At 39.1% G+C, this 72,089-nt stretch overlaps 3 protein-coding genes and 1 pseudogene across 4 annotated transcripts; 3 read left to right on the forward strand and 1 right to left on the reverse strand.

Moving 5' to 3' along the window:
• Positions 1-5,841: 5,841 nt before the first annotated feature.
• On the forward strand, positions 5,842-29,687 carry LOC131237091 (uncharacterized). 2 transcript variants are annotated; one of them, XM_058234740.1, is made up of 7 exons: positions 5,842-6,164; positions 6,261-6,393; positions 25,605-25,708; positions 25,802-25,973; positions 27,248-27,388; positions 28,419-28,507; positions 28,620-29,687. In XM_058234740.1, the coding sequence occupies exons 1-7, from the start codon at positions 5,857-5,859 to the stop codon at positions 29,296-29,298; spliced, it is 1,626 nt and encodes a 541-aa protein (XP_058090723.1). In that variant the 5' UTR covers positions 5,842-5,856; the 3' UTR covers positions 29,299-29,687. The 2 variants fall into 2 exon arrangements, with proteins under 2 accessions (XP_058090723.1, XP_058090724.1); XM_058234741.1 differs by having other exon boundaries at positions 28,626-29,687.
• Positions 29,688-33,440: 3,753 nt separating this feature from the next.
• On the reverse strand, positions 33,441-34,172 carry LOC131228745 (auxin-responsive protein SAUR36). Its single transcript, XM_058224601.1, has one exon. The coding sequence runs from the start codon at positions 34,107-34,109 to the stop codon at positions 33,756-33,758; it is 354 nt and encodes a 117-aa protein (XP_058080584.1). The 5' UTR covers positions 34,110-34,172; the 3' UTR covers positions 33,441-33,755.
• Positions 34,173-60,604: 26,432 nt separating this feature from the next.
• Positions 60,605-61,486, forward strand: LOC131228749 (auxin-responsive protein SAUR64-like; annotated as a pseudogene).
• Positions 61,487-62,408: 922 nt separating this feature from the next.
• On the forward strand, positions 62,409-63,056 carry LOC131225344 (uncharacterized). Its single transcript, XM_058220875.1, has 2 exons — positions 62,409-62,453; positions 62,547-63,056. Exons 1-2 carry the CDS (start codon positions 62,409-62,411, stop codon positions 63,054-63,056), a joined length of 555 nt encoding a protein of 184 aa, XP_058076858.1.
• The last annotated feature ends 9,033 nt before the right edge of the window (positions 63,057-72,089 follow it).

Below are 72,089 nucleotides of genomic sequence, written 5' to 3' on the forward strand. Positions count from 1 at the left end.
AGTATGTATAACTCTAAGATTTTTATTATAGTAGATCTTTTGTTTCTTTATGCTGTGGTTTTTTTTCGAAAGAGTTTTCCACATAAAATATCATGTGTTTGCCAATTACTTGCTTTTGGTTTGGTTATCCTGCATTATTATCTTTGTTTAGCGTGCTTCCGCAAAGCGCACGGATTGACGGTGGTGTTAAACCAAATTTCTAACACCTAGGGGGCGTTTGGCGCATGGTATTAGATGGGATTAGGTGGGATGGAATTGCATTTGGTCTTGTGCCAATTCCACTCAATGTTTGGGAAGAATAGAAAAGCTTGGAATTAGATTCAATGGAATTGCATTTGGTCCCGTGCCAATTCCACTCAATGTTAGCAAGTTGTGTAGGTCCCACCATGATGTGTGGGCTATATCCACACTATCCACCCATTTTTCGAGATCATTTTAGAGCATGGGCCAAAAAATCAAGTAGATCTAAAGCTCAAGTGGGCCCCACCACAAAAAGCAGTGGGGATTGAACACCTGCCGTTGAAAACTTCTTTGGGGCCACATAAGTTTTGGATCTGCCTCATTTTAAGGCCTATGTAATAAAATGAGGTTACAAAACAGATGAACGGTTTGGATATAACACATATGTGTTATTCTCAATAGTTTCAAATGATGGTGGGTATATCTATTCAATGTACAACAAACTAAAGAGTGAGTCCTACTATATTACAAACATAGTATGGAATTAGGCTTATCCTATGGCAATAGGGCACAATCCCTGTTATATGTAATAATTACATTTTTTGAATCCCATCCCACCTAATCCTTCCCAATACCATGCGCCAAACACCCCCCTAAGGTTTGAACCAGGTTTGTTGTTGGCTCAGGTTTACATCATTATGGTGTGATATAAAGCAGGTTCATTCATGTCAAAGTGGTACAGAGTACCAGGTTAGGTGTTTGGGTTTGAGCGAAGATGTCATGATCAAAATTTGATATACCGAATTTTGATAGGAAGAACAATTTCAGTTTATGGAAGTGGAAGGTCAAGGACAATCTAGTTTCACAAGGGTTGAGCAAGGCGTTTTCAGAAACAAATTCGGAGAAGATGTCGATGATGACTGGAGCGATCTCAGGGAGAAATGTTTGAGCACCATCCGTTTGTATTTGTCAGATGAGGTTATGTACAATGTCTTAGATGAGAAATCTCCTTTGAAGATGTGGAAGAAGCTAGAAGACCTGTACATATCGAAGTCCCTCACGAATAAGTTGTTGTGAAATAAACAACTTTTTGAGTTGAAATTGAAGGAAAGATCGGATTTATTGGAGCACATGAACTTGCTTATAAAGCTATGTGGTGAGTTGGTAAGGCTTGGAGCGACGGTCAAGGAAGAAGATAAAGCGGTGCTACTTCTAGCATCACTTTCCTTGTTATACGACCATCTCGTTACTACTCTGCTGTATGGGAAGAATACAGTGAAGCTTGAAGAAATCACTATGGTGATCATTTCCAATGAGATAAGGAAGAAGTCGAGTGATGACTCTCAAGCGAAATGGCTGGTCACGAAAGAGGGTCAAAGGCATGGGTGATCTAAATATGAAAAGAAGAAAAAGTCCATATCGAAGTCAAAAGCAAATGACAGATGCTTTTATTGCGTCATTAAGGAGCACTTCAAGAAAGACTGTCAGAAATGGAAGGATGACATGGAAAGAAAAAGCAAAGAAAAAGGGAACACAAGTGAATCTACAATTGTAGTAAAAGAGAACTTAGAAGGAGGCCTCCTTTTGGTCTCTTTAGGTATGAGTCGTTTCTCAGACACTTGGATTCTAGACCCATGATGTTCGTATCACATGTGCCCGGATAATGGTTCGATTCCTATAAGTCCTATGATGGTGAAAGGAACGATCAATGCAAGGATGTTTGGTAGAGTCATTCAGACTCTTGGTGATGTAAGGTATGTCCTAAAGCTAAAGAAAAACTTAATATCCTTGTGATTTTAGATATGAATGGTTGTACAATCACCACATTTAACAGCGTATTAAAGGTTACCAGAGGTGTAATTGTGTTGATGAATGGACATAAGGTTGGAAATCTGTACAAGTTGGTCAGGAGCATAGTTATGGGTGAGGACGCTACCACCTCATATGTAGAATCAGACATAGATGGTATATATTTGTGGCATATATGGTTAGGGCATATGAGCGAGAGGGGCATGATGGAACTCTACAAATAAAAACTGTTGAAGGGAGTTAAAGCATGCAAGGTCAATTTCTGTAAGCATTGCATTGGAGGGAAGTAATGTAGGGTAAGGTTCAAGACTACTACACTCACTAGTAACAGAGTGCTCGACTATATTCATTCTAATGTATGGGGGTTAGTGATAGTACCATCTAAGGGAGGGGCACGATACTTCATGATATTCATAGATGACTACTAGAGGAAAGTTTGGGTCTACTTCATGAAGCATAAGTCTAAAGTGTTTGCCAAGTTCAAGTAATGGAAGGTGGAAGTAGATAAGCAAATCGGGAGACACGTCAAGTGTCTTTAATTAGACAATGGTACAAAGTACAAAGATGCAAAATTTATGTAATTCTACAAGGATTGGGACATCATAAGTCACTTCTCAATTCTTGGGACCCCACAACAAAATGGGGTGGTGGATAGGATGAGTATAACTCTATTGGAGAGGGCAAGAAGTATACGGTTGCATTCAAGGTTGCCTAAAATCTTATGGGTTGAAGCGGTGAATATGACATGCTACATAGTAAATCAGTTATCATTTAAAGCACTAGACTTTAAGGTTACAGAGGAAGTCTGGATAGGAAAGGACGTTGATCACTCAGGACTAAGAATCTTCGAGTGTCTAGCATATGTTCATATGCAGAATGGACAAAGGTTAAAATTGGATCCAAAAGTTTAGGAAGTGCATCTTTGTTGGGTACAAGAAAGGTGTCAAGGGCTACAAACTTTGGGATCCAGATGCTCAGAAGGTGGTTATTAGTAGAGATGTTGTCTTCGATAATGTGTCAATGCTGAAAACCAAAAAGGAAGTTGCAATAGAGAAGTCAAAAAATCATGGTGAGACCGAGAGATTGTCGGTGCAGGTGAAGCCAGTTGAGCAAGTTACTAAAGATGAAAATCAACAAGAGCATGATGCTGAGCAAAATGATCAGTAAGATACTGAGGAAAGTATAGCCAAGAATATGAAGAAACGAACCATTAGAGCACCAATTCGATATAAGTTTAAGGACATGATCTCTTTTGCATTGTTTACAAGGAGTGGAGATCCCTCCACCTTTCAAAAAATAAAATCTAGAAAGGATGGCAACAAGTGGTTGTCGTCCATAGTAGAGGAGATCGAATCTCAACACAAGAACAAGACATGTGAGTTGGTGGAACTTGCTAAAGGTCAGCAGGCCATAGGGTGCAAATGGATTTAAAGGAAGAAAGAAGCATTAATAGAAGATAGTATGAAAAGTACATGGTAAGGATTGTAGCGAAAGGGTACTCGCAGAAGGAAGGAGTCGATTATAATGAAGTTTTCTCTCTAGTCATGAAACATATCTCAATCAGGGTGCTACTGACGATGATGGCGAAATCTAATTTTGAATTGGAGTAGCTCAATGTGAAGATGACATTTCTTCATAGGAACTTGGAGGAAGTCATTTATATGAGACAACTTGAAGGTTTTAAGGAACTTGTAGGTTGAAGAAGTCATTGTATGGGCTTAAGAAGTCTCCAAGGCAGTAGTACAAGCAGTTCGATTCCTACATGGTTAGATTGGGTATAACAGGTGCGAGTATGATTATTGTGTATACTACATAGTACTTGAGGATGGATCCTACATTCTACAGATACTTTATGTAGATGATATGTTGATTGCCACAAAGGACAAGATAGAGATACACTTAAGTCTCTCTTAAGTATGGAGTTTGACATGAAGGATCTGGTTGTTTTGTAAAGAAGATCCTAAATATGGAGATAAGCAGAGACAGAGAGTCTGGGAAACTGTGGCTTTCTCAGAATGGTCATGTGGAGAAAGTGCAAGAGAATTTCTACATGAAAAGTGCTAATCCAGTTAACACATCTCTAGAAGGTCATTTTAAGTTGTTAGCCAGGTCATGTCCAAGTACAGAAGAAGAGATTTCAAACATATCACGGGTGTCGTATGCTAGTGTTGTAGGGAGTTTGATGTGTGCAATGGTTTGCATAATGTTGGACATCTCACAGGCAGTCAGTGTGGTTAGTAGATACATGACGAATCCAAGGAATGAGCATTGGAATGTTGTTAAGTGTATTATCAGGTATCTCAGGGGTACAATCAATACTGGAATCATGTTTGGTGGACACGAAGCTTCAAATGGAGTTGTAGGTTACGTGGATTTAGATTACGCAGTTGATCTAGACAATAGGAGGTCCACTACGTGATATGTTTTCACATTAGTAGATAGACCGATATTTTGGAGATCTACGCTACAATCTACGATAGCATTGTCTACAATCGAAGTAGAATATATGGCTGTGATAGAGGCAATAGAGGATGTATTATGGTTGAAAGGTTTGATAGGTGAACTCGGGTTGAAGCATAAGAAGATTTGGTTGCATTGTGATAATCAGAGTGCTATCCATCTGGCGATGAATCAAGTATATCACGTGGGAACTAAGTATATCGACGTGAGGTTCCATAAGATATGTGAGCTCATTGCTTTAGGGGAAATTATGATTTAAAAGATTCATACAGACTAGAATGCTACGGATATGTTAACAAAGTCAATGACCACAGAGAAATTGAAGTATTGCTTGAGCTTGATCAATCTCACTCGCCATTGATGAGATTGGGCACCATTACACAAGGGTGCAGATGGAACTGTGTTCTAGGTAGAGGGATGCAGAGAGCGATCTACTCTCAAGGTGGAGGTTGCATGGGAGGTCCTCAGGGTAACTTGGCAGAATGTAATTAAAGGTGGAGATTGTTATGCAGATGCCTTGTATTCTACAGGTCACGATCGACCGTGAGAATCCACGGTCAAACGTGACTTACTGTGATGTTCACGGTTAACAGTAGAATTTCACGATAAATCGTAACTACTTGTGACGTTCACCGTCGACCGTGGTGCAACTATCAGGCTTCACAATTTTGCACGAAACATGATATTTAAGTTTGGTTTTGCATTAATGCTATAAACCATATGAGTGTTTTCCTTCAAGGGGCTAGGATTTGCCAAGGGAGATGGTTTACTGCACCTATAAAGATCTTGGGAATGATTTCTCAAAGAGATTTAGAGGTTTCCTAAAACTGCGCATCGCATAGGGAGATCGGGTACATCGGTAATCGAAAAAGGTAAGTCTGTTCGACTCTAAGGTTTTGATTATAGTGGATCTTTGTTGCTTTGTATCATGATTTTTTCTTGAAAGAATTTTTCATATAAAATATTATATGTTTATGAATTGTTTGCTTTTGATTTGGTTATACTATATTATTATATTGTTCTGTGTTTATTTAACGTGCTTCCACAATACATACGGATTGACAATGGTATTAAATAAAAAATTTTAATATCTAAGGTTTGATCCAAGTTTATTGTTAGGTTAGAATTACACCATGGTAATGTGATATAGAGCGGGTTCACTCTAAGGGTGGTTAAAAAGACACTGCAGCTTATTTACTTTCAAATATATTTATAAGTCATTTACACCCATTTTATTTTATTTCATTTCTGCGCATTTTCACCGCATCTTATTTTATTTCAATGCATTTATTCCATGTATCATGGTCGTCCCACGGAGCTCTCTCCGGAAGGAATCGGTACGAGCGGGACACAGTCCGCTTCTCATGGGTAACGATTCACATTCATTTATGTTTCTCCGTACGATGAATGGCCTGGATCCCTCCCTCGAAAGCGTGCGCCAAAGCGCCGCTTAAATATCTACTCGCGCGATTAACCTCTGCGTTTCTCTGTTCAAAAAGAGTGCGAGAAGGTCGGTGGCCCTACCTCTTCAACGTTCTAAAGCCTCCTGCTTTTCATCCCAGCTCATGTTACCGTTACACTGCCAACCCCATCTCTGTCTGTCTCTCTCTCTCTGTCTCATCCATGTCTAGGGCTATGAAAGCTGCAATCTCCTTCAAGAAACTAGCAACATTTGGAGCGACCATGTTCGGCAGAAGCTTCAACTCCTCCAAATGGTAATTGATCAAACACACACTCTCTCTGTACATTCTCTTCTCTTCTCTTCTCTCTTTTTTCATTTACTTCAAATTCAAACAAAAATGGAAAAACAGCAAGACGGTGGCAAGGCTGGCGACGTCGAGGATAAAGCTTCTGAGGAACAAGAGAGAAATGCAGGTGAAGCAGATGAGGCGTGACGTCGCTCTGCTTCTCCAGTCTGGACAGGACGCCACTGCTAGGATTCGGGTATTCATTCCATCCCTCTTTCATGGATTTTAATCAAGTGCTAGGCCCCACATTGCGTGGGGCAGATTTCTATGGCAGTTGGGATCGTTGGTCTGTAGGCCATGTTGTGGATCTGCTCAATCGTTGGTCGATTGGCCTATCCTAGCCATGGGGATTCCATGAAACATTGTCTCCACCGTATACATGGATAATGTGTATGGTGATTGGGGATGTTGATTTGGGGCCCATTTTGTGGATGGGCCATGGCCCAAAAAATTAAGGTGATTGGCCGGCTTGGTCGTGGGAATTCACTGAAAGATTTTCTCTACCATACACGTTGCAAGCATATGTGGCAATTGGGACTGTTGATTTGGTGGGCCCACATGAAGTATACATAAAATCCAAGTTGGGACCCTTGATCTCTAAAATCAGGCTAATCCATTAATCAGGTGGGCCACGTTACAGGTAACAAGTTGGGGCCTTGATTGCGTGGAGGGTCCACCGTTTTGTATATATGAAATCTAGGCCATTCGGATCTAGATGATTTTCAGCACCTGGAATTATTATGAAATGACGCATGGAATGGATGGATTGGATGACCTTCATACGTCACGTGGGTGCCACATCTACCTGGTACCACCTGAAGCTTACGGTAGTACTAATTCCACTTGAGTGTGCTGTATAGGAGTAAATGGAGGTAAGTGGGGGGAATTAGGAGTAAATGGAGCCAAATGGCATTTGAGGTGTGTTTGGGTGGGAGTAAATGCATGGAAATGAAATGGGGAGGTCTTGTAAATGAAATCCTCTCTTAGAAAGAGGATTTGGAAGTAAATGGGACCGAAATGCCTTTTCTAGCTCCCTTGGAGAGCTGCACGAGTAAACAAAGGTGGCGCTACGTGCATGTCCGCCATACACGTGACACGATAATGATACTCTGAAACAATCCAATTATCAGCTACATCACTAAAAGCACACCAATAGAATGATCCAAACTGTCCAAAGGTTGGTCATTTAAATGGATGGTTAAAAACCATTGACAAGTTGCTTGTTTGTGGTCCTTACGTTTGTGGCCCACCCAAGGCTCGGAATTTTCTCATTTTTGGCTGAACTATATATTTCAATTGGCTTATTACAATCATTCTTTTAAACATCACACACACACACATATACTAATTTGAGATATTAAAGCGGATTTAGGATATCATGAAACATTTGAGATATTAAAGCGGATTTAGGATATCACATATGTTCATGCGATAATATTGAAAAATTCAAATGCATTTCAATTCCTCCCATCTACTCCCATCTACTCCCATCTAAACATGATATTTGGATTTCAAATGCATTTCATTTTCTCCCATCCAAACACAATTGAGTGAGCCATTTACTCCCAATTCATTTACCTCCAATTCCATTTCCCCTTTACCTCCATTTACAAGCTCCCAAACGAGCCCTTGATCATGGTTTTTATATATATATATATATATATATATATATATATAAGGAATTTGCCATTTAAAGGCACACCAATGCTCATGTTTTGTTCAAGTTTGCTTTAAGCATCCATTTGAGGCAACTGACTAGGCATCTTCCCTATTTCAATCATCTCAATTTATGGAATATTGCCCCTCCAGAAGATGCCCAATCGTACTAGTGGCCCTGATCAACATAAGCATGTGCCACTTGTACAGTAGATATGTTTTACCGCACTTCATAGGACTCAGTGAATGCAACTACAATTTGCTCTTCATTTAGTCCTATGAACATCAAGAGATTGCACTTCATTCAATGAAGAACAAATTCTAGTTGTATTCCTCAATCAACGACACCTATTTTTATTCTTTTAGATAGTCAAATCCAGATGTCGTTTTCTTTTGTTATTTTTTGTTTATTTGTTAGAATCAAGATCTGAAATTTCATTTAAAATGCAGCTCATTTCCCTTTTTGTTCCATGTGTGTTCTTAGAGAAAATGACAAAAAAAAAAAAAAAAAAAGAAGGAAAAGAAAAGGAGGTTTATGTGTTTTGGGTTTGACATCAGACCAGATTCCAACTGCAACCCAAGAAATAGTGTGCAGTATATAATGTCATCCTGCACCAAAAATTTTCTTAGAATGTGGTCAGGTTTCCCTCCAATTTCTAAAATTTTATCTTAGAAACAAAAACTAAAGTAAACTCAATAGAAGCAATATCTTCTTATAGCTTGAATGTTTTTCTGGTCTGATATCAAACCAAGAAAAGTATGCTGAAAATAACTGGAACCACAATGAAATCTGCTCAGTCAATGACACACACACACATGCATAAAAATAAATACATAAGAAGGAGATGGAGAGATGCTCAGATCCACCTGGTTGGACCACTAATCTACCATCCAAGTAGAAAATAATTTGCATCATGTCATATGTGTGCAACATCTTATCCATCCAAAAGGTTGGCCCCACAATCACCTTGTGTAAAAATGAGTTCGATCCACTTCATCAAGTGAGCTATACCGGTACTTTTTATCATATTACTGGCTATGCATTGTTGTCTATGTTGCAGCCCATCCAATGAGTGAATTGGATTGATTTTAACATTAGGTGATCTCCATGGTGGACCCAACCTGTTTGATGTGTTGGATATCACATAGACGTATGTATGTATGTATGTATAGATAGATAGATGGACGGATAGAAATTTTATTTTTGAAAGAACTGAATATTATGATCAAGAGAAGAAGATATCAAAAGAGGAGAGAGTTGTGTGTTCTCCCCCTATCTTTAATATTGTATTTAAAGGTTACGTGTAAGAAAAGAAGTTGTTTTTATGATAGGAGTCTTAAGAGATAAAGATAAAAACATAAAAGGGGGATTAGATCCCCTAAGCCTAATCAAAATATGGTACTCCACATGTGTACATAGATTTGTATACATAGCAAGTCTATGTACACTAATATTCCCCCCTCAAGCTGGTGCATGGATATCATTTATGTCGAGCTGGATATTGATGGCTTTGAGGCAGACTTTTGATGTGGCTTTGGTGAAGGCATTTGCTAACTAATCTTCTGAACAAAGAGAGGGTGTATGTAGAAGCACCTAAGTTAATTTCTCCTGAATGAAATGGTAGTCGACTTCAATGTGCTTTGTACGTTCATGGAAGACCGGGTGGGGAAGCAATATGTATGGCTGCTTGATCATCACAATGTAGTGAAAGTGAAGAAGTTGTCGTGAATTCCATATCCTTAAGGATGGTTTTCACCCATAGTAATTCACATGCTATATGAATCATTATCCGATATTCGGCTTCGACTACGGTGTGAGCAACAACAAATTGCTTCATGCTTTTCCAAGTAAGTTGATTTCCTCCTACAAACATGCAATACCCTGTAGTAGAGCACCAATAAGAGGAGAGCCAGCCCATGACATCAAAAAACCACTTATATTCAAAAGACCATGAATTGAATAGAGAAGACTACGACTAGGTGTGGCTTTTAGACAATGAAGGATTTGATAGACCGCTTCGAGATGATGATGACAAGGTCGTTGCATAAATTGATAGACTACAACTAGGTGTAACTTTTAGATAAATTGGCTTACAATCCAACCACATAAGATATGTCAGGACGAGTAGAGATGAGATAAATTAGTTGACCCATTAGTTGATGATACATGCTCGGATTATCACTTTCGTCTGATTATCTCTCATGTAACTTACGATTTACTTCAATAGATATGTCAATAGGACAAGCATTAAGTAAACCGGCTTTAGAGAGAAGGTCCAGTACACACTTACGTTGGGATAAAGAGATTCCTCGTTTTGAGAGAGCCACCTCAATTCCAAGGAAGTACTTCAGCAGCCCTAAATCCGTCATTCCGAATGACCAGGCGAAAGATTTCGTAACGTTGTCTATCTCATTTGTGCTTGTGCTGGATAGAATGATATTGTCAACATATATGACAATAATTTTCATAGCCATTCATATATTTTACAAATATAGAATGGTCAAAGGCACTTCTTTTAAATCTAATGTTAGAGATTGAATTGCCAAGCTTTTTCAAATCAGGTCGGAGGCAACTATTTGAGGCCATACAAAGCTTTCCGATGATGACAGGATTTGTCAGCCTCTCCCCGAGGTCGAACACGAGGAGGAAGGGCCATATGTATTCCTTTGTGAAGATTTCTAGGTAGAAATGCATTTGTGACATCCAATTGATGTAGGGGCCAATTACAATTCACAGTGTTAAGCAAGAGGATGTGAACGGAATTTAATTTGCCCCTTGGGGCAAAAGTTTCATTGGGGCAAAAGTTTCATCGTAATCTTCTCCATACTTTTTAGTGAAGCCCCTAACAAGCCCTTAGCAAACTAGTCGTGCTTTATATCTATCTATCGATCTATTAGCCTTACATTTAATGTTGAACACCTATTTGCATCCGACGATACATTTGCCTTATGGAAGAGTGACTGACTCTCACATATTCTATTTTTCAAGGGCATGCATCTCTACCATGGTTGCTTTTCATTTAGGGTCACCCAGGGTATCAGCAATCTTGGTTGGGATAGATACAAATGATATAGAGGAAATGTATAATTGAGGGTCACCAAGGACATTTGCAATCTTAGTTGGGATAGAGAGATATTTATATGTGATATGGTTACGAATGAGATGATGTAAAAAACTGATTCCTTTGCGAAGGGCAATTAGGAAATCCACTTGTTTCAATTCCAACGTTGAAGAGTAGTGGTGTTTGGGAAGAGTAGGAATTTTCTTCATTCGAGAGTAGATGTTGAGTTTGTTGGTTGTAGTGGGATTTGGTACTTCTTCAATATGAGACTCGTCTATGAGAGGAAGTGGAAGAGGTGCAAGAGTGTGTGTGTGTGTGTATTGTCTCGTGAATTTTCTTCCTTCAAGAGTAGACCTTAAGTTTGTTGGTTGTAGTGGGATTTGATACCTCTTCAATATGAGTCTCGTCTATGAGAGGAAGTGGAAGAGGTGCAAGAGTGTGTGTGTATTGTCTCGTGAATTGAAATAAGATACGTTCTCAAAGAATGTGACGTCCTTAGAAACGTATCTTCTTTGATTTACAGGACAATGGCATTTGTACTCTTTTTGAGAGTTTCAGTACCCGAAGAACAAACATTTTATTGATCGCGGTCCTATCCAATGTTTTAAATATCGATGATATTGGCTGATATATCTCAAGATATATCTTGTATCCCACTTATGCCATACGAAACACACAAGTAGTGCCGATGTATCCTACATGTTCAATTCGGTGAGCATTTTCAATTTCTGATCCCTTTTTGTTGTTGAAATTATGTTAAATCAGTGTCAAATGGTTATAAATCCATTGGTTCTTCATGTTTTGCATGAAAAATCATGGAGTTAGAGCTTTGATTTCAATATCCACTGGCTCTTCATGCTCTTCATGTTCTCGATGTTTTTTTTTTTTTTCAAACGTTTGGGGGATGTAATGAAAGCTTTTAGAATGAAAATGGCTTGGACAACAAGCTATGACCACAAGAATAGTCTGTGGGTGTCATTCATGAGATAAAAATACAAGCAGGATGACCGAACATCAGGACCAACTCGCGTCCTTCCATCCGCTTCTTGGTGCTGGAAAGAAATCTCGAAGCTATCCAATTTGGTGGGATCTAAAGCGTGTCTGTTGGTGGGAGATGGCTCCAGTAACCTCTGGTCAGACAATTGGATAGGGCATGGCCCTCTTCAGGGCTGGATTTTAGGCCATATCCCATGAAACATAAGCCATATCCCATGAAACATAAGCCATATGCAGATTAAAGAGGTGCTTGGGCCTAGCGGTATCCTGCAGAGTGTCGCAGCTACCAATCTCATCCGTTCCAATGTACTACAACACATCTTGAGTGAAGGAATTTCAACCCAAAGCGGCGAGGACCACTTTATTTGGACAAGGGAATCGAATCGTCAAGCAAATTCTCAGTAAAGTCGGCTTGGAAGATGGTTCGATCGATTGACATTAGGAAACAGTGGGCTTTAGGTAGGTTTGGTACAGTAGATTGCCTCCCAAAATCTCCGTCTTTCTTTGGAAACTCTTAAACGAGGCCCTTCCAGTTGATTTGGACGTCAAAATGAAAGGAGTGATCATAACATCTTGTTGCAACTGTTGTGATGGGGAGGATAATCGCCAAGAGGAATCACTGAACCACCTTTTCGCTAACGGTAAGCTGGCTTCCAGGCTTTGGCAGCACTTCTCTATTCTGTCAGTTTCCTTCCTCGTTGGCCAAACTGCAGCAGGACGAGCATCGCAATGGTGGAGCCTAGCCAACAACCACTACAGATAGGGATCCTCCAAGGGCTAGGTCCCCCTCTAATCTTTTGGGAGATTTGGAATGCCAGATTTGGGAATAGATTTGAAGAAGACCGGGTGAGAGTGGAGCAATCGATTGCCAATATCCGTAGATGGTTCTCAATCATCGTCTCATCATTCCCGCTCCCTCCTAGCAGAGATCACAACAGCTAAGAGGCCCTCCAGGACCTGAGACTCCTCTCTATCCAAGGTACCACATTGCCCCCTTCTATGATCAAATGGAGAAGATCAGTGGTGGGCTAGGTGAAACTGAATGTGGATGGGTCCTCTAGGGGAAACCCGAGCCCCTCAGGCAGTGGGGGAGTTTGCCGCAACAATAAGGGCCACCTCATGTTTGCTTTCTCCAAAGGCTATGGGCTTAGATCCAACTTTCAGGTTGAAGTAAAAGCACTGGCGGATGGGTTGAAACTCTGCTTGGACAAAAGTTTTCAAAGGATCCAAGTGGAAAGTGACTCGTAAGCAGTTGTGGGTGTATTCTCACATACAAGCCCAACTCCATGGAGCGTATACTACTGGAAAAAGAAGATTAAACTTATGCTAGGTTTAGCAACTATTTTAAATATCGATGATATTGGCTGATATATCCCACGATATATCTTGTATCCCACCTGCGCGATACGAAACGCATAAGCAGTGCGATATATCCCACATGTTCGATCTAGTGAGCATTTTTGAATTTTGATGCTCTTATTTTCTGTAAATCATGTTAAATTAGTGTCAAATTGTTATAAATTCATGATTTTTCATGTTCTGCATGAAAAATCATTGATTGAGAGCTTCAATTTTGAGATTTGGAGGAGATGGGCCGAGTTGTGAAAAATTGAAAAAAAAAAATCAAAATTTCTCAATTTCAATTTGCAATCTTTGTGTTCAAACATCACATCAAAGATGTCTGTAACCGAGTTTAGTGATTCTTCTTTTTCTTTTGAATGTATTGTTGCTTGTGTTTCCACACGTCTTTTTACATTTATAAATTATATGAATAGACATTGAATATACTTGCATCAATTCAGTTAGACAACGCATAGATTAGGACCCCGTAGAAAGAAAACGTATTATGTGTACTTGTTTTTTTGTAATGTTTTGATTTAAAAGTGTGTATTGATGTCTTTTTTAACAATCCCCAAAGTTTCATCTAAAAGTTCAACCAATTTCCCAATGTTTCCCCATGTTTCCAACAACAGCGATACATTACACAATATAAACGATATATCCCATGCGATAACCAATACGTATCCGTATCCCAAGAATGCGATATGTAACGTGATACCAATATTTCGAACACTGGGTTTAGCCAATATCACAATTCAACACATTCTGAGAGAAGCAAATCGAGTGGCAGACGGCCTGTCTTGTTTGGGTAGCGAAAGACAAGAAGACAGAGAGTTTGATCAGATTTCTGATCTCCTGCCCCTAATCAGAGGGGAGCTCCTGCTCGATCGTACGGGTCTAGGAATGACTACGGAAACTTGAGTCGTTTTTTGCACTGATTAAGCATAGCTTACGATAGGCTGCCCTCTCCTTCTTTTTGTCTTGGAGGGCTAGCCCGAATTGTATTTAGTCTGTACAGTTCCCTAGATCATATTGAATACAAATCTTCATTAAAAAAAAATTAAATTGAGACTAATTTTGAATTATTTAGGAGTATTTGATGAAATGATCATCACATACACTCTAATTTCGAAATTTGATTGTAGGTGGTCCGATTTACGAAAAATTAGAGAAAATTCAAAAATTCCCCAATTTCTCCCAAATTGCTTGCAATGTTGCACTCCAAACATGAAATCAAGCATGTATAAGGGCTGATCTACTGATTTATTAAGTCCTTATCAATTTTTGGAAAATAAAAATCACTTTTTAATTAGAACTTAATAAAAAACTATTAAAAAATTATTATTTTTCAAAATTTTCCTTCAACTAGCTGTCAATTGAGAATAATTTCGAAGTATTTGGGAGCGTTTGATGAATGATCATCGCATACACTCTGAATTTTATATATTCAATTTGAATATAGTTGCATTTGTTTAGACAGACAACGCATAGCTTAGGACCCTATACAAATGAAACCTTTTTTGTGAACTTCTTTTTTGAGATATTATGATTTAAAAATGTGTATTAAGGTCTTTTTTAACAAGCCTTGAAGTTTTATTGAAGAATTCAACTATTTTCCCAATGTTTCCCCATGTTTCTTAAAAAGTACGATAAATTACCCGATACAAACGATACATCATGTGCGATAACTGATTTATCTATATCCCAAGGATGTGATACTTAACATGATACTGATATTTTGAATACCGGTCCTATCTTAGTGCGAGATGGTTAAAGAATGTGTAAAAAAGCAGGTGCACCCAAACACTTTTGGAGGTAGGATAAATAGAGATGCATGAGATTAAGCAGGTGCACCTAAACACTTTTGGAGGTAGGATAAATACAGATGCATGAGATTATAAAACTTGTAATGGGTAGTTGCTTTTGAGAACATCTGTCGGAGTTATATTATATTATATTATATTATATATATATATATATATATATATATATAGTGTTCAAAATATCGGTATCATGTTACGTATCACACTCTTGGGATATGGATACGTATCGATTATCGCATAGGATATATCGGTTGTATCGCATAATGTATTGCTGTTGTTGGGAACATGGGGAAACATTGGGAAATTGGTCGAATTTTTTAATGATGAAACTTCAGTGATTGTTAAAAAAGACTTAAATACACAAAAATTAAAACATTACAAAAAAAAAGTGCAAATATATGTTTGTATGAGGTCCTAATCTATGTGATGTCTAACTGAATTGATGCAAGTATATTCATATAATTTATAAACGTAAGAAGACGTGTGGAAACACAAACAATACATTCAAAAGCAAAAGAAGAATCACTAGATCATGTTACATACATGTTTGATTTTATATTTGGACACAAAGATTGCAATCGATTTGCGAGAAATTGATTTTTTTTTTTCACTTTTCCGCAACTCAACCCATCTCATCCAAATCTCAAAATCGAAGCTCCACAATCCATGATTCATCAAAAAAAAATGAAAAATCATGAATTTGTAATAATTTGACACTGATTTAACATGATTTACAGAAAAAAAAATGATCAAAAATTGAAAATGCTCATCGGATCGCACATATGGGATATATCTCACTACTTGTGCATTTCGTATCGCATAGGTGGCATACAAGACATATCGTGGGAATATCAGCCAATATCGTCGATACTTAAGACACACACACACACACACATATATATATATCTATAATCTCACTAAAGAAGGGGCCATTTTCATTGTTACAATGCCAACTGTTAAAATTAGGTCTACTTGCTTAGGGCTCACTCTTGGTATCAGTCCATAACGATCAATATATATATATATATATATATATATATATATAGTAATTCTCCCCTATGAATCGTAGCGTTGGGGAGCTATACGCGCACGGCTTACGGCTTGTTGGAGAGATCATTTTTAGGACATGAGCCAAAAAATGAGGTTGATCCAAAGCTAAGTGGACCACACCACAATAGGTAGTATTGATTGAATGCTTACCATTGAAATCTTCTTGGGGCCATGGAAGGTTTAGATCAAACTGATATTTGTTTTTTCCCTTAATCAAGGTATGTGTGATCTTTTGAGCAAGTTGGATTCCAAATAAACACCATGGTGGGCCCTAGGAAGGTTTCAACGGTGGTCATCATCATTATTCCCATGCTTTATGAGGCATGATCCACTTGAGCTTTGAATTTGCAATTTTTTTGAGTTCATGCCCTAAAAGGATCTTGCCAAAAGGATGAACGGTTTAGATATAACACACACATCATGGTGGGTCCACAAAACATGATAACATTAACACACCACGGTGGTAGATAAAACACCATGAACATGGATTGTGTACGACCCCGCCCGGACCTAGCTAGAAATGGACGATCCTGTTAGGGGCTCTGTGGAGGCCATCACAATGTATGTGTTTTATTCGCACTGTCCATCTATTTTGAAAAATCATTTTAAAACATGAGTTCAAAAAATGAGGTACATTGAATGATCCAGTGGACCACACCCTTGGAACAGTGGGGATTGAATGCCCACCACTAAAAACCTCTTGGAAGCCACAAAAGTTTTGCATCAAGCTGATATTTATTTTTTCCTTCATTTAGACCTTATAAACATGTTGGATGTCAAATATGGCCCTAGGAAGGTTTCAACAGTGGGAATCATTGTCACCACTACATCCTATGGTATGGTCCACTCGAACCTTAAATCTAGCTCTTTTTTGGGCTCATGCCCTAAAATAGTCTTTTAAAATAGATGGACAGATTAGATAAAACAATTATATCATGGTGGGTCCCATAGAGCCCTTGATAGGACCGTCCATCTCTAATAAGTCCTGGTGGGGTAGTACCCAATCCACGCCCCACTTAATCCGCTTCCATCTGGATGCGGATTTTCTGCCGAAGGCTTTCGTGCTCAGGGAAGCTAGGTGGGGGCCACCGTGATATTTGTGATAAATCCACTCTGTCCACCCGTTTTGCGAGCTCATTTTAGGACACAACCAAAAACGAGGTGGATCCAAAACTCAGGTGGGCCACATGAGGAAACAACAAGGATTGAATGACCACTGTTGAAACATTCATACGGCCACAAAAGTTTTGTATTAGGCTAAGCTTTTTGTGTTTTCATTCATCCTAGTTGAAATGACCTTATAAACAGTTTGGATGGCATATAAACATCAAGGTGGATGGCATATAAGCTAGGTGGTGGCCACCGTGATATTTGTGATAAATCCACTCTGTCCACCCGTTTTGCGAGCTCATTTTAGGACACAATAAAAAATGAGGTGGATCGAAAACTCGAGTGTGCCACATGAGGAAACAACAGGGATTGAATGACCACCGTTGAAACATTCATACGGCCACACAAGTTTTGTATTAGGCTAAGCTTTTTGTGTTTTCAATTCGTCCTAGTTGAAATGACCTTATAAACAGTTTGGATGGCATAAAAACATCAAGGTGGAGTCCAGAAAGGTTTCAACGGCAAGTGCCGAATAAGTACGCATGTTTCTGGCCGCGCACATGTAGCTCTCCTACGCTATGGTTCGTAGGGGAGCATTACTCTCTCTCTCTCTCTCTCTCTCTCTATATATATATATAAAATGAGAATGGCTTCATCTCAATATGTTTTTGGCACTGAAATGTCTATTAGTAAAGCCCAAATGATCACTAGTAAGTGCCAATTTTTAGTTAAGCCACTCCGTTATGTTGTGGTAAGGGCACGAGGTTTGAAAGTATTTCTGTAAGTCATGGTGTAAATATTTTCGGGCACCGTTAGATGGAAATGTTCTAATCTTGATATTGTATTGTGTAGAAATCATTGATAAGACAATTTTATAATCAATGGTTGCGGTGTGTAATGTTAGGGCACAGGGTATGAATGTACATTTGTAATTCAAGATGGAAATGTTCTAATCTTGATATTGTATTGTGTAGAAATCATTGATAAGACAATTTTATAATCAATGGTTGCGGTGTGTAATGTTAGGGCACAGGGTATGAATGTACTTTTGTAATTCATGGTGTAAATATCTTCAGGCATTGTATTCCTTTAAAAAATAAAAATAAAAAATCTTCAGCCATTGTGCAAAAACCATTTGATAAAACATTTTTATAATCAATGGTACTTCATCACGACTTTTGAGAAGTTAAACCCATGTTTATTGTAAAAAATCATCAATAAATGAAAGGAAATACTTGAAGCCAAATACAAAATTTAGTGGAGTAAGTCCTCATACAATGGATAAGCTGAATACAAAAAAGCTTCAGCCATTGTGCAAAAACCATTTGATAAAACATTTTTATAATCAATGGTACTTCATCACGACTTTTGAGAAGTTTAACCATGTTTATTGTAAAAAATCATCAATAAATGAAACGAAATATTTGAAGCCAAATACAAAATTTAGTGGAGTAAGTCCTCATACGTCTAAATGGATAAGCTGAAATGGATTTAATGTCATTGTATTATTCAAGGGAAAAGTATTTCGATAATGCTTGGATAGTTGACAAGTTTCACATTGTAAGTTATCATTTTTATTGAACTTTCTAAGAGACAAATGACAAAATGGTTGCAAAGATAAATGACCTATGCCAGAGGGTCACATGATTTTTATTCTCTATGTCAGAACTAAAGCATGAGTTGAACTGAGGCGGTATTGGTTGTGAGTATAAAACCCTTGATCTTTATGACCACTACTAATTGTCTTCTTCGTTGCCAAATTCTAAATAACAGAATAGGACATAAAAAATGACACAACAACTTGGTCATTTGGTCAAGGAGTTTATAGAAAGAAGATTAGATGAAAACAAGGGAACATGAACTACAAAAGAAATAGACAGGGAACTAGAAAGACTGAAGGTTCCCTTTTTAGAGTTTTAGAACTAGAGATAAGAGAGTAGGAAGTGTATCCATTGGTTGTACCCATCATGTGATCAGATGCCCCTGAATTGATGATCCAGGATGTCTGACAGATGTCGTTCGAAGTTGCAGAAGAACCTAACTCACTTATCTGGTTAGCAGCAGAGGTGGAGGCTTAGAGAGCTGCCACTTGTTGTTGTTGCTTACTAATGGTTTTGTCTCTTGGGTCTTGATTACTATGGTTGGAAATATCTTCAGTAGTCTCACATTGGTAGAAGACTTTGTTTTCAGATCCTTTGGCCGAAGATGAGGAAGAAGGACCCAACAATATTCCTTTAGATTCTTTCTTTTTCTACAATGTGTATATCTGGACTTATCTTTGTCCATAACTCCATGTTTTATCTTCTAGTTCCTTGCCTCTTGGCATTTTTGGAGTCTATAGTCAAGGATGACTGTTCTAGAAGGATGGCGTGGGAGACATGTTGTCGTCTAGCCTCGAGGGTAGGAAGAGCTTCTCTCTTAAGAACCCATATATGTTGAGGTTGAAAGTCCGAACGCAGACCAGTGAAAAACTTAAAGAGTTTGAGTTGTCATATTTGATTTTTCATATCTTCCAGTTCCAGGATAGCTATTTGACAATTATTCAGTTCTTTCCATTTTGTGTTCAAGTTAGCAAAGTACTCTTTGATTGTTCCATCTCCCTATTCAAGATTGTTTATCTCTATGTGGAGTTGATAAAGGTGGGTTAAGTCTTCTTAGTGGGAGTACATTTTGGCGACTTGATCCCATATATCCATCATGGGTTTCAAGAGATTTGCATGGATTTTAGCAACCAAGATATTACAATCCAATTTTCACTTTCCCATTCATTATATGTGGGATCATTAAGATTATGTTGTTTCTTACTTCCTGTAATGTATCTCAGCCTCTCTCGAGCTCCAATATACATCTGGGTTGCCTAAGAACACTCTAAATAGTTTGTGCCATCTAGCCACAATAGGTGGTCCATGTGACAGTTTTGGTGCAAGTTGGTGGTCTTGGAGGCTCAAAAGTCAGATCTAGCAACAATGGGATGCCCACTAGGCAGTTCTAGTGACGTTTGAGGCTTTTGGGCTTGATTCCGGTGACGTTAGAGGCTTTGGGGCTTAGATACAGTGTTGATACTGGATTTTGACGATGTGAGAGGCTTCTAAGCTCAGATCTGGCGATGGAAATTATGTCGGGATTGGATTTTGGTGACGTTAGAGGCTTCCAGTGATAGATCTGGTGCCATAAATGGGTTTAGGGTGGAAATCCGGCCACGACTCGGGCTTGTGGGTTCAGATCTGGTGTTGGTGATTTAGTCTAGCGATGACAGGGTATTCCAATGATAAATTTGGTGCCAGTAGATGGGTCAGAACCTGGTTCTGGTGCTGTAAAAGGGGGATCGAAGCTTCTTTGGTGAGATTCATATCCAGAGAAATGGAGTTTCTACTTCCAGAAAGATCGGTCAAAGGAGAAAGACTTTCCGAATGAATTACTAATGCATTACAAACGCATTTGTAGGGTGATGATGCAGCTAAAAAAGTCTCACTTTCACCACTTTATAGGTTTAAATGAAAAATCGACAGAAGACCTTCAAAAATGAAGGTTGAAGAAGAGAGTACGGTTACCAGGTATTGGGGAAAGTGGAGAGGACAATTGTCGTAAGAGAAAGGATGGGATTAGTTGAAATCAAGAGAAGAAGAGATTGAAAGAGGAGATATTTGTGTATTCTCCCCCTCCTTAATATTATATTTAAGAGAAAATGTTGTAGGCGATGTTTTAAATAGCGAATAGCATGTAGCATAGCGTTCACCCCTCTGAAGCGTGAGGCATAAGCTACATAGTGTGTAGCGTAAGCTACATGCTGCTACTATATTTTAATCAAGGTCATGCTTGGTTGCACTAATTCCATGATATTCACCAAATTAGACTGATTGGTAATGAAATTTAACAAATTTTCATGATATTGGTGCAACCAAATGCAGCTTAAAGTAATAGGAAAGGGCAATCATTAAGTATAAAGGTAAAGAGGGTCCTTACTCTTTACCTGGGTGGTAGACTTCTAGGAGTTTCAACACCGGGTCAAGGGTTCGAGTACCCACCAGTGGTGAAATCCCACGGCGTGCGTGTGTGGGGTGCGTGTGCGTGTGTAAAAAAAAAAGAAAGTATAAAGGTAAAGAAAATGCAACAAAACTGATTTAATACTATTACTTATATTATTTTGCTAAAAGCATTAAATATTGAAAATAGAAAAATGTAACAATTCATTGAAAATATTATTTGATTTTAATGTTTTAATGAAAAATAACTTGTAATGTTAGGTACGTAGTATGTAGCATAGTTTATGTAGCATGTAGCATATACAAATTATCATGTAGCGTAGGCTACATGCGACTTAAGCTATTTCCATGAGCTACATAGTGTTAAGGCTAAGCTACACACAACTTAGGCTATTTTCATGAGCTACGTAGAGTTAAGGCTAACTACACGCTACATAGCATAGCTATTTAAAACACTGGTTATAGGTAAGAAAAGAAGTCGTTTAAGATGAAGATAAAAACATAAAAACGGGGTTAGATCCCCTGATCCTTATCTTAGTCAAAATATGGTATTCCACATGCGTACACAGAATTTTGTACACCACAGGTGTACACTAATCTGTGTCCACTAACAATGAATATCATTTTTAATAGAACCCCCACCTGAGATATTATGAATATTATTTTTGATAGAATCCCCCACCTGAATATTATTAGGAAAAGACTCAGGCTCCCACTTGAAAAATTATCAAGAAAAGATTTAATCCATGATGAGGATCGACTTAGAGTTACCTTTGTGTTTTTGTTGACTTCGAAATACTATTGTCAGCAACTAAGAAAAGTAGGAATAAATGATTGTTTGTTTAAAAACCAATAAAAAATTACAATGGTTTAACACTTTTGCACACTCCCTCCACACACGGAGTTCCGTTACCACTTCCTTGAGTTATCTGATTTTGTTTTGGGTCCCGCCCTGTTCATGCCCAAAAATTGGTGGCTCGAGTAATATGGTTCTATTTAGAAGATCGCTAAGTAGTGGGAGCAGGGATTGTTTCAGTTTTGGGCTAGGTTCAGAGTATTGGAAAAACTTAAGTTTGAAGAAGCTAAATTTAAAGGTTGGAGCGAAGAGAAGTTTGGTTCCAATGATAGCTAGAAAAAAGAAATTTGGAGCGACAAGATTGAGAAGATCCATAAAGAGGAAGAGGATAGTCCCATGGAGGAGAGTAAATTGGAAGGAAGGGAAAAACTAAGAAGTGATTATCTTCTTTTATAGAAAAGGGAGGGGTGTCTTAGCACCAAAAAACTAGGGCCATGTAGTAGGAGGGGGCTAGAAATATGGCTTTCTTCCCTAAAATGGCCAATGGTAGACATGAGATCAATTAGATTCACAAATTGCATGGAAAGCGGATTATGATAAAAGTTAGAAGGCATGGAGTACGAAAGATCATAGAAAAGAATTGGGCATTGTAAAGTGTTGGTAGAACCAAAGACACTGTGGAGAGAAATGTTTTATGTATCGTTATTGCACCCAGAGGATACAAAAACATATTGTTATTGCATGTATCAGGGAATGTATTTCAGTATAAGGGAAACATCAGGAAATGATGGATTTTTCAATGAAACTTTAGGAGAAGTTAAAAAAGACATGATTACATACTTAAAACTCAATGCATTTACCAAAAAAGAAAAAAGAAAAAAAAAAGAACTATACATAATAAGTTTCCATTGTTCAAGGGCCTAAACTATGCGTTGTTTGAAAGATGTGATACAGTTATATCTAAAATGAATTCATATCATTTAAATATCTTACAGTGCTAGTAATAAAACACAAAAATGCAACAAGAAACTAAATAGAACTAAAAATCTACATTTGCCTTAGACCCATATAAAGTTACGAGGAGGCTTGAAGTCTTCATCCCTATCTCTAGAGTGGCTATAATACTGCTGCTCATGTTAACGGAAATAATGTGCCCAGGTCATATGATAGAATGGTACCAGGCCATGTACTCCCAAACTGGATCATTGGTACTCATCCTCTCCAAATTGGATCATTGGTACTCATCCTCTCCAAACTAGATCATTATTCCTATCGATGGGTAGTGCAAAACACTAACTAGGATCATCGGTTGTGGCTGCAACTGCAACTCTACACCTCTACACCCATAAGAGTATCCTAGTATATATGCCCATAGTCTTATGACTGATATCCATTTATGTATCTATTGGCATATTATTGCTCATATCCATTGATGATTATGACCGTGTCATACTATTGGAGTTGCTCGTTCTATATTGATACGATCCGTATGGTCCATGTCCATAATGTGGAATAGAAGTGGAGCTCCCGTGCTCACCATTGACGTCTATGGACCCAACGTTAGCCTTATCTTCAATGCTACTCAACCGCTTTTTCTGGCATGCAAAATTCTTCTTCAACTAAGAAGCATATGTTGGGATAAGACAAGAACTACAGACTGTCATGGTGTCATGGTCACCCCTCATTCAATGTACTAAGAGGCCTCTAACTCAGACTCTTTCCATGGAATCTCTAGCTTTCACAGTCATCATTGTCGCCATCATCACCTAATCACTGGAGTCACTGTCACATCTGTCTCTCTTTATTGTTGAGAGTGCGACCACCATAGCCTAGTTTGAAAAACTTGGTAATATGATCTCTCAGATTGGCTTCAAATATAGTTCTTTTGACCATGTTTACAAATGGCAAATGGTCATACTACTATTTCAACACATGCAAGAAATCATCCAAGTTAAGAAGTTTCTAGCTACATCATTTGGAATGGAGGATGTTGGGCACCTCAAATACTTGATGCTGAGGTTTCCAGATAAAAAAGAGGGATATTTTTATCCCAATGGGAGTAGGTGCTAAATCTTCTTTTTAAGTAAGAATTACTTGGTGCTTTTCCAGTCCATAATCCCATTGAGGTCTGTCATAAACTGTATGATTGACAATTCGAAGAAACTGATAATCCTGGCATATATTGAAGACTTTTGGCCGCCTGATCTACCCCACTATTAGCTGTCCCAACACTACCTATGCAATGGGGATAGTTACTCAAGTCATGCAAGCACTATTTGACCATCATCTCGAGACAGTTTACAGAATGCTGCGATACTTAAGGACTGCCCCTAGTCGAGGCATTCCCTACATGGTCAGATGAATATCAGTGGTTTCTCTGATGCTGGCTACGCAGTCTCTACTTCAGATTGACGATCCACTACAGGATATTGTACCCAAGTTGTATACCGCACAATGGCCCATGCAACATGTGAGTTGCTTTAGGTCAAATTGATTCTTCAGAATATGGGTTTCAATACATTTTGCTACTAATGTCTTCCACAAACGAACAAAATACATTAAAGTAGATTATCACTTTGTAAGAGAAAAAGGTTGCTGCCAAGATTTCTGCATTACAACACCCTTTGATCATTCAAATGATCAGTATGTTGACATTCTGGCGAGTGCGTCTTTGTCCATTCACTTAAAGAACATCTTTGGCAAGCTTGGCCTGTATGACATACGCACACCAGCTTGAGGGGGAGTGTTAGTGTATACACTTTTGGGTGTACTTGTATTGCATTGTGATAAAATAAAAGGGTGCATCATATTGCACTATGGTCCTTCAGGGCACCATATTGTGGGAAGATATTGGTGTATCTTGGTGATTCATTGTATTTAGTCTGATTTTATCCTCATGTCAAATAAAGCCTTGTTAGAAGAGGAGGGTATCAAGTCATCTCTCCTCTTTCCTCCCTGAATGGTTCTCCTTTTCTCTTCCCTCTCCTCTCTACTTCTCTCCTCTATAAGTTGAATGAACACATACTATAGCTACTCTAACTAGGCAATAGAGTAGAAATTTAATAACTAATCACTCTTTTGGCTAATAAGTTCTCTAAACTTGCGGACAATTTGGATGTACTGTAAATCACACTTAAAACTGCAAGTCATGGCAAAATGGCATTCATATCCTTTAAAACTGTGTCTGGCAGTTAATTGAGTGCTGTTGTGTTTTTTTTCTTGTAGCCCTGGGGCCCTTTTGTCTTTCATCCCAAATCTCAATTGAGAGAATACAACCCATTTTTGTTCCAATTGAGATTGGCCCATTTCAAACTCAATTGAGATTTGGGTAGAAGTAAAGCACCCACAACAAAATGAAACAGATTCAAGTGGAGGTTCATTCAAATATAACCTCAGTCTGGTGGTAGTTTTTGAACAGGTTCAAGTCATTGGTATTCATTTTGGTCTGGGAGAATATGAGATTAAATAATAATAATAATAATAATCATAATTTAAGAAAGGACTGCTGAGAGATGGATAGAATGTTTTCATGGATGTTTATTCAGCTTTGTCTAATGTTCCCTACTGAAAAGGTTTCATGGATTTTGTAGGTTGAACACGTTATAAGAGAACAAAATATCATGGCAGCAAATGAAATAATTGAACTCTTCTGTGAACTTGTGGTGGTGCGACTATCAGTAATTGCAAAGCAAAGGTTATCAATGCGTTTTCCCCTATTTCACCAATATATATTGTGTTTAACTTCATGGAGGTTAGTTCTGATGTAGTAAGGCTTGCACTATTCCAGGGGATGTCCTGCAGATCTGAAAGAAGGTATCTCCAGCTTAATATTTGCAGCTCCGAGATGCTCAGATATCCCAGAACTACAGCAGATTCGCAAAATTTTTGAAAAGAAGTACGGAAAGGATTTTGTATCTGCAGCTGCAGAGCTACGTCCCGACTGTGGTGTGAATCGCACGGTAAGGACACTACTCTTTTTCTTTTTCTTTTTTTGAATCTTTCAAAAAAAAAAAAAGGACACTACTTTTAAAATTTTGCTGGGTCAGACATGTCAGATTTGAACACGTGTCCGACACATTGATACAGGTATTAGGAAAAACCTTCAAACATGTTCTTTTGTTACAACTTTTTGTCCATTTACATGGTATTAATGTATTTTTATTTGGGCTGCAGTTTTTATTCATTGGGAGAGTATAAAAGGGTACAAAACACCCCACTGACACATGTGATCAATGCGGTCACGCCAGTGAGGTGCCATGTTTTTAGCAAGATGAGTGAGGGGAACAGCTGGAAAGAAATATGAAAGTTGGGCATTTCATTTTCGTGTCCTCATGCAACTAATGACAAGGCATCCCTCTGAAATGGTGGCCATGATTGCATATGTTTTGGCAGTGTGCTTATAACTGGATATAATTTCCTAATCAATACCAACCCTAGCCTCATCTAGATCTGTGTTCTGTTTTTTGTACTTTTGCAAACTAATATTTATAGGGTTTTGCTAGATTCCCCACCTTCATGGGGATGTAGCAATGTCCCCAAAGCTTTTAATTGACACATGGGAGGACCAATTGTCAATTTTGAACTGTCCGTAGTTACATACAACTACGGACAAGCCATGGTGCAAAAATTACACAAATTGGATGATCCGGAGCATCCAATCAATAACATGGAAAATGGACAGTCAAGATTGAGCTGATCAATTGGATTCCTTCCCAAGATTTTCCACAAAAAAGTACACTACCAAACTAAAAAAAAAATTACTCATTAGTTCCATATCCACATTTTAGTTTTCCTATCTAAACGGCTAATCATGTTTGACTTGATTTCCAATCAAGTCAAAATTTTCATTTACATTGTGGGTCATGATTGATTGATTGTTGTTAGGTGCGATTGGAGGTTACTGTATTTGCATTTACCAGAATGGCCACCAGCCCAAATGGAATTGTGCTCATTTTGAAGAAAATAATCTCACCTTTTGCCATTTGAAATCAGTTTGATGGACTTCTGCATTGCCACACAATGGGGTTTTGCACTTTCCCAACAAAGTGCAATTTTCGAAGCAGCTGCTGTTTAAATAACACTTGTAATTGCCATTTGCTGCCCAAATCAGGGTGCCTTAAGTAGTTTCTGATTACTAACCAACCATCAAGATAGCGCACAACTGCTTCAATTGCTTTTTCTGCTTACACTTGCGTTGTCTCCAAGTCTCACACAACTTCTCTCTTCCTTGAAGCTGATTGAAAAGCTCTCTGTTAGAACACCTACTGGTGAAGTAAAGCTGAAACTCATGAAGGAAATAGCCAAGGAGTATCAAATTGAATGGGACACAACAGAATCCGAGCTCGAGCTTCTCAAGCCCCCTGAAGAGCTCCTAGTGCGTTGAAAACTACCTCTAGTCTTTACATGTATATGTGTATTTGTGTGGGTGATTACATGTGTATGCTATTATACTGTATATGTAGGCAATAAATACATTGACAACTTAGTCTCCATTTAGGCTTGTTTGGATTGGTGGAAACCAAAGGGTAGATGAGGAAGGAAAACCTCACATCTGAGGGGACTTGCAGAAAAGGAAAATATTTCCTTTTCTCTAGGTCCGAAGAGCGGAAAAGGATATGGTCCTTTTGACCATGTTTGGATACCATGGATTCCATGACAAACAATGGAAAAGGAGAAAGGTTTCTCTTTGATGTGACAATGTGTTGTTTGGATAGCAATAAAAAGGGTGGATTCCACACAACAATAATTACACTTCCAAAATTCGTATTCTTGGCACAAGAAACTAGTGATTATTGTGAGAGGAATATGATATTTCTACTTGCTATCCAAACATGACCTAGAGAAAATATTTCCTTTTCTCTAGGTCCAAAGAGCGGAAAAGGATATGGTCCTTTTGACCATGTTTGGATACCATGGATTCCCTGACAAACAATGGAAAAGGTGAAAGGTTTCTCTTTGATGTGACAATGTGTTGTTTGGATAGCAATAAAAAGGGTGGATTCCACACAACAATAATTACACTTCCAAAATTCGTATTCTTGGCACAAGAAACTAGTGATTATTGTGAGAGGAATATGATATTTCTACTTGCTATCCAAACATGACTAAAATTGTAATCCCTGTTTCAATCAATTTTTTTTTCTGGAAATTATCATTGAATAATATTATTATTTTTTCTTTCTTTTCCCTTGGATTCAATGTATCCAAACATGCCCTCAATAGAGGAAATCTGATGAAATTTGATGAAAAGGAAAATTGATTTCCTCAATCCTTGTCTTTCTCAAACGAAGGAAACCATCACATCCAAGGAAATCGATTTCATTTCCTCGGTTACTTTTTTTATTTCCACTAATCCAAAATTCTGATAAGACGAGCAACATGGTTAATGATCTCATTTTACACAGGACGGACCACGTACATTTGTTAGTGCCACCAGCATGCCAGTGAAACCTATACCATCGCAGACGGTTGAGCCAAACGAGCCCAATAACAGGTATCTTCTATTCATATGTCAATCAATCTTCTAACTAATCAGGCACCCTAGTATCGATTATATGCAAATTTAGATAGACAAATAGATTGGATTTTTATTCTTACAATTTCAGTCTTAGATCTTGCAATGTCAGAGAAAGCAACAATATGCATTTCAAGGATATAGCTTCAGCTGCTCAAGCAGCTGCGGAGTCTGCAGAGAAGGCTGTCGCTGCTGCACAGGCTGCAGCATATCTTGCCAGCCCAAACACCAACACTGACGATTTTAGCAGTCCGATATCAAGTAACAAACACGTCGTGGGATCTCTCTCTAGCAATTCCATTCAGTTTTCAGCACCAAATGCTGAAAACTTTGAGAGTCGCATGGTAAACAATCAGTCTAAGCTTCCTGGGAGGACCTATGGGTCCCAGAATTTCGACAGGTCGCATAACATGAACAGTGAGGGGGCAGTCCTGACCAATTTGGACAGTAACAAGATCTATAGAAGGCACAGCTACAATGCGCCTGTGGTGCATTCTGATATAAAGTTCGACGACTCCGATGGTTTTGATTCTGATACTGATGAAGAGATGGAAATGGAAAAACCTCCTTCTGGTGCTATTCCTGAGCCACCCAATCGGCCTCCCCCACCGCCACCTCCATCTCATGTCAATCAGCCTAAAGACGACAAGGCGGCAACAGATAACTTGGGCTCATTTAAACAAAATCCAGTCTCTCGCATTCATCCAAAATTGCCAGACTACGATGCACTCACTGCTCGCTTTGAAGCTCTCAAGTATCACAGATCATAAATGTGACAGCTTAAACACTTAAGGCAGATCGAATGACAATAATTGGAATACTGTGATAAGGTGAGAATGACCAAATTGCAATTACCTTAGCATTACACACAGGGTTTTGGATCTAAATTGCAAATATGTTACTTCCAAGTTGGACTTGAGCTGCTACTTCCTCATTATGGTCGCTATGGGATGTAATTACAATTTGGTCTTTACGTCTCTAGTGAACGAATCACAATTCAATTCGATAGTGTATCCAAATCCAGTACTTGGGTTTTGTATGGTATATTGTATCTGAAGTAATATTGTTTGTCCTGTATGCTGGCTTAGCTATCAATATTCAGATTTTTAATTCTCCAAACCTATATGAAATTTATATAAGCTCTTGCTATCTTGCACCATGTATTCTTTGAATTTCTGAATATGTAGACTGTTCAGTGTACTGTTTGTAAGAATGCTTTTGGAGGCCCTCTTCCATGTATCTTTATTCTCTGCTCGTTTGGATTGGTGGCAGCCAAAAAGTAAATGAGAAAAGGAAAATGTCACGTTTGAAGAAAACTGTAGAAAAGGAAACAGTTTCTTTCTTTAGATCCAAGAGTGGAAAAGGAAATGGCCAGTTATAGAGGAAATCTGAAAAGAAGGAAATTAACTTCCTTATTCGTCTTTCTCGCAAATGAGGGAAACCGTCTCATATGAGGAAAATTGATTTCATTTCCTCATTTACTTTTTGATTTACACAAATCCAAGTTTAATTTCCTTTTTCTCAGATTTCCTCTATAATTGGCCCATTTCCTTTCCCACTCTTGGATTTAAAGAAAGAAACTATTTCCTTTTCTGCAGTTTTCCTCAAATGTGACATTTTCCTTGTCTTTTGCAAATGAGGAAACCGTCACATATGAGGAAAATCAATTGCATTTCCTCATTTACTTTTTGATTTATACAAATCCAAGTAACCCAGAATTTATGAGGAGAAGGGAATGCAAGGAAAAGTGGCCCATTGGCTCCTTATTAGACCAAAGCTTAGTAACAACTAGACGAAACAGTGTGGCCTGTTGGGCATCTAGTAGGGGTTGCAACTTGGGTTGGGTCAACCTGATCCCAATTTCTCAACCCAAACTGTTGGTTGTATTGCGTTGGGCTTGGGTTGAAAATCCTTAACCCGGCTCTCAACTCGATGCAGGTTGGGTTGGGTTTGCATTGAGGCCTTGGGCAATCCAACTTAACCCATACCCAACGTTATAAGTGTTGTACCGGTTGCATTTGCTTCTTCTGATGTATATGTGAGTTTGACTAATATACATCGTATAAATGTAAAATCATGGCCTAGATAGAAAATAGGGTTTATGCAAGTTTGACTTGCATGATCAATGGACCACCATTATTTTGGGTCCATAACATGTTCACATTGTACACTCTTGATGAATGGCATAAAACTCCTAAATGTTTGTCCTCCGTCAAGGTCTCTCACATGTGTTCCACCCCTCCACATGAGGGGCTCTTCATTGAATATTCACAAGCCACTAATGGTTAGAAGAGTTCGTTTTGCATCTATCAGGACTCAAATCCAAGGTTGTATCTGCTCATTTGGCCCAGCTGACTCATCCATTGATTGGAGCTGACTCATCAAGGTCTCTCACATATTCCTCCCCTGCACATGAGTGGCTTTTCATTGAATATTCATGAGCCACTACTAATGAGCCTATTGGAAGTGTTCGTTTTGCTTCAAATCCAAGGGTGTTTCTACTCATGGGCTTCACCTGACTCATCCGCTTTTTTTTTTTTTTTTTTCACCTGATTGGAGCTATCCATGCTGTGAACTTTATCTGTCGAGGCCTCACATGCTGACTCATCAACGTCCCTCAGATATGTTCCACCTCCGCACATGAGCGGCTCTTCATTGAGTACTCATGAGCCTATTAGAAGAGTTCGTTTTGCTTTTATCAATACTCAAATCCAAGGGTGTTTCTGCTCATTGGCGCCAGCTGACTCATCCATTGATTGGAGCTATCCATTCTGACAACTTTATCTGTGGGGGCCTCACATGCTGACTCATCAAGGTCTCTCACATAAATTCCACTGCTGGACATGAGCAGCTTTTCATTGAATATTCATCAGCCACTACTCAGAGCCTATTAGAAGAGTTCGTTTTGCTTCTATCAAGACTCAAATCCAAGGGTGTTTCTGCTCATTGGCCCTAGCCGACTCATCCGTCGATTGGAGCTATCCATGCTGTGAACTTTATCAGTGGGCCCCACATGCTGACTCATCAAGGTCTCTTACATATGTTCCACCCTTGCACATGAGAGGCTCTTCATTGAATATTCATGAGCCACTACTCATGAGCCTATTAGAAGAATTCGTTTTGCTTCTATCAAGACTCAAATCCAAGGGTGTTTCTGCTCATTGGCCCTAGCCGACTCATCCGTTGATTTGGAGCTATCCAAGCTGTGACCTTTATCTATGGGCCCCACATGCTGACTCATCAAGGTCTCTTACATATGTTCCACTGTTGCACATGAGTGGCTCTTCATTGAATATTCATGAGCCACTGCTCATGAGCCTATTAGAAGAATTCGTTTTGCCTCTATCAAGACTCAAATCCAAGGGTGTTTCTGCTCATTGGCCCTAGCCTACTCATCCGTTGATTAGAGCTATCCATGCTGTGAACTTTATCTGTGGGGGTCCCACATGCTTACTCATCAAGGTCTCTCACATATGTTCCACCCCTGCACATGAGCGGCTCTTCATTGAATATTCATGAGCCACTACTCATGAGCCTATTAGAAAAGTTCATTTTGCTTCTATCAAGACTCAAATCCAAGGTGTGTTGCTGCTCATTGGGCCCCACATGCCGATTCATCCATTGATTGGAGCTGTCCATGTTGTGGGGCCCCCTTAAGAAACTTTTATTAAATGGATGATTGTTGCCATCTTTATCAAAAGATGAATTTAAAATGGTGAAGATTTTTATTTTTATTTATTTTTTCTTTTTTCAATAGCTCATTTTTTAATCTAAGAATTGAAAGTTAAGATTGTGGACGGTCATTTTGGTATTACTCCAAGGGGTTATTTCATGTTTAGATGTTTCACTTCATGTATTAACCGATTATTTACATATTAACCTAATCCAACCCAATCCAACCCAACCTGATCTTAACTTGACCAAACCTGAATTATGTTAGGCTTGGGTATTGAATACCTTGGGTTGGGTTAGCTAGCTTAGCTAGGTTGGGTAGGGCCTTGGGCTGACTCTTGATGTTGGGTTCAGCTTGGGTTGACTCTCAATGCGTCCCAACCCACCCAAGTTTCAATCCTAGAGTCTAGAGCAAGCCCATGATCTTTTTGGTTACTGTCATGGATTTGGTGTGGGTGTGCATTTTCAGGCCTGAAAGAGGATGGACTGGGCTGAATTCCTCGTCCGCTTAATGACAGGCCGGACTTATGCTGATTTCCATGTAGGCATCGACCCCATAGAGATCAATTGTAAAGTGAAGAAATTTACCTTGATGATTTTCATTGGAGGAATGGTCCTCCTATAACAAGAAGGCATCCTTTGGACTTCCAATTCAAAGGCTAATGACTTAGTTTCCAGGGACTGATTCAGATCATGACTCGGTGAGGCTTCTTTGGAACTTCAATGATCAATCTTGTTGATGCCTGAAAGGCAATGGCCCACCATGTTCATGCATATGACTTGGACTCGGTCGAGTTAACTCAGCTAATGAGACATAAACTTGCATAAACCCACAAACAAGAGATACTTCCTCAGTAGGTCTCTCCCTCTACCATTCCCCAGATTTTCTCTTTAAATAACAAATCCTACTATTTATTGTAGGAAAAAAACGAGCACGTAAACTACCTTAATAAATCCTTCTTGTTGGTACTATCACTGAAGGGTTCAAATGATCAAATCATCTAGAACCGTTGAACCAGCCAATATTTCTTTCGGTGATCTCGATCGGTAAATTCTCACCCTAATCATATAGAATCATTCGATAATTCGGATGACCCATATTTCTTTCACCGAACTGGGTGGGTCTCACCTTAATCTGTCTAACTTATCTTACTAATCAGATTAATATAAGGTTGGTTGAGTTGACTCGGTGAATTCGAGTCCACCCAACAAATATTCCAACCATAGAGCTAACAAAGGCTTGAACAGTAAGGAATGTGATTATTCACACATTTTCTTCTAATGGTGTTCTGTAATTGACAAGAAGCAAACCACATCAGCTTACACGGCATGGGGAAAATAGAACTCTCCTGCATTCAATGTTTTGCAAGGAAAGAAAAAAAAGTCTACCACAGAAAAAACATGCACTCTCTTGACATGAGCCACATTTGCATCCACTAAAAAACCTCAAGCAAAGGGCTAGCAAGAAAAAAGAAAAAAAAGAAAAAAAAGAAAAGAAAAGAAAAGGACAAACACCTTACAAAACCATGGTGTCATGTCCTTGATTGCATGCATGTTAAAGAGGGAAAAATGAAGAAAGGGAAGCTCCTGTAAATGTGGTGATTGAAGCAAGGGCCTTCTGCACTTCATGGGGAGGATTCCTTCTTAGCAAAGAGACAATGTAACCCATCAATTCATTCTCACAAGGAACTTTAAGTGGGCCATGTCCCATTGAGCCAAACTCCTCTTCAGCCATCTCCAACAGCACTTGAAAGATGGGGTGATTCAAAAAATGCAAAGGCACTACAAACCTCTTACCTTCTTTTGTATAAACAACAAAATGCCCTTTATTTCTCTTTCCCTTACCCAATTTGTTCCATTTCTTTAGCATCTCACTTAGCTTCTGAGAGCTTATGAGATCTTCCAACATCTCCCTCTCTCTCCTACTCTTTGTAGAGTTTGATTGGTGGATTGGAATAGTTGATATGAGATGGGAGGCTTGTGTGGAAAATGGGTTTTATAGAAAAGGTGATAAGGTGGGCCATGTTGGGAGATTGGTCATGTGTGGAGGGAATGGAGTGTCATGTGATGTTGGCTCCTTTTTTAAAAGGATCATAAAAGAAAAAACAAGATCTCCGGCATGTTATGGACTTTAGATGTGTCCTATGAAAGCTCTTGTTTTGTCCAGATCTATAGAGACCGAGGTCTGTGTTCAAGACATCTTTTCAAATGGTGGTGATTCGTGCCTTGTACGTGTGAAATATGCGTACAACCATCCAGACTGTCCAAATAGTGGGCCCCTTTTTGTTTCATCAATGGCCATGAGGCCCTCCTGATCCTAGCCGTTCATCATGGAGATTCTGAATTATCCCCACATTAGCTTGTTAATAAATCTTTTAATAAGTTTGATTTTGTATTATTATTGTTATTAATGTTATTTATTTTGCGAACTATTTTTTAATCATTAAAATTAATGTTAAAAAGAGGATTAATGTTTCTAGTGAGTTGGGTTTTACAAATATATTTAGTTTATTTATTAAATACAAAGATGAGTCTGGTTTTTGGGTTTTAAAACCATGCCTTAAGACTTGAAATTTGAATGGTCTTGATTAAAGTATCAGTGGATGAGTCACCACCATCTAAAAGTGGTGATGAACAATCACCCTAGTCTAGCCTTAAAATGTGTGGTCGTAAGATGGGGGTTGACAGAGAGGATTACCTGCCGAGGAGATTTCCTAAAAAAAATCTCATACATCTTTCATGGGGTTGGGTTAGGATCCAACATGTGAAATCGTATTGACTGTAACCATTCGTCAATGCCCTAACGGGAATCCAACGGCAGTGGACGGAAATCTCATACATCTTTCATGGGGTTGGGTTAGGATCCAACATGTGAAATCGTATTGACTGTAACCATTCGTCAATGCCCTAACGGGAATCCAACGGCAGTGGACGGAAATCTCATACATCTTTCATGGGGTTGGGTTAGGATCCAACATGTGAAATCGTATTGACTGTAACCATTCGTCAATGCCCTAACGGGAATCCAACGGCAGTGGACGGAAATCTCATACATCTTTCATGGGGTTGGGTTAGGATCCAACATGTGAAATCGTATTGACTGTAACCATTCGTCAATGCCCTAGCGGGAATCCAACGGCAGTGGACGGTTTGTACTGTCGGATACCGTAAAAATAGAATTGATTACCAGCAGGCGATTAAGGCATATTTTCCCGCCAACATGCCATTCATGTGGGAAATCGGAACCATACAAATGGTAGGCCCAATCATAAAGATCATCGGACAAAAACCTTAGACCATTCCGTTTATCAGATAGGCCACACCAATGGAATAAATGACAAGTAACCGTTGTACTGAAGAAACAGATGTGGATATTCTAACAAGTGGATGGACCTGATTTTTTGAGATGAATTATATTAATGATGTGGTTACCGTTTGCATGGCACGGATATCTTGTATAAGTCGCATGGTGGCAGAGAAGATATATTTGCATGAGCAGCAAAGATATTGTGGCAACTTGTAGGTGCTCAGTTCTCCGGTTGGGGAGTTGCATGCTGCTCAAGGCAGTCTATGACCCTAGATACACAGGCACTGAGAATTGTACACGTGGCATAAGTTACTGAGACGCGGATTGCGTACTGACAGCGTCAGTAGCAATGTGGCTACTGACAATACTCTGTGGGCCCCGCATGGTGTATTTTTGTTTTATCCAAGCCGTTCATATATTTTTACAGATCATTATAGAGCATTATAAGAAAAATGAGAGATATTAATATCTCCAGTGGACCACACCACAAGAAAACAGTGGAGATTGAATGCTCACCATTAAAAAATTTCTAGGGCTCACTGTAATGTTTATTTGTCATCCAACCTGTTGATTAGGTCACTCACACATGGTAGAAGAGAAAAAACAAATATAAGCTTAATCTAAAACTTTTGTGGCCTTTAAGAAGTTTTTAATGGTAAGTGTTCAATCACCACTCTTTCCTGTGGTGTGGTCCATATGAGATTTTGATCCGCCTCATTTATGGTCTTATGGAATAAAATAGTCTGAAAAAATAGATGAATGGCATGGATAAGACACATACATCATCATGGGACCCACAGAATGGTTGAACCAAACTGATATTAATTACGACTGTAATTTTGCAAGTGTGGGTTCCACAATTTAGACAGTTTGATATCAGTAACTGGACGCGGATTGCATACCCACAGGTCGCTACTGGATCGTGTTCTGTGGCCCCCAGAAAGATGTATGTGTTTCATCCACGCCGTCCATCCATTTTGGGTCATTATTTTAGTGTATGATCCGAGTAATGAGGTAGATCCAAATCTCAGGTGGAACACACAACAGGAAAACACTGGGGATTGAACTCTCACCATTAAAAAATTCCTAGGGCCCACTGTAATGTTTATTTGTCATCCAACATGTTTACTAGGTCACAAATAGCTGGATGAAGGGAAAAAATAAATATCAGCTTGATCTAAAACTTCTGTGCCACCCAGGAAGTTTTTAAGAGTGGCCGTTCAATCACTACTGTTTTCTGTGTTGTGGTCCACATGATATTTGGATCTGCCTCATTTTTGGTTTCATGGTCTAAAATGATATTTAAAAATGGATGAACGGCGTGGATAAAATACATAATCATGGTAGGGCCATAGTGCACCGTCCAGTAGTGACCATGCAATCTGCCTCCCCATCCTAATCTCTGATTCACGGACACTTGTTTTTTGAAAATTAGATCATTAATGGATACTTTTCATTTTTAACGGTACAATGAATGCAGATGACCAAGTGGGCCACTACATAAATTCCGTGAGGAAGAAAGAAAAAATTTCTAAAATATCCAATTTCTCATGCAGGTATGAAACAGTTTATAAGAGGACCGCCCTCATTTCAGGACCTCAGTAATCCCAAGAGGGACTTTTGAGAGGGAAATGATTCAATAGTTCCAGCTGAGAAATGTTCCAGTGATGTTAGAGCACTGCAAGTTACAGTGGACAGTTTAATCATTGATCTTAACCGTGCATTAATTCCCCAACGGATTTTACATATGTTACCATGCAAAAATCACATTAATTGGACGATCCAATCTGTCTTTGATTTGGTCTAATCTTCTTTAGCTATCTTTTTCAAGTATGAATGGGATGCCTACGATTGCCAAAAAACCAATTCTTTAGAATCATAAGCAAACCAAGGTGGGTCTTAACAAACTGGTGGATTAAACAGTTGATGAGACCTATTTTTGTTAGACAATCTTGGCTGTCCATATTAAGTGTAAGACCCATGTCCTAGTCCGTATCATTCCGTTAGCTTCCGCGGTTCTTTCGGTTAAATTCCGGCAACCTTCGCATCGTATCCGACGTTTGCATGCGATTCTAAACCAAGTCCCGCATACCGAAGTCGGTTCGAACCGAAACCTGTATCTTAGCGACCGCGTCGTCGCCGCGGTTCCAACGCCGCGACTCACGCACCGACCCGATTCTCAAGCTAGAAGATGTCGGTCTGCGTTTATTCCGAAGAAACGTCGCGCGTTGCGAATCTCGAAGGAATCTCTACAATAAGTCCCATCAATCAACCATAAATGCATCCCTTATCCAAGTACAACCACCCCACTCCTCCTTTTTCCACAAGTCAAACCTCTCTCTGCCTCACCATCCCTCTTTTACCCATTTTTCAAACCAACCCATACCTCATTAATTACACCCACCACTCCATCCATCACTCCTAATATTCACTTTCCCTCATTTACTCAAACACTCTCCCAAGCAATAGTTCCATATGTCCAAGCTTCTCTCTCTCAAGCCAAGTGTGGCCCACTTTTCTCACCCCTCTCATCTCTGATCTCCACCATCCAAACCCCATCATCCACCGTCCAAGGCGAAGGCAAGGAGCTTAGGAGGCTAAGGGAGCAAGGAGGAGGGCTAGAGGTGGGTGATCCACCGTTAATTTTAAATTTTAGGGTCCACTTGTTGTGGGACCTACTTGATGTATGTGTTGTACCAATGGAGGGCCCATAATGGCGGGGTCCCTCCTCTCCATCACTGTCTCTCTTGTCTCTTCCTCTCTCCTTCTCTCTCTCTTTCCATTATGATAGTGTGGATCCCACCAAAATGTGTTATATCTACTCCATCCATCAACATCAGACGGTGTGGCCCACCCTATTATAGGTGAAGATCCACACCATCCACTGTTGAAATGGATCCAATGCCATTCTTGTTATATGTTATATTTTATATAATATATATATGATATATAATATAATATATTATATATATAATATAAGATATATAAATATTATATATGTATATAGGTGTAGGCGGGCCACATGCATGTGGAGCCCCACCATGACGCCTGTGTTTGCACCGTCCAGCGTCCCTGGACGCTGGACATGGGTTGGCTAACATGGAGTGTATGTACTGACATGGGTGGGTACTAATAAAGCTAAAAAAAAAAAGAGTTGCTTTTGGGATAGGCTACTTATGTAGGCTCCACCTTGATGTATGGGGTCGATCCACGCCGTTCTTTCCATTCTTCAGCTCATTTTAGGTGTTGAGCCGAAAAATGAAGCTGATCCCATTTTCTGGCGGGCCATACTATGAGAAATAGCAGTGTTACCATTGAAATGCACCTTGATCCTTCTATTCGCCAAAAACAGGCCACATATTAGACTCATTTGGTCGGTCTTGGATCGTGGAATCTAATGGCTAGAGTGGATTCATCTGATGTGGGCCCTGCAAGGGAAAAACCACAGAATTTCTTTTTTTTTTTCAAAAAAAAAAAAAACAGCAGCAACAACTACTGCCGCTGACAGAAGGCGCAGTAGCGCCTGCGCTGGCTGCCTGACGGAAGGACTGGCTGGGCCTCATGGCTCCAACTGTGGGCCCCACATGATGCTTTTCGAACATCAACACCTTGCATTTGATGGGTCCCCTTTGTCCACGGGATGTCCCCAAAAATCATCCGTAAAAGGAACTCAGGTGGGCCATACCATCTAAAATCATGTGAAGACATGCCTAAACATATAAAATCATTTAGTGGGGCCTACCTGAGTTTTGGATGTTGCTGAAACTTGGTCTGGGCCGTCAGCCAGGTGGGACACACATAATGGGTGGGCTGGATTTGTGAACCACATTTCGGTGGGCCCCACGCCCACCCCCAGGTCCATGTGACCTTATAAACAGGTTGGACGACAGATAAATATCACGGTGGGCTCCCTGCCCACGTGACCCAGTCAACAAATTGGGTGGAAAATAAATGTTACGGTGGGCCCCTCCCTGACCGTGTGACCTTATGAGCCGTGTGGATGGCAATAAACGTTCCAGTGGGCCCCGGTCCATGTGACCTTATCAACTGGTTGAATGGGAATAAACATTACATTGGCCCCAGGGTCTGTATGACCTTATCCACACATTAGATGGAAGAAAATAAACGTTTATGGTGGGCCCACACGGGACCCACTAATGTATGTTTTGTATCCACACTGTTCATTTATTTTGTGGGGTCCATCCTATTTATGTGCCCCAAATATGGGCCACCCTAGGTAAGTCCACCGTGATGAGTGTGTCAGACCCTCTGTCCTTCTAATTTTGCCAATCATGGGCTGCCATATGAGGCCCATGTGACTAGGCCTATTTTGATGTATTTATGGGCCGTCCATTAAGGCCCACTTTGATTTGTATAAAGCCATTAGTTGAGGCCCATCTTAATGTATTCATGGTCGCCCACTAAGGCCCATTTTGATATATATGAGACCATGGTTTGAGGCCCATTTGATGTATTGAAGGCCCATGGGTCGAGGCCCAATGGGATGTAAATGAGGCCCATTACAACGTAATTCTACCATGGTTCGTGTGTTGACTATTGTAGTGGGCTATGCCTTGGGAACAATGTTGGTTTGACGTCCACATTGTAAGGATGATGTTGGTTAGATGTCCGCATCATCACTCTCCCTAAGGCCCACTGATAGGCCCATACTTGTAGTAAGTAGGCCGTCTAGGCCCATCTCCGTTATACACAGAGCCCATCTCTTTATACATGTTTAGTATAGATCCATGATCATACGCATCATATGTATGCCTGATATGAGGAGTGACTGATCATAGCATATGCCTTCGGGCAGACTGTTTATGGGCTCCCTGATAGGCGGAGTTGCCCCATATAAGTACATGGTACATGTAGGATTGTTGCATGGCAGGTAGTGTGACTCATGCACTTGCATTCGTGTGATTGTAGTTACTGTATGCACTAGTGACATTAGGGCTATAGCCTCCATAGACACATCGTGGATGGCAAGATTGGATACCGAAAATATTTGGTTCTAGCATACGGGTGCCATAGATATCCCTGGGTGAAAATCTCTAAACCTGATAGTACCAGAGGATGACTCCAACGTTGAGACCGAGTAGATACACGAGCGCGCGAGGGTGGTATACCAGTAGGTCGCGTCTCCCACTGTGTCGTGGTCGGTTGGAAATGGGTGTGACCTTACCCACCTGAGTGAGGGGGCAATTTCTAGGTTGAGTTTGACCAGCTTGAGGAATCGGTCCGCTATCGACGAGCCGGGCCCGATATTGGCAGGCGGATAGTGAGGTCTCTTCCACCCTCCCAGTTGTGCGTCCGGATAGGGGCGACAAGCTGGCGTAGAGTGTACTTGACCCCGGTGATTATCCAGACTGAGAACCACACTGATTTGATGCTCTAGTGAGGAGCTGCATTGATATGTGGATGAGGATTGACATGCTTGACTTGCATTCTGCATCGCATGGCCTTGATGTAGCCGATCGCATTCATGTTTTGTACCGTATAGCCTTGGTACGGCTGATTGCATACATGTGTTCATCAGCATGATTCCGCATTTCTCTGACCTTACATCCTGAGCACGCTCATATTGCGCATACACTTTTGCATCCTGAGCATGCTCATATTGCGCACACACTTACACCACCCTCTAAGCTTTCTATAAGCTTATGCACGATTGATGCGTGCAGGTGACGTCAGGACGCAGCCATAGCTTCGCCGCCGTTGGAGTGTGTAGTCCAGCTTCTGGAGTTTTTGTTACTTTCAGTATATTGTATTTCCCTTACATACGCCTTGTACTCAAAATTTTTTGATCATTGTGAATTTTGTGATGGTGTTCTTGTGGTTATTGTTCGTGGGGTTATGCTTTTGGTTATGCTCATTATGAATCAAACTGATGATTATAAATCCTTCTTGTAGTATCCCAGGATCGGAACCTGGTAAATGGGTGCCGGGAGCCGAGAATGGGATTCTACGGAGGCTGTTGGCTTCGGATTCGGCGATTAGGAATTTTGTGAGCCCGGTTTTCGAGTTTGGGGCGTGACATTAAGGCAGTGATCAAATATTTAATATTTGTCAAATGTTCCACATAAAAGCCCATGAAATATATGTTGGACCTTATGAGTAGACAATGAATTGGATTGTTTGGGCGGTGGGATGCAATTAGAAGCACTGTAAGTTTAGGTGCTACGAGCATGGGAGGATTTCTCTTATATTTTAAGTCCGGCGAGAAAAACCCAGGGAGAGTATGCTACAAGAATGTGGCGGAGCCAATGTTGGTTATGATTATAGTTAGGGTTCATCTTGCTGGAAATTATACAAATTAATATAATTTCTGTATAATGTGTAAATTGAAAATTGCAAATAAATCTGAAATATGGACAGGCTGAAGTACGTTTGAAACGCTGTCCTTAAAGCGTTATTTGCCTCTACTCAATTGAATTGAGTATGCTGATATGTTACAGGCAAACTGCTTTTAGGATACAATGAGCCTGGTGTGAGTTTGCATTTATCAAACACGAAGGCCCACCTATTAGAACTCTATTACACTTAGTCTGGCAGAACTACAATAAAAGAAAAATCCCAGAAGAAAGAAAAAGAAGAAAATTGTGATTTAGACCACTGCACTGGTCAAGTCTTCAGCCACTGGTTCAGTTGAACCGTTCTATACCACACCGTTGTTCTGTTCTTCTTGCAAAGGTTTAACCATTGCTATCTTGCTGGAATTACTGGAGTATAGAGAGAAGAGTAGTGGGCTATCTCAATTCGTATGGTAGTGCTGGATTGAGTTGTGAGATTGTTTAGAAACCCATCTAGGCCCTCCTTTTATAGGCTATGGTGGTTGGGAGTTATGGTCCAGGGAAATAAATCCCATGACCGTTTTCTGGCTGTTGGAGAAAACTAGCTATTTTATGGCCGTTTTCTGACTGTTGTGTATGGGCCATTAATTTGTTGCATGCTGACTGTTGTGAGACAACAGGTAGCCGTTTTCTAGCTATTGGGCTAGCCATGTAGCAGTTTCAGCTGGACCCTGCACTTATGACATAGCTGTTACAGATTTTCTTCAACAGCTCTTTTTTCAGCCCTCTAGATATTATGGAGGACTCTTATTCAGTCCTCTAATCTCTCCTTCACCTAGCCATCTGCCTTAGCCACTTAGTCGCGCTGCGACTCGCACACGTCTCGCTCCGGTTCGCGAAGGGAGCGACCCTCTGCAACATGATATGCATGTGCGAAGTGTAAAGTACGTCACTAGCGCCTCTACAGCCATACTGCCTCACATGCCCACGCTCTCGCACCAAGCCCGTGACCGAGACTGAGATCGAGACCGAGCCCGAGCTCGAGCCTGAGTCCGAGCGCGGGTGTTCCAGTGCTACGCACTAGAACACACAAGTCCCATGGTCCATGTACTATGTGAGCAAATAATAAGGTACTCCGCTATTTTCATTTAAACCACTTTTTCTTCTCTTCCCTTTCCCATGTGGGACTATTCTTAAAATCCCCCAAAAGGTGTTTTTTCAAACACTTTATATATTATATTAAATTTATTTTAATATATATTTTTTATAAAATCAACATTTTTTGTAACACATCTCTTATGCGAAGAGAAGTACAAACACAAGTAAATCGTTGTGCCCTTGAAAGCCAACGTGAATCTTATCCAGTGTGATATAATTATGAAATTGGGTATTAGCTGTTAATCATGGTAACTATGGAGCTTTAGGTGGATATATGATTATGCAATTATTAATTATATGCAAGAGTATCTTAAAACATATATAAATACGGATAAAAAAGGAGGAAAATTTCTTTAGTTATTTTTGCTAATTTGAGATTGAACATAAATGTTATGGACTAAGGGAGAGTTGTAGTCTATAAATATGAAAATCTTGTTATTTCATATTACCTCCTAGTAAGTTGTAGGATAAATATATGGTTGATGTCATCATTATGATGATGAATGTATCATCATATACAAGAGGATTGATAATAATTCCAACGGAACCTTTCCATCATCGGATATGATGACAAGTCGGTATGCCTTTGCCTTATCCTACGGATCATCGAATTCTTTCTAATTGGTGGCTGAGTACTCATTCCAAGTTTCATATGTCCAATCTTAATCCAAATATTTTGGCACTTGTGGTCATAAGGTTTTTGGGTCGATTCAAGTCGCATTCAACTCTAGCATGCCCAACACATATATATAAGCATACGCATGATCAAATCCTGGCCAACCACTACACGTGTAGTCATACCTCTGAAATAAAGTCGAACAAGCAGATGAGCCTAACTTTGGAAATTGTATTAGACAACTACATCAATTAAATATCTTCTCCAGCTAGCTAATTGATATTCAAGGGCCCCAAAATTTGAGAATTCTATCTTTGGACAAGTGTCCACATTCAATATATTTTGTACACTTTAATTGTATTTATACACCATTGATATAAGAACAATAAATATAGAAATTTCTTACAAATTATTATTTCTTGTCATGGTATCAAAGCCTTTCTTTGATCTCGGCCACTTATCTAACAATTTTTTACAGTCCGATCTCGTTGCACCATTCACACTAACTTCCGATGCATCATCCCTCTTCCAATTCTCTTCTTGCTAAATCTCATATACTGAATCCTAATATATATTCTTTCTCAAAAACTCTAAAAAAAACTCATTTGCATAACACTCCATTAAACTCATAAGTGGTAACATCTTCTTCATTGGTCAACAACAAAACCACTGCACATCGACACCCCTTTCTCCACTCGTCTTTCCGGCACAAGCTGGATCTCCAACCCTCACTAGCAACCACCTTCTGGTACATTAAGTTGAATATGACAACCCCTGTATGGTTGTTGTTCACAATCACGAATGGCAGCCCTCTGTTGATTTCATCAGTGATGGAATCCTTTTCCAGCGGTTATTTACAGTGACAACATTGCATCATTTCACACCATAAAAAAAGATTTTTTGGCAACTAAAACCCGATGTGCCACCACTCAAATACCCATAATGTTCATCGTTGGCACCACACAAACACTTGGCATGTGGCCCTATCCGCTCTGCTTCTGGTCCTTTATTTTTGTTGCAATTGGATGACCCATCTTCATTGAGGCTAATACACCACTCACTTCCAACAAAGTTGATCTTCCATAGCTGCCCCAATCTGGTCACACATCCGATCTAACTTCTTTATAGGGAAATATGTTGCGTCTCCAAATGTCCCATAAAAGATCCAATGATGTACACTTCTACAGCTAGAGTGAGGGCCGCTGATATAGCAAGTGTGGTAGTCTGCCAGCACACTTGAAGTTTGAATACTTTCGAGGATGTGGTGATTGGTGGTAGATTGTATATGACTAAATGAATAGATTGTATACCAAACCACTATATATCCTTGTGTTTGCTATTGTGATTTATTACACATTTCTGTTTATGCTTGTGAGTTAAATTGCTGTATATGAATGAAGGAATATATTGTATGCTTATTGTTTAATTTAATTGCACATACTTGATATATCTATCTCACATGTACTGGTTGCTTATATAATTATTTTATTTGTAGTTTATGTACTTAGACCCACTTAGCTTGGAAGCTTTAGTGTTAATTGAGCTTAATTGACGAATATTTTAAGTGGTCCTATTCACCCCCCCTTCCAGGACTTAGCCATAATTCTAAGCTCCGTAAGTTTTAGCATAGTGTAGCGTTGTATTAGACAAGTGGTACAATTTTAATTGGTATCATTGCCAAGTTTCTCTTTAAGGACTTAATTGTTTAAAGTTAGATATGTAGGAGATTTAAAATCATGTATACTCATGTGGGGAGAATCGTCTCACAACCACCTTATTTTGATGGGTCTAACTATACCTATTTAAAGGTTAAGATTGGGGTATTCTTGAGATTCCTTGATGCTATGGTTCGGGCTATTATCGAATAAAGATGGCATATGCCTGTAAAACAATTTCTAGTTGATGGTAAAACCATTAGCACTCTTAAAAACAAATTTAATCAAAGTGTTTATAAGAGAGATATGTATGTTTATGATGTCAAAGCATTCAATGCGATTTATTGTGTCATTTCTACTAATGAATTTAAATGCATTTGTACATGTGAAATGGAAAGGAAGTGTATGACATTTTAGATACCACCCATGAGGGAACTAGCAGAGTAAAACGTTCCAAGCTTCAGCTCTTGACTACACAATTCGAAAATATTAAAATGGAAGATCTGAAACTTTTATGGAGTTTATAATAAACTAAATGATATTTGCAACTCCATGTGGGGTTTAGGAGAGAAGATTTAGTAGGGCTATATATTTAGGAAAATACTTGCATTTATTCTTTATAAGTATACTCTCAAGATAACCTCAATAGAAGAGTATAGAGACATAGATGTGATGAAAGTAGAAGGGATCATTTGTTCCCTACAAACATATGAATTATACTTTAAGACCCTCTCTAGTAAAAAGAAACTCATAACTCTTAAATCTTCACACAAGCACTCACATAAGCAAAAGAAAAGTGAAACTGAAAATGAAAATAATAAGGAAGATTATGATAAGAAAATAGATAGGATTAGTCGAGAAAAAGATTGTGATAAAAATGAAAAATTTCTTGAACCTAAGCATATAGGTAAACATTTCAAGAAATTTAAAGAAATCTAATCTCACAATTATAAGGGTTATTTACATGTTGCTTTCAAATGCACTAGTAAAGTAAGATTAAAAGGAAAGGATATGGAAGCAACATGGGATGATACTTGGGAGTCCAATTCTGATTGTGAGGACTCCCATTGTGATGAGACTTTGGATCTCTTAGAGTTCTAATGACCTCCACCACTACCACTGCTTCTCTTTCTAGAGATTTGGGAGGAGATTTCAACCATAGCACCTCGGAAGAAGAGGAAGAAGAGTCACCTCCTAAGAAGAAGAAGAAGGAGATGATAGCTTGAAAGAAGCCTACTACCAGCTATAGACCGAAAGTTTGAAAATTGTAAAAAAAAATTAGGTTGGGCAAATGCAGAAAAGAATCAATTGGCTAACGATTTAGAAAAAACAAAATATGAAAATATTTCCCTAGTGTAAGAAAAGGAAAATCTTAAGTTTGATTTAGATGAGACTTTAGGGAGATATGTAGGCCTTGAATGTAAGCTTAAAATAGTTAAATCTGTAAATCAAGGCTTGAGACAAGAGGTTAGCTCAGAGGATAAGAGAGGTTTTGAACATAGTAGAAAACTCATATAATAGCCTCTACCCCTCTGGTAACCCAAAAAGACTCATCTGCTTTAGGAAGTAGATTGAGAGTCTCTCTTGTATGTCATGCTTATGGAGATTTGAGACATTTGAAATTTGAATATTTGATCTCTAAAATGTCCCACTCCATCTCAGTCTCTAACTAAATATAAATATAGTAGAAAACTCATATAATAGCCTCTACCCCTCTGGTAATCCAAAAGGACTCATTTGCTTCAGGAAGTAGATTGAGAGTCCCTTCTGTATGTCATGCCTATGGAGATTTGAGACATTTGAAATTTGAATATTTGATCTCTAAAATGTTCCACTCCATCTCAGTCTCTAACCAAATAGATAAATATATTATACTGGGAAATCGACACACCAATGGAGAAGCCCCCTCGATGATCGTTGAAAAAGAAGAAGAAATTTTCAACCCCCTCAGCCATATGAGGAAGTTATTAAAACAAGTTGTAATTTTCAATGAAAAAACAAAGAAAATGCTTAGTTGATGCAATAGTAACAAGGGTAGGAACAACATAGAAAAATCTCCTACTAAAAATAGATATGCAAATAAGACATCACCTGATAAAGTAGAATTTTGGAAAGAAGACTTCTCTCCTAATAACAATTCGGGTCCTAAGAAATTCACACATATGTAAGTTGTAAAAAAGGATAAGTCATCCGTAGAGATCTTTGTGCGCTTATAGATAAATCTGAGGAATATATCCTCATTTTCTTTTTGATTAGTTCAATAGAAGTTCTTTCATTCTTATATTTAATTTTTTAAACTACATTTAGTAATGTTGCTTGATGGATATATATTTTAAATGATCATTTAATGATGCTTCATGTGTTTTTTTTATTTTTACATTCCCTTGCATTTATTGGGAGATTTATGATCTATAAAGCTTTCTATTTTTTGTGTTTATTACCATATCCATGAAATTGTCTATTTGTCATTTAGTAATAAAAAATGGTAGAAAGATCAAGTCCCACCAAAATAAGTTTAATGCTATTTTGCATGTTCAATTTATTGCAAGGTATTAATGAAGTTAAGGGGAACATTTGAGGGGGAGCATTGCAAGTGTTTACATGTCAAGTCTTGTATTTATATTTTTAAATCTTTATAATTTTAACATGTAAAAGTTATTTTGGTATATCATTGGTGTGGACCATGACAAGGTCTGGGTTAGTTTTTGTCACATAATTGACAAATTGGGAGGTTGTTAGTGCACTTGTTTATCAATCACATGTGTCAATATGTTAGTGAGTCGGTTGAACTCTTGAAAGTTGAAGATTGAAGACACATGAAGACTTAGTACATCAAGGAGTGAAGAAATATGTAAATTGAGTTGGCTTAGTGACCCTAACCTTAGAGCCATTTAGGTCTAAAACAAAATTTACCTCTAATTGATATATTCTTAATAGGTAAATATTTGCTTGTTCATCCCATAGCCTTAGGACCTTTAGGGCCTGTTTGGACAACAGTATTAAGTTGTAGTAAATGGGATTGCATTGCTAATCCCACATTGAAATTGCGAATGCCATGTTTGGAAGGAGTGTGGGATGGGATTAAGATTAACTTTGTAGGCTTTGGAAAATGAGCGTTGTGTTTGAAAGTGTGAGATGGGATTACTAATCTCACAGATGATGAATTTTTGCTTCATATAGGTTCAATCTAAATGCAATTTGGAAGTAAATCCTGGAATTTATTTTTTAATGCATACATTCCAAACATAGTATTAGAAAATATGAGATACACTTAATCCAGGGACAATACCTTACAAATGCATTTATTGTAACTTTTAGAATTCCATTCACCTTAATCATACCTACTGCAACTAGCCAAACATGCCCTTAGAGGTTCAAAGTCGTTGATAAACAAACACTCCAAATTAGTAGTTTATAGTAAATATCGATCCTATCAACAGGCCGTCAATAGGACTTGATTTGATCGAAGAGTCCGCTTAATTCGATCGAGGATTGGGCTAAAACTATCCAACAGTAAAATTGCTTAAATCAAGAGTTTTTCAATCATATCGAAGAGACCTTTGATCTTATTAACAAAATTGTTATTTGTTTGTTTTATAGTTGTTGCAAAACTGTTTTTATATATTAGGCACTGGGACCTTGGAAAAATGATAGTTTTTTGTGTAATTAGAGCTTAGGTGATTTCCCACTCATAATCTCTCTCCTAAACTCCAAACCAAAGAAATTCATGAAACCATTATTTTAATTAATCACTTTAATGAGTATTTCAAGCTCCATTATAAAGATTTTTATGTTTTCTCACATTTTCTATAAATTAGACACAAATCTATAAGTATATCCTTGTCTATATCATATATAATACCTATCTAGGTGAATCCCTACTTGGAACTAATTAACATCATTATTTATAAGATATTTGACCAAACTCCCATTACCATGACATATTAATAAGGAGATCGTTGGTAGTAGCTAATTCAAGAAAGCCAAAAAAGATCGACATCAAAGATCGGGAGAGTATAAGGGAGGTCGGTTCAAGCATTGAAGAACCTTCTCCAAGAATGCCATTAACGGGGCTCAATCCAACAAGGTTGTTATTTTAGAGTCCATTGAGTTTGCGATCCAAACCCGAATAAGTCTTTATGTAGGACTGCCTTCGATGGGAGTAGATAGAGATCCTTGTGTAGGATCGAATTCACCAGACAAAGGATGTGTACGTGTTAGTATCCATGGGAGCATCCGGAAGGACTGTACGTAGGTCCTTTGATTAGGACCATATTGGTTCTAAGTGAGCCAATAGAAAATCTATTAAGTCTCCGCCAGAGCCACCAACACGGGTGGAAACGTGTTCTACCAACGAGAGTGAGTACGTGTAGGTCTTTGTGTAGGACCTTCACTAACACGGTTTTGTACATGGTCCACCGACATGGGTGTGCACGTGTGGGTTTGTGGTGAACCTTTAAAACCATTGTATATGTTAGAGGTGAACCTATTAAAAACCTCCGATATAGTGAAATCTGGTACACTCGATGAGAGTACGTTTGCTGGGAGTAGAGTATGCAATTAGTTGAACCACGATATATCCCTTGTGTTTGCGATTGTGATTTGTGTACATTTGTATTTATGCTTGTGAGTTGAATTATTCTATATGGATGCAAGAATATATTGTATGCTTAGTGTTTAATTTAATTGTACACTTGCTATGTCTATCTCACATAGAGTAATTGCTTATATAATTATATTATTTGTAATTTATGTACTTAGACCCACTTGGCTTGGAAGCTTAAGTGTTAATTGATCTTAATTGACACATATTTTTAAGTGCTCCTATTCATTTCTTCTACGACTTGCTATAATTCTAAGCTCTGTAAGTTTTCATATAGCATGGTGTCATGTTAGATAACTGACGCAATTTCATTACCAACTTCTCAAGTCGAGTAAGTCTACGCCCATGGCTCACCGAATAAACAATTCACATCCGATAATCAATCTTTTAGGTGTCTCCATTTGTTAGCTACTTCTTATTATTCTTTTCCTTGGATAATTGATATTGGAGCAACCGACCACATGGTTTGTTCTATTACTCATCTTTCATTTATTTATTCCCTTAGTTTCACATCTGTAACTCTTCCAAATGGACACATTGCAAATATCTCTCATATTGGTACAATTTCCTTACTTTCATATTTTATCTTACATAATGTACTTGGTGTCCTTTCTTTTAACTTTAATCTTCTTTCTATTAGTAAACTCACTCGCATGTCTAATTATTCCATTCCTTCGTCTCTTGTATTATACAAGAATTGCCTTCGAGGATGACGATTGGAGTGGGTGAAGAGAAAATTGGCCTTTACTATTTGTCTCTCATTCATAATCCACCTCCATAAATGGTCACTACTACAACTTCATGCAATCTTTGGCATAAAAGGATGGGACATCCATCCCACAATTGGTTAGAACTTCTATCCAAAACTCTTCATGACATTTCTTTTTCAAAGCTAAAACATTGCAGTATGTCTCATTGTTAAATAAATTCACATTCCATTCCATATTAGTAAAATTTCTACAACAGAAACATTTTAGTTGATACGTTGTGATATATGGGGAGGCTATTCTACTCCATCATTTAGTGGAGTGCATTATTTTTTAGCAATTTGACGATTTTACACACTGCACATGGGTTTATCTCATGTGTCAAAAATCACAAATATGACATCTCAAATCATTTTTTGTCTTGATTAAAAATCAATTTAATCACACGATTAAAAAATTACAAAGTGATAATGGGATTGAATTTGATATGCACAATTTTTTTTAAAAAGAAAATGATGTTATTCATCAAAATAGTTGTTTTACCACCTTATAACAAAATAGTGTTGTTAAACTCAAATGTCGTCATCTATTAAATGTTGCTCGGGCCCTACATTTTCAAGGCCACTTGTTTATTTCATTCTGGGGGAAATGGATACTCACCGCAACCTATCTCATTAATCGCACACCAAACCCTCTCCTTTCCGGCTGCACTCCCTATGAAGTTCTTTTTAAATCCAAAACTTTTTACTCCCACTTGAAGTTTTTTGGTTGTCTCTATTATGCTTTAACATTGGCTGCAAATCGATTCAAATTTGATCAATAGGCAAGAAAATGTGTGTTTATTGGTTATCCTCATGGACAAAAAGGATATAAAGTATTTGATGTTGAATATAAAGAGATATTTACTTCTCATATGTAACTTTTTATGAAACAAATTTTCCGTTCCAATCTACGACTATAATTATCTCCAATTGTTATACCTTGCCCCATTCTGGATTGTGATGATTCTGTTGACCATGCTTCTATATCACACAATTCAAATAATGTTCCCACTCAATCTTCCGATGATCGTTCAGTTATGCGTCGCTCAACCTGCCCTCAATAGTATCCCAGCTACCTCCGTGATTTTCATTGTAAACAGACTACACACTCTTATCCTACCTCATTGTCATCCTCTTTGACGGATTGTCATGTAAGTAGTTCTCATTTTTTATTTAAGTTTTTGTCTTATGATAAATTATCTCCCTCTCATTGTGCTTTCTCTATAGCCATCTCTTTTATCATAGAACCTAAAACTTTCACTTAGGCTGTAAAAGATCCAAAATGGTGTGAAGCCTTGACTGCTGAAATACGAGCCTTGGAAGATAATAACAATTGGACCCTTACTCTATTACCTATCCACAAGAAACCCGTCAGATGTAAATGGGTTTATAAAATCAAGATAACTCCAATGGATCTATTGAACGATACAAGGCCCATTTCTTAGCTAAAGGTATAATTAGAAGGAATGGTTGAGTTTCATGAGACATTTGCCCTTGTCCCCAAAATGGTCATTGTAAGTTGCCTAATAGCCATTGTTGCCATCTAAAATTGGCATCTCTATCAGTTTGATAATATGTTTCTACATGGACATATAAATGAGGAGGTATACATGACCATTCCACCTGGATTTGCATAAAAGGAGAAAACTATGGCATGTCACCTCAATAAATTGATGTATAGACTAAAACAAACTTCATGACAATGGTTTGTAAAATTTTGCTGTAGCACTATTGGATGTTGGCTACACCCAGTCGAATTGGAATTATTCTTTATTTACGCAATCCATTGGTCCCACTTTCACTGCAGTTCTTATTTATGTTGATGATGTCATCACTGCCGGCAATGATAACTGATATATAAATGCCCTTAAAGACTTCATTCATTAAAAATTTCAAAATAAAAGACCTTGGTATTCTCAAGTATTTTCTCGGCATTGAAGCGGCTCACTCTCATCATGACAATATTTTCTTTCTCAAGAAAATATTCTTTAGAAATTATAGAAGATATTGGTTTTCTTGGAGCTCGTCCTACTACCTTTCCTATGGAATAAAATTTGCAGCTCACTAATAGCAATGGAAGTTTATTTTCTGATCCAACCGACTACTACCACCTTATTGGCCGCCATCTATCTTACTGTCACATGGTCATATCTTGTTTATTCAGTGCATATTTTGAGTCAATTTATGGATAAGCCTCGTCAGCTACATCTTGATGCAACTCATCGGATTCTTCGTTATTTTAAACAATCAGCAAGTCAAGGCATTTTGCTCTCCTCTTCCAGCAGTTTGCAACTTAAAGCATTTTGTGATTCCGATTGGGCAATTTATCTCAAAACCCGTCGTTCCATTACAGGTTACTTTATTATGTTGGACGCTTTTCCAATTTTTTGGAAGTCTAAGAAACAGTTCATAGTCCCTCGGTCCTCTGTTGAAACAGAATATCATGCCATGACCTTTACTCGTTGTTAAGTCACATAGCTTTCATATTTTCTATGTGATCTCCACGTGTCACATTTTCAACCTGTTCAACTTTTTTTTTGACAATTAAGCTACGCAACACATTACTACGAACCTCTTCTTTCATGAATGAACAAAACACATCATATCTTTTATGTAATATCTACGTACCACATTCTCAACCTGTTCAACCTTTTTTTTTTTTTTTTTTGTGACAATTAAGCTATGCAACACGTTACAGTGAACCCCATCTTCTATGAATGAACAAAACACATCAAGATAGATTGTCTTATGTTCACGAAGAGATTCAATCAAGACTGGTTCGTACCCTTCACATTCCAACTGAGCAGCTACATGCTGATGTATTCACCAAGCCTCTCAAGTCTTCTCAGTTTCATCATCTCATTGGCAAGTTGTGTGTTCTCAACATTCATACGCTAGCTTTAAGGGAAGCTTAAGGCAGCTACATCAATTAATGATCTTCTCCCACTAGTTGATTGACATTCAAGGGCTCCAAAATCTAAGAATTCTATCTTAGGAGAAGTGTCCACATTCAATATATTTTATACAGTTTAATTATATTTATACACCATTGATATAGAGAAAATATACATAAAAATTTCTTACAGATTATTATTTCTTGTCAAAATTTGATTTTGATTGGGAGTCTATCATTTTAATGGTGGTGATTTCCTAAACAAGTGCGTACAGGTCGGGGAAAGATGGCACTGTAACACAAGTTGTGGTACAGTTGTCTGCAGGTGATATTTTCTCTTCTCATGGCACCGAATTACTTGTTCCACTGGCTAACGTGATCCACCCATTCTCAATCTATGCTAGTATTTCCGTGGAGAAATTGACCAGGGTAGACGCCACGTTTTACCAAGTGTCTTTTCAAGGCACTCCCAAACTTACTTTCCCAAAGTAGGCCATTCTGTACGGACACACTATTTGTAAATGTAAATATCCTTGCCTTCACGACCTATAGCTACGAATTATAACCGTAGCCAGAAGTGTTTAGCCACATAAATACAAAAGTGTTTTCGTACGCAAATAGTGTGTCCGTACACAATAGTTAACTTTGGGATAATGAAGTTCAGGAGTGCGTCGAAAAGACGCCGAGTGAAAGGTAGCATCTACAGTAGTCAATTTCTCTATATCCGTGCAGCGTACACGCGGTTCCCACCGCTTGACCCCGAAAATCTGCCAAAGCACCGACCTCTTTCACGGACCCAGTCCACATGGGGAGACGATTAGGTGCGGTGGCGTGTGGGTCACACCCAAGCGGCCCTTACCATGGGACCCACCTTGACTTATTTATTATATATCCACGTCGTCCATCCATTTTCATTTTTCTAGATCGTTTTTTATCATAAACCCAAAAACGAATCGGATCCAAATCTTAAGTGGACCATTCTATAGGAAACAATGTTGATTGAGTGGTACACCGTAAAAAAATTTCCAGGCCTACTTTAATGCTTCTTTAATGTTTATTTTCCATCGAATTTGTTGATAAGGTCAAAAATACTTGGATGAAGGGAAAATACAAATATCATCTTGATCCAAAACTTCTATTGCCCAAAATAAGTTAATAATGGTCAATCACCACTGTTTTTCATGGTATGGTCTATTTGAGATTTGGATCTGGTTCATTTTTATGATCATATCTAAAGTGATCTGGAAAAATGGATGGACAGTGTGGATATAGAATAAATACATCAAAGGTGGGCCTCACGTTAAGAGCCGTACCTAACCCGCTCCCAGTCCACATCGCTTTAATTATCCTCGCGGGGTCCACATTCCAACGTCTGAAGAAGATCTGTCGAGGAATGCTATTTGCTGTGCATGCAATAGTCAAACACAAAGGCCTCATATCTCCTGACATGATATACATCTACAAGATCCATGGTGGGTGTTGTTTTTGCTAGAACTCGTGCTAGTTCACTATATATTTGGGACACACATTTATTTTTAATCTGGACCGTTGGTGATATTTTTTAAGCCATGGGATTTTTTCTCATATGATCCACCTAGTCAGTGGGCTGATCGGGTTTTTTAGATAAAAGATCACTCACGAGGGTCCCTTCTGATAAACGGACCGATCTTACAGATAAACCATTTCGGCACGTGTAGGGAATCTTGTGCAGGTGCGCTGTCGAAGAGCCATTTTTATGGGAAGAAAATTGGGAAGTGGACTGCGTCCTGCCCTCGCTTGGACAATTTCCGTTCAGACAGGTCTCTGTGGGGCCTACCTTGACGCATGAGTTTCATCCACTCCGTCAATACACTTTTTCTAGATTATTTTTGGAAATGAAACAAAAACTGAGTAGGTCTAATCCTCTAGCGCACCACACTGTAGATATTAAACTCTCACCGTTAAAAACTTATTGGAGCGTCAGACGTATTGGATCAAAATGATTTTTTTTTCCCCTATTAATATAGGTTTATATGACCTTATGAACAGGTTGGATGAAGAATAAACATCACCATAGCCCGTGGTAAGGTTTCAACGGTGGCTATCATCATCGCTGCTGCTTCCTGTGGGGTGGTCTATTTGAGATTTGTTTCTGCCTCATTTCTCCTCTCATATCATAAAATGATGTGTAAAAATGGTTGGACGGCGTGGATAATATCCATAAGTCACGTTGGGGCCACCGTGGCCTACACATCACATTTAATCCCTCCATCATGTGCACGTTCCCTAATTTTATTAATTTATTCCGAAAATAAGTCCCGTTCAAGGAAGCGGATTGCGTAGTGAGTAACTCACTAAGCTTAGCGTGGTGTACTGAGTAAATTCTGTGAGGTCCACCATGATTTATTTTATCCGTTCCGTCTATAGATTTTTTCAGGTAATTTAGGGCTTAAGATAAAAAATGAAGCATATATAATATTCAAATGGACCACACTATAGGAAACAGTTGAATTGAATGTCTACGGTTGAAAAATTCTTGGCTACGGAAGTTTTGGATCAAGCTTATATTTGTGTTTTCCCTTCATCCATGTCTTTATGATCTTATTAACAGGTTGGATGACAAATAAACATCACCGTAGGACCTAGCAAGGTTTCAACGGTGAAAATCATTATAACCGCTGTTTTGCTGTGGTATGATCCACTTGATATTTAGATATGCTTCAATTTTGAGCGCAACCCCTTAAATTAGATGAAAAAACGGATGGACTGCGTGGATAGTGTATAAAGATTAATGGGCCCAAAACACATAAAAGTTTTAATCTTGGGTGTCCACATTCAGATGTTCCTTATTTTGTGATCTACTTGTAGTTTGGATCCAGCTGAGGTTTGGGATACGGGCTGAACTTAATGGGCCATGCCTTATACACGGATTGGATTTGAAATCTAACCCACGGTGGGCCCCACAAACAAAGTGCGATAGTATCAGCTTAATCTACACCAAATAGCGAACGCGCGTATAAGGCAGTCGAGGAACATACACCCACAAGTGCCAGCACTGCCTCTAGGTACTAGATCCAATCCATCCATCATGGACACCCTCATGCCCGAAGTTTTTTGAATCGTCCACCCTTTAAAAAAAAAATCTGAATCGTCCACCTGTTTCCAATGTCGTGGCCCACCTGATTAATGGACCAACTTGATATCTGGGCAAGAACATCTAGATTGTCGGAGCCATCCGATGACGGCCTGGATATGGCACCCGTCTGCCGCTCTGGCACAAGTGGTCGCGTGTAGATGGTAAAGCATTTAGCATTGTATTGTACACGAGTTGGGGATTATCTAAGCTTTACGAAGTGGGCCCACAATCTGAGAAACAGGTGGATGGTTGAGAGAACTTCTGCCCAGTATTTCTCAGCCGTACATTTTCTTTGTAAGATGTAGCTGAGCTGACAGCCAAACTGAATCCGATTCTTAACTGGGGCATTTGCATAATGAGAAGGGGACCCTCTGATGGATGGATTGGATCTTGTACCTATGTGGCATGCACATGAGTTGTACCCTACACGCGTGTGGCTCAGCAAAGGGACCACCGCCAGGGGTGGTGTGTTGATGTGTTGACTCATGTGGGCCACGTGGTGTATGTATTTTATATCCACGCCATCTATCCGTTTTTCCAGCTCATTGTAGGACCTAAAATAAGCAGATACGTAGTTAAAGTGGACCACACCACATGAAAAGTGGAGATAATGAAATCCACCGTTGAAAACTTTCTAGGGTCCGTCGTAATGTTTATTTGTCATCCAACCTGTTGAAAAGGTCATTCAGATCTCGATTAAGGGAAGCACAAATATTAGGGTGATCCAAACTTTTGTGGCCCAATAAGTTTTTAACGGTGAGTGTTCAATCACCAATGTTTCCTTTGGACGCGGATTTCCCGGGAAAACCTTTCCAGGAAGTTCCTGCGCTGGAAACCTAGGTGGGGCCTACCTTGATTTTTATAAGAAATCAACTCCGTCCATCAGTTTTTTAAAGATCAATTTCGGACTTACACCAAAAGTGAGATGTATCCAAGACTCAAATGGACGCAGTAAAGGAAAAGCTACGTTGAGAAATTTCTACCGTTGAAACCTCCCTGGGATCGACAGTGATGTTTACATGCCATCCATACCGTTCATAACGTCACTCATACTGGAATGAACTGAAAAAAATATATTTTTATCTTGATTCAAAACTTCTGTGGCCCACGAATATTTCAACTGTGGACGTTCAATACTCATGTTTTCAGCCCACTTGAGCATTGGATCCAGTTCATTTTTTGTATTTATGTGCTAAAATGATCTCAGAAAACGGGTGGACGGAGTGGATTTCTCTCAAAGATCACAATGGGCCCCACCTAGGTTAACTTCCTGCGACAGGCTTTCCCAGGAAATCTGCGTCCGTTTCCTTTGGTGCGGTCCACTTGAGCTTTGGATGTGCTTGTGTTCATACGCTAAAATGAGGGGCCAAAACGGATGGACGGCGTAGATATAAAAGACATACATCACATTGGGCCCAATCGATGGGGGTGCCTGATCCACGTCTTCAGCAAAGCTATAGTATGAAAATTTCTAAATTCCGAACTATACTTTCTGGCCCACCTTTAGCTGATTCATTCCGTCTATATAGTGGGCCACTCCATGTAGGGGAGAGAGCCCAAAAATCACCCGCACTTGGTTTAATATAGACTATTAGATGTGAGTGCCGAAGTGCAACGTACCCATCCCATCTCTAGGATCATCGAATAATGGAAATAATTAATGGTGGATGGAAACTCTGTTGGTGAGGCCCATCAGATGAAAGACGTGACTAAGAAATGGCCTATCAGTGCAAAAACCTTCCATCCACGAAAATTGAGGTGAATTCAAAACTCAAGTGGGCTAAACGATATAAGTTCATTCCCAGTGGGATGAATTTGAATTAAAACTGCAAAAATATAAGCGTGGTACAAAACATATGTTTCTCCATTAATGTTTTAATGGTGGGCATTCAATCCACATTGTTTCCTGTCGTGTGGTCCACTCAAGTTGCAGATCTATTTCATTTTGGTCTTATGAACTAACACAAGCTGATATGGTGGATTTCTCACCAAAACCACGTTGGTCTTATGTTTCCTGTGGTGTGGTCCACTCAAGTTGCAGATCTATTTCATTTTAGTCTTATGAACTAACATAAGCTGATATGGTGGATTTCTCACGAAAACCACGTTGGTCTTGACCTAATTTCTAGGCTGCCCAGACAGCGGTGGAGCCGCCATTAGATCCACAATGGGACCCAAAACATCTCTTGCTTCGGTCACACAACAATTTGCCCATTTGTACAAATATGAGAATCCTAACAGAAGCTTACAATATTTCGGCAGAGCATTGTATATTGCTTCGTCCATATACAAAAGGATCACATGAATTTCTCCCCACGTCATCATCCCATTTGCAGAATCCATATGATCTCAGTACCCATCATCCACTTGCAAGCAATGGACAGGCAAACACAACGCTCCGCATTCATATTTTGAAAAATCTTCACTTGATGCTATACACATGGGCTGATGATTAGGTGATCCTGACCGTTGGTCTGGTGGGCCCATTGTCGAATGAAATGTCCTGGATCTTCAATGTTCTACAATTTTTGAAATAGATGGCTGAGTAGAAAGTATGCCTACATTAATTTTAGGATACCATGCGAGCATCTCACCAACCAACAAACTTTAACCATTGATTTATGGCCTTTAAAATGGACGGTCAAGAATGTTTACAAGAAAATATATCCAATCAGCAATTTGATTGATTTATTTGTTAAAGCCCATCATGGATTGTTTGAGAATCTCAAAGAATCACCTTTTGCTGGGAAATTGTAACCATCCCATCCATAGATTGGAAAACGGATGACTATAGAAAATACAGTCAAGTTAATTAGTTGGATTAGATCATCAGTCAGTGTGATTTTTGCATACTAGCCTATGAAATGTGTTCTAGACTTAATAAACCGTTCAGATTGGTAGATCGAACTGTCCAATTGGACCCATTTTTATAGCGCAAGCAATCCATAACAGCTCTTGTTTTGCCCTTCATGGCAATTAGAGAAAAGTTAATCACCTCCTTATTAACTTATTGCACAGAGAGAGAGAGGGAAGCTTGTCTGTTAATCAATAAATACACTGATATTATGCTGTAATTTGTCTATTAGTTGATATCTAATGCAAGTTCAACATGGACATTAAAGTTGCATTTGGATCGTAAGTTACTTATGTCTCAAGTAGCTTATTTTAGTTGGTTCAAGTCCTTACTTCAGTGGTAGACTCTGAGGAGTTTCAACATGGGGTCTTCGGTTCCATACCCATAGGTGGTGAAATCCCACTACGGCGTGTGCGGGTGTGTGTGTGTCGGGTGCATGTGTAAAAAAGAAAAAAGTATCCTATTTTAGTTTCAACTTATTAAGTAGATAAGTACATTTAGTAAACAATGAAATTATCAGCTTCTCCTTTCTTTCGTCTCTCCCAAGTCTTCTCTTCACCAACTTAAGAAAAGTAGAAGAGCTACAAAAATTAATTGAAGTAATTAAGTAATTTCAGGTAAAAACGTTACTTATAACACATCATAAATGAAACTTCTATGAAATAGGTTACTTATCTACTGATGTAAGTAGAAAAGTAACTTATTTGGTGGCATCCAAACGGGCCCTAATCAACAGTTCCAAGTCAAACTAACTTTCAAGAATCAAAGATTACAGTCAGCCAATTAGTATTATTTTAAGTCTATAACCTATTGATATTCGCTTTCATGAATTAAATGGACTCATTTGCGCTACAAATATTCCATGTGTACAAATCGCCTGTGTATCATCATCCATCAAACTCCGCCAGAGTAATAAGAAACTACTGTAAATATCGCAAAGATAATGTATACAAAAACTATTCAAGTACAACAAACAGAGTAGCTGCATAAGCATACCCATCTTTTTCCTTGGTTTCAACTACAATAAATTCTATGATTTACGGGCAGATTCGTGGGTTGAGTCCAATCTGTTGTTTTACATGGTCTCTCAGAAACAAACACACGGCTCTCTATGGCCCACCATCATAAAATGATTGCCAAGCAAAATCCAAGCATGCCCACCTTCCAAACCAATCGGCACATGGTTTTGCATCCATAGCATCCCCTGCTTCAGAAATCTAAATCTACACTCAAAGGTGTGTTCGACCGGGCAAATATATAACTGATCACCCTTCAATGCTTCTACACAACAAACCAATCTTCTGCAACCAAAGATCTAAAAGTTTCTTCCTCTTTGCTCAAAGATCTTAGTCCATGGTCTTGATCCACCCCAAGAAGCTTGTCCAGATGGCAAGGAAGTCATTCTCAAGGGCCGACGCTGTAGCAGATTCCAACACATGCAACAAATTCATTGCTGATAAGGGCCATTTCGTTGTCTACACCATTGATGGAAGGCGTTTCATGGCTCCTTTAGAATACCTCAACAGCCCCATCTTTCAAGAACTGTTTAAAATGTCTGAATATGAATTTGGGTTACCTAGCGATGGGCCTATCACATTGCCATGTGATACCGTCTTCATGGAGTATGTTGTCTCGTTGGTTCAAGGATGCAAATCTAAAGATGTTGAGAAGGCTTTGCTAATGTCCATATAGCCACGAGTCAGTGCTCAACATCTTCTTGCCTATCTCTGCAACAACCTAATCAGCAAATGCTACTTCATGGTTTCTGACGAACTTGTACAATAAGCAACAAGCTGTTTTCCATTTTTCTTTTGAAAATTTGTATATATTCAGCTCTGTATTTGACTTTTTGTTTCAATTGGAGAAGATAACATAAACCATGCATGATTAGCTTAATACAATTCGTATCCCTGTGAGTCGGGGTTTAAGATGGATGCACCTGTCACGATGTTCCTCACCCTTACAGGCTTTGTATATGCCCTGTAATCATTAAAAGTTTGTAATCTTGCCTATGTATATATGTAACCACGCAGCCTGTAATCATTAGAAGTTTGTAATCTTGCCTATCTATGTATGTAACCACCAGCCCGAAATCCTTCAACCATGTATTGGTGGCATCTACTCTGCAATAGATCCCTTGCACGCGTAAAAAGGGGACTTCAAGATCTTTTGCCATTAGATATCTATCAAGTCTGATAAAACTATTTTAACAATAAAACGAAGCATAAAAGGTTAACAATCTTTGATAAAGCATCTAAAATCTTTAAGTGTTAGAACCAACTAGAAATTAACTTGATGAATGGTCCAATCACTAAGCTAGTAAAGTGTTCTTAGTTGAACGAGTGGATCCCCGTATCAGAGCATGTGGGAAAGAGGAAAAAGTATAAATCACTAGGACCATGAAGTGTCAATACCACCTTATATTTAAAGATTAGTTAAAACTAGTACATGATCAAGTTGATCTAATTTAGAGATGGACTATGCCACTTCGGCCAAAGACCAAGAGCCCCATAAACATGGTTAACAGTCCTGCTCCAATGTGAGGTGGGGCAAGGCATCAGACACTTGACGATGGAAACTGGCAGTTCGTTCCCAACACACTAGATGACCATAGGAGATGATCATGGGTTGCCTAATTCCATTAAAGTGGTAATGGACTTTTAGGATACTAAGATTCATGTACAACAATTCTCTCTCACCTGGTGGCCCCAATCTCATCTTTTCACGGGACAACCATGGGAATCCTTCATTGTAACCCTTATAATTATAAATGGTTCAAATTTTCACACATTTATCGTATCATCAATGGAATACACTAAACGTAGGTCATGTAGCTTTATTATCATAGTCATTGTTAGCTTTTTAGGGCATATAACATCACTAATGGCCTATATAATGATTGCACCAGTTAATTTTTGTAGCATTCCATCATCATGTAGTGAATGTAAATGAAAATATTTAATGAAATGAAGGAGATGGAGGAAGGGGAACGGGAGAATGGCTGGGAGAGGGTACCACCCCGTCGGATTCGCAAGCAGCACCCTCCGTTCACTATTTTCGCGGCGAACCTTACCTTTGATACTTTTGAAGATGACCTGATCTAGATTTTCAGTCGATTTGGGAAACTAGTGGGGGTGCATCTTCCCAAGGATTATGTTCGAAGGAGATCTAGAGGATACACATTTGTGACATTCTACTATGAGCAAGAGGCATTTAGTGCAGCGAACTGCCTCCACGGGAGGAGACTAGATGGTCGGATCGTCTCCCTAGCTTGGGCAAAGAGCTCATTCGCAATAACAGGACATGGTCGGAGGGATAGCTCTGTTCGCCAACAGAGGGCTGAGCCTATTAGGTATTTCAGATTGGACCTTGCTAGAAATCAGAGAGTGAACACACAAGAGTCTTATGCGTCGGTAACCAAGGTTTCCCATCCTCCAGGTAAGAACCCTATCCCGTCCCTTACTGCTGAGGCCCCTCTAATCACGGAGGGTTCCAAGTCCTTGATTCAAACCGATACCCAGCAGGTAGATCTGATGGAGCAAGGTTTAGCCCTAGCTCTCATTGCATTTTGTTCTCAAGAGGTCTCCGTACTCCGCTTAGTAGATGTATTTTGAAAATCCTCACAGTCCCCATCTTAGGTGGATTTCACCCGATTAGGTCCTAAAAAGTTTTTGGTTAAATTCCAATCGAGGCAAGAGTTGGAGTGCTTCGAAGTAGATCGCGATCTGCAGAGGAATATGGGCATAGCTGAGGTTACGAGCTGGTCTGCTTGGGATACCCCCCTCCTCCAAGGAGTGTGGATTCGTTTGATGGGTATCCCCTCCAATGCGTGGTTCCGTGACGCCATAGAGGGGATTGCTAAATCATTCAAGGAGGTAATGGAGATTGACAGTGTCGCAACGTTGGGGATTTTTCAGGCGTTCATAAGGGTTCGGGTCAAGCTCTCCACTCACTCGGATCTACAGCGAGTGAGGATCTTGCAGGTTAAGGGCATAGAGTATCCGGTCTATGGTGTCATTAAGAGTCAATCTTGCATGGGTGGTTGAGCTGATTCTTCTAAAGCTCCTACTAGAGGCAAAGAGTCGACGAGAACCTAGGTGGAGAAGACCTTCTACAGAGCCAGAGACAGCAAGGGACACTGCCCTCTACCTGTTTGTGAAAATGTTGCAAAGAAAGTCGACCAGGTAGCTCAGCAATGCTGTCCCCTTACGACAGGGCCGCATATGCCTCACAATCTTGTTACTAGCTCCCAGGGGAGGGGCGCTTTACTGCCTCTTTGGATTGGTACCCCTACCAAGTCCAATACATTATCCCTGCCTCTCTCTTCAGGTAACGATTTAGTTATCATGGGATCTCCGGTTCCCTCAGGCCGGGAGAGAAGTTTGTTGTTATCTCCTCGTAGGGAAGATTCACCAGCATTGCATCCTCAATAGGAAAACAAGGATCTGACTGTTCCAGTTCCTCTACAAGTATGCTATCTTAGGGGTCCAGCTACTGTGCTTATGTTTGAGGAACACAACCAAATAGTGCAGGAGGAGGAGTGCAGGGGCGGAGACCTTTGTGTCGATCAGATAGGTATAGCTTGTTCTGTTGATTAGCATGGCAGGGAGCGTTTGGTTAATTGCAAGGGTGATGTTCAGATGCCAGTCAGCTTAGTCGATAGTCTGATCGTGGCTAACCTCTGCCACATGGGGCACCTATCAACTTAGGGGCAGTAGGAGATTTCTAAGTCAACCCAGGGCATTGCAGGGGCAATGGGAGGGGAGCAGCAATAGAATCGAAGGATCCTTACTAGCAGTGTCGATCAAACAGGTACAATTTGTTGTGATTCCCCTTCCTCTATTGTAGATCACTCCATGAAGGTTTGGAGGTGGGGACAACTTAAGAGAAACTCGGATAGATATGCTCCCAGCAAGGCTTGATCAGTTGGTAGCTCGCCATTACAACCTGAGCAGCCAGTTGTTATTCCCTGCATAAATCAGGAGCCTTTACTTGGATCTGAGTTCTCTCAGTGAGTCGGTGATGGGCAGGTGCAGTTTACTTAGTATTTGAGCCTTGCAGTGGAGCAGACTAAATAGCTTCAAGTTGTTATCTCGCTGTATTTCAGGTCAAGGGAGCAGGATGTAGTTCAGGAACTGCGGAAGGCACAATCTATGGTAAACAGGACTGACAGCCCGAAGGGGCTGAGAGATGCAGCTATTCCGTATGGTGGGCACCTAGAGGCCAAGAAAAAGCAAGAGAAAAAGGAATATGTGGGTCTAAGTCATCCTCATGGACCGCAAGGGAAAGGTAGAAGGAGATTTGTCTCAAGCAGGAAAATGGCAAGGCTGATGGAAGAAGGTGAATGGTTCTATCGGCTGTGGAGATTAAAATGAAGGTCAGCCAACTCAGGATGTGTTATGGATAGATAGCGCAATCATATAGAATGCCCAGAGGGTAGGAAACAATGCGACTATTAGGTCCTTGAGGAAGTTGGTTCGTAAGCACAGTCCTATGCTGGTTGCAATTTTGGAGCCAATGGTGAGGGAGGACAAACAAATTACTATTGGGCTCAAGTTGGGGTTTCATTCCTCTCTCTCTAATGGCGATGCGGGGGGAAAGATTTGGGTCTTCTTTCACAATCAACTCTCTGTTTCCATTCACTCTTCATCCAATCAATTGCCCTCTTTGAATATTTCTTTGCAGAATGGCAGGGTTCCTGGGCTTTTATCCATTGTATATGCTAAATGCTCTCACATTCTTAGACGAGCGCTGTGGCAGGATTTACCCAACATTAGTAGTACTGTGATGGGGCCCTGGGCTGTGGGGGGCGACTTCAATGCTGTTGTAAATGCTACCGAAAGACGAGGAGCAAGTGTGGCAGGTAGAATTATCATGTCAGAGTTTTCGGCTGCCATTCAAAATTCTGGGCTCTTGGATGCGGGGTTTGTTGGTAATTCATTCATGTGGAGCAACAATAGAGTAGGGCAAGATAGGATTTGGGTGAGATTGGACAGAATTCTGGTCAATGATAGGTGGGTGGCAGCATTTCCCTCCTTCAAAGTCAACCACTTAGCTCGTGTCAGTTTGGATCACTCACCTCTCCTACTCTCATTCCCTATCCTCATTCAGCCGTCCATCAAACCATTCAGGTATTAGCGTATGTGGTCCATGCATGATTCTTTCCAGCTTATGGTTAAGAAAGCATGGGAGGGATTATGCTCTTACAACCCTATGATAAATGTCCAATTAAAATTGAAAAAGAGCAAGCAACTCTTAAAGACGTGGAACAAGGAAGTGTTTGGAAATGTGTTTAACCAGATCTAACCTAATACAGATGGAAAGCAGAATGCAGAATGATGGATCTGAGGATTTGATGCTTCAAAGCTTGGCTACTAGGAGAAAATTGGCTCAGTTGAAACTAATGGAAGAGGTTTATTGGAAGTAGAAAGCCAGGAATTCCTGGCTTAAGGAAGGTGACAGGAACACTCACCATTTTCATGCCTTAGCTTAAGAGCGCATTAGGTGAGCATCTATTACAGTGATTAAGGACAGCAATGGGGTTTCTATTTCTGATGCGGTGTAAATGAAGGTTGAAGCGGTAAATTTCTTCTCTACACTCTTTCAGGTGGAGTAGAGTTCTAGTTTAGATGATCTTCTTTCTACTATTCCGTTAGTGCTATCCCCTTTGGAGAACGCTGCTCTTCTGGCCCCTCCCAATTCCATTGAGACTTTCGAGGCGATTAAATCTATGCCTATAGATAACACGCCTGGCCCAGATGGCTTTCCTGTTTCTTTTTACCTTGATTGTTGGCAGACAGTTGGGGAGGATATTCATAAGGCAGCGTGTTTCTTCCTGGAAGGGGGTCAGATGCCTAGAGAGTTTACAGCATCGTTGATCAGTCTAGTCCTGAAGAATCTAGCCGCAAAAGGGTTTGTAGACTATCGGCCGATTAGCCTTTGTAATGTTATTTACAAAATCTTCTTAAAGATCCTGGCTACCTGCTTGAGTAAGATCCTCCCTAGGCTTATTTCCATGGAGCAAGGGGCTTTTGTGCAAGGTAGGTCTATTATAGAGAATGTTGCTATGGCGCTTGAGGTGATGCGCAACATTGACAGGAAAGCTAGAGGAGGCAACCTCATTCTCAAGCTTGACCTTAAAAAGCCTACGACAGGGTGGATTTGGTTTTTCTTAAGAAGGTGATGAGGCGTTTTGGTTTTACTGATAGATGGATTTCTTTGATGGAAGCATACTGGGGAAATTGCTGGTTTTCGGTCCTTTTTAACGGGGAGCCTACTGGGTTCTTCAAATCGACAAGAGGGCTCCGCCAGGGAGACCCGTTATCTCTTGGGCTGTTCATCCTTGCGGCTGAGGTCTTCTCTAGAAACTTTAAGCAGTTAGTGGAGAGGGGCTGGTGTAGGCCATTCAAGCTGCAACGAGGTTGTCTATTATTTCTCACCTTTTATTTGCTGATGACACTTTACTGTTTGTGAATGGTAGCCATGACTCGTTGCGTACGGTGAAGGCTTTCTTGGAGGCTTTCCAAGACCCTTATGGCTAGCGGATAAATTTCCAAAAAAGCAGCTTCCTTTGTCCTACTAAGATGCTCACAGGTAGAATCAGACAAGCTGAAAGAATCCTGAGATTCTCCAAAGCAAGAGTGGGGGTTCAATACTTAGGTATTCCTCTTTATAAGGGTAGAGTTTCCCCGGCCTCCTTCAAAGCATTGCTGGATAAGGTGGGTAGCAGAATTTCTGGTTGAAAAACCTGATTTTTGTCATAGGCGGGCCGGTTGACTCTCATCAAGCATGTCTTGGGCAGTATCCCTCTTCACACTATGGCGGCCGCTAAAGTTCCGACACAACTGGTGGAAGAGCTGGAGTGCAGGTTTGCCCACACTACCAAAAAATGGGCAAAGGCTAAGGACTAAAACCGTAGCCATAGACCTATGGCTATGATTTTTGTCCGTAGCACGACCGTAGTCGTAGGTCCCGTAGGTCTTGAACCTATGGCTACGGATTTAATCCGTACCTATTGATCCCAATAGCGACAAATATAATCCGTAGCAATTATATCTGTAGCGAAAACCACAAATAGCTACGGATATTATTTGTAGCTAAAAATCCGTAGCAATAGATCAAATTTGATAATGGCTACAACTGTCACATAATCGGCTATGGTCAATATCCGTAGATAATTCGTACATTAAAAAAAATATATATATATAATCATTTGTTCATTCAATTACCACCTACATAATCATTCATTTATTCCATTGCAATTAATTACAATCATTCAATTACAATACTTCATTCAATCAATTACAATTACAATCAATTATAATCCTTCATTCAATCAATTACAATTATAATTACAATAATGCTAAAAATATAAATCTTTGGCTTCATTAGAGAAATTTGCTCGACTTTACCCTGAAATTTCAATGATAAAGAATTGAAAGAGAAGATATATTTTGACGGTATGATATTTTTTTCACAAGTAAATAGGCCTTTTTCAGCCATCACCCACCTGAAGAATCAAAAATCGATTGTTGTCCAAGTCCGCTCATTTTCCTTTCAATTTCTTAGTGACCTCTGTAAAATTACATCCACGGTCATTTATGTAGTACTTTGAAGAGTTGTCTCGAAATGCAACTCTAGTAATGACAAAATCGCTTCCCACAACAGCTTCGTATATTCCTTCATCCTACAAATAGTCATGACATTCATAAATCAGAATGACCATTGAGAGAAAGAAAAACAAAGTGAAAGAAGTGCATCATGTATAACCATATTTTTTTTCTTAATGAATTAATAAAAACTCAAAGAAGAATAAAATTGACACAAAAGGAATGGCATCACCATATGGTTTGTAGGTTTAGGTTAGGGAGTTGAGATTATGATTAGGTGTAGGTTTAGGTTTAGGGATTTGAGAATACATTTAGGTTTTAGGTTTAGGGAATTGAGAATAGGTTAAGGTTTAGATTTAGGAAAACGGGTTCGGGTTCGGGATCAGGTTTAGGTTTGGGTTTTCAAGTTTAGGTTTAGGTTTAGGTTAGGGAGTTGAGATTAGGATTAGGTGTAGGTTTAGGTTTAGGGATTGGAGAATACATTTAGGTTTTAGGTTAAGGTTTAGGTTATAGGTTATAGGTTAAGGTTTAGGTTAAGATTATAAGCTATAGGTTTAGGGAATTGAGAATAGGTGAAGGTTTAGGTTTAGGAAATCGGGTTCAGGATCGGGTTTAGGTTTGGGTTTTAAAGTTTAGGTTTAGGTTTAAGTTTAGGTTAGGGAGTTGAGATTAGGATTATGTGTAGGTTTAGATTTAGGGATTTGAGAATACATTTAGGTTTTAGGATTAGGTTTAGGTTTAAGGTTATAGGTTAAGGTTTAGGTTTTAGGTTTAGGCTAAGGTTAGGTTATAGGTTATAAGTTTAGGTTATAGGTTATAGGTTAAGGTTTTAGGTCATAGGTTTTGGTTTAGGTTAAGGCTATAGGTTTAGGTTAAGGTTTAGGTTTAGATTATAAGCTATAGATTTAGGGAATTGAGAATAGGTTAAGGTTTCGATTTAAGAAATCGGGTTCGGGATCGGGTTTAGGTTTGGGTTTTAAAGTTTAGGTTTAAGTTTAGGTTAGGGAGTTGAGATTAGGATTAGGTGTAGGTTTAGGTTTAGGGATTTGAGAATACATTTAGGTTTTAGGATTAGGTTTAGGTTTTAGGTTATAGGTTAAGGTTTAGGTTTTAGGTTTAGGCTAAGGTTACGTTATAGGTTATAAGTTTAGGTTATAGGTTATAGGTTTAGGTTTAGGTTATAAGCTATAGGTTTAGGGAATTGAGAATAGGTTAAGGTTTAGGTTTAGGAAATCGGGATCGAGTTCGGGATGGGGTTTAGGTTTGGGTTTTCAAGTTTAGGTTTAGGTTTAGGTTAGGGAGTTGAGATTAGGATTAGGTGTAGGTTTAGGTTTAGGGATTTGAGAATACATTTAGGTTTTGGGTTTAGGTTTAGGTTTAGGTTATAGGTTTAGGTTTAGGTTTAGATTTAGGGAATTGAGAATAGGTTAAGGTTTATGTTTAGGAAATCGGGTTCGGGTTCGGGATCGGGTTTAAGTTTGGGTTTTCAAGTTTAGGTTTAGGGAGTTGAGATTAGGATTAGGTGTAGGTTTAGGTTTAGGGATTTGAGAATACATTTAGGTTTTGGGTTTAGGTTTAGGTTTAGGTTTAGGTTTAGGGAATTGAGAATAGGTTAAGGTTTAGGTTTAGGAAATAGGGTTCGGGTTCGGGATCTGGTTTAGGTTTGGGTTTTCAAGTTTAGGTTTAGGTTTAGGTTAGGGAGTTGAGATTAGGATTAGGTGTAGGTTTATGTTTAGGGATTTGAGAATACATTTAGGTTTTAGGGTTTGGTTTAGGTTTTAGGTTATAGGTTAAGGTTTAGGTTTTAGGTTTAGGCTAAGGTTAGGTTATAGGTTATAAGTTTAGGTTATAGGTTATAGGTTTAGGTTTATGTTTAGGTTAAGGTTAAGGTTCAGGTTTAGGTTATAAGCTATAGGTTTAGGGAATTGAGAATAGGTTAAGGTTTAGGTTTAGGAAATCGGATTCGGGTTCGGGATGGGGTTTAGGTTTGGGTTTTCAAGTTTAGGTTTAGGTTTAGGTTAGGGAGTTGAGATTAGGATTAGGTGTAGGTTTAGGTTTAGGGATTTGAGAATACATTTAGGTTTTGAGTTTAGGTTTAGGTTTAGGTTTAGGTTATAGGTTTAAGTTTATGTTTAGGTTTGGGGAATTGAGAATAGGTTAAGGTTTAAGTTTAGGAAATCGGGTTCGGGTTCGGGATCGGGTTTAGGTTTGGGTTTTCAAGTTTAGGTTTAAGTTTAGGTTAGGGAGTTGAGATTAGGATTAGGTGTAGGTTTAGGTTTAGGAATTTGAGAATACATTTAGGTTTTAGGTTATAGGTTAAGGTTTAGGTTTTAGGTTTAGGTTAAGGTTAGGTTATAAGTTATAAGTTTAGGTTATAGCTTACAGGTTAAGGCTTTAGGTCATAGGTTTTGGTTTAGGTTAAGGTTATAGGTTTAGGTTTAGGTTTAGGTTAAGCTTTAGGTTTAGATTATAAGCTATATAGGTTAAGGGAATTGAGAATAGGTTAAGGTTTAGGTTTAGAAAATCGGGTTCGGGTTCGGGATCGGGTTTAGGTTTGGGTTTTCAAGTTTAGGTTTAGGTTTAGGTTAGGGAGTTGAGATTAATATTAGTTGTAGGTTTAGGTTTAGGGATTTGAGAATACATTTAAGTTTTAGGTTTAGGTTTAGGTTTTAGGTTATAGGTTAAGGTTTAGCTTTTAGGTTTAGGCTAACGTTAGGTTATAGGTTATAAGTTTAGGTTATAGGTTATAGGTTAAGGTTTTAGGTCATAGGTTTTGGTTAAGGTTAAGGTTATAGGTTTAGGTTAAGGTTAAGGTTTAGGTTTAGATTATAAACTATAGGTTTAGGGAATTGAGAATAGGTTAAGGTTTAGGTTTAGGAAATCGGGTTTGGGTTCGGGATCGGGTTTAGGTTTGGGTTTTCAAGTTTTGATTTAGGTTTAGGTTAGGGAGTTAAGATTAGGATTATGTGTAGGTTTAGGTTTAGGGATTTGAGAATACATTTAGGTTTTAGGTTTAGGTTTAGGTTATAAGTTGTAGGTGAAGGTTTAGGTTTTAAGTTTAGGCTAAGGTTAGGTTATAGGTTATAAGTTTAGGTTATAGGTTATAGGTTAAGGTTTTAGGTCATAGGTTTAGGTTTAGGTTTAGGTTAAGGTTTAGGTTTAGGTTATAAGCTATAGGTTTAGGGAATTGAGAATAGGTTAAGGTTTAGGTTTAAAAAATTGGGTTCGGGTTCAAGATCGGGTTTAGGTTTGGGTTTTCAAGTTTAGGTTTAGGTTTAGGTTAGGGACTTGAGATTAGGATTAGGTGTAGGTTTAGGTTTAGGGATTTAAGAATACATTTATGTTTTAGGTTTAGGTTTATTTTTTAGGTTATAGGTTAAGGTTTAGGTTTTCGGTTTAGGCTAAGGTTAGGTTATAGGTTATAAGTTTAGGTTATAGGTTATAGGTTAAGGTTTTAGGTCATAGGTTAAGGTTTAGGTTTAGGTTAAGGTTTAGGTTTAGGTTATAAGCTATAGGTTTAGGGAATTGAGAATAGGTTAAGGTTTAGGTTTAGGAAATCGGGTTTGGGTTCAGGATCGGGTTTAGGTTTGGGTTTTCAAGTTTAGGTTTTGGTTTAGGTTAGGGAGTTGAGATTATGATTAGGTGTAGGTTTAGGTTTAGGGATTTGAGAATGCATTTAGGTTTTGGGTTTGGGTTTAGGTTTAGGTTTAGGTTATAGGTTAAGGTTAAGGTTTTAGGTTTAGGTTAAGGTTAGGTTATAGGTTATAAGTTTAGGTTATAGGTTATAGGTTAAGGTTTTAGGTCATAGGTTTTGGTTTAGGTTAAGGTTAAGGTTTAGGTTTAGGAAATTGGGTTCGGGTTCGGGATGGGGTTTAGGTTTGGGTTTTCAAGTTTAGTTTTAGGTTTAGGTTAGGGAGTTGAGATTAGGATTAAGTGTAGGTTTAGGTTTAGGGATTTGAGAATACATTTAGGTTTTGTGTTTAGGTTTAAGTTATAGGTTATAGGTTTAGGTTTAGGTTTAGGTTTAGGTTAGGTTGT

This window comes from Magnolia sinica, chromosome 2 (assembly GCF_029962835.1).
Source record: "Magnolia sinica isolate HGM2019 chromosome 2, MsV1, whole genome shotgun sequence".
Lineage (NCBI taxonomy): Eukaryota > Viridiplantae > Streptophyta > Magnoliopsida > Magnoliales > Magnoliaceae > Magnolia > Magnolia sinica.

Excerpts from the sequence above, each read along its gene's own strand:
- LOC131237091 (XM_058234740.1), top strand. The coding sequence starts at position 5,857 with ATGGCCTGGATCCCTCCCTCGAAAGCGTGCGCCAAAGCGCCGCTTAAA. Across the intron at positions 6,394-25,604 it reads ACGCCACTGCTAGGATTCGG|GTTGAACACGTTATAAGAGA; the intron begins GTATTCATTCCA and ends TGGATTTTGTAG. Across the intron at positions 25,709-25,801 it reads TCAGTAATTGCAAAGCAAAG|GGGATGTCCTGCAGATCTGA; the intron begins GTTATCAATGCG and ends GCACTATTCCAG.
- LOC131228745 (XM_058224601.1), bottom strand. The coding sequence starts at position 34,109 with ATGTTGGAAGATCTCATAAGCTCTCAGAAGCTAAGTGAGATGCTAAAG.
- LOC131225344 (XM_058220875.1), top strand. The coding sequence starts at position 62,409 with ATGAAGGAGATGGAGGAAGGGGAACGGGAGAATGGCTGGGAGAGG. Across the intron at positions 62,454-62,546 it reads GGGAGAATGGCTGGGAGAGG|ATTTTCAGTCGATTTGGGAA; the intron begins GTACCACCCCGT and ends GACCTGATCTAG.